General features: G+C 39.5%; 6 protein-coding genes across 8 annotated transcripts in view; 2 read left to right on the plus strand and 4 right to left on the minus strand.

Moving 5' to 3' along the window:
• The first annotated feature begins 781 nt into the window (after window positions 1–781).
• On the plus strand, window positions 782–6,417 carry etaa1a (ETAA1 activator of ATR kinase a). Of its 2 annotated transcripts, XM_046837129.1 has the most exons (7): window positions 782–1,141; window positions 3,011–3,142; window positions 3,222–3,295; window positions 3,380–3,489; window positions 3,698–5,196; window positions 5,482–5,580; window positions 5,842–6,417. In XM_046837129.1, exons 1-7 carry the CDS (start codon window positions 973–975, stop codon window positions 5,949–5,951), a joined length of 2,193 nt encoding a protein of 730 aa, XP_046693085.1. In that variant the 5' UTR covers window positions 782–972; the 3' UTR covers window positions 5,952–6,417. The 2 variants fall into 2 exon arrangements, with proteins under 2 accessions (XP_046693085.1, XP_046693086.1); XM_046837130.1 differs by lacking the exon at window positions 5,482–5,580.
• Window positions 6,418–14,343: 7,926 nt separating this feature from the next.
• On the minus strand, window positions 14,344–31,307 carry ppp3r1b (protein phosphatase 3 (formerly 2B), regulatory s1ubunit B, alpha isoform, b). 2 transcript variants are annotated; one of them, XM_046837452.1, is made up of 6 exons: window positions 31,104–31,307; window positions 25,758–25,797; window positions 20,167–20,343; window positions 19,313–19,372; window positions 17,665–17,849; window positions 14,344–17,308 (listed from the first exon to the last, which is right to left on the minus strand). In XM_046837452.1, the coding sequence occupies exons 1-6, from the start codon at window positions 31,104–31,106 to the stop codon at window positions 17,261–17,263; spliced, it is 513 nt and encodes a 170-aa protein (XP_046693408.1). In that variant the 5' UTR covers window positions 31,107–31,307; the 3' UTR covers window positions 14,344–17,260. The 2 variants fall into 2 exon arrangements, with proteins under 2 accessions (XP_046693408.1, XP_046693409.1); XM_046837453.1 differs by lacking the exons at window positions 25,758–25,797; window positions 31,104–31,307 and adding an exon at window positions 20,846–20,945.
• A 638-nt stretch (window positions 31,308–31,945) lies between these two features.
• Window positions 31,946–36,261, minus strand: cnrip1a (cannabinoid receptor interacting protein 1a). Its single transcript, XM_046837454.1, has 3 exons — window positions 35,987–36,261; window positions 35,408–35,552; window positions 31,946–34,421 (listed from the first exon to the last, which is right to left on the minus strand). Exons 1-3 carry the CDS (start codon window positions 36,163–36,165, stop codon window positions 34,257–34,259), a joined length of 489 nt encoding a protein of 162 aa, XP_046693410.1. The 5' UTR covers window positions 36,166–36,261; the 3' UTR covers window positions 31,946–34,256.
• Window positions 36,262–38,107: 1,846 nt separating this feature from the next.
• Window positions 38,108–40,736, minus strand: LOC124378182 (F-box only protein 48). The gene is given in 3 exon segments (XM_046837726.1): window positions 38,108–38,888; window positions 40,399–40,616; window positions 40,619–40,736. Coding segments are annotated over 3 exon segments (483 nt in total). The 5' UTR covers window positions 40,722–40,736; the 3' UTR covers window positions 38,108–38,726.
• A 2,162-nt stretch (window positions 40,737–42,898) lies between these two features.
• On the plus strand, window positions 42,899–60,438 carry aplf (aprataxin and PNKP like factor). Its single transcript, XM_046837725.1, has 11 exons — window positions 42,899–43,059; window positions 43,206–43,326; window positions 43,853–43,924; window positions 47,019–47,179; window positions 48,970–49,171; window positions 51,544–51,667; window positions 54,496–54,695; window positions 55,024–55,274; window positions 56,794–56,919; window positions 57,940–57,986; window positions 59,609–60,438. The coding sequence occupies exons 1-11, from the start codon at window positions 43,025–43,027 to the stop codon at window positions 59,800–59,802; spliced, it is 1,533 nt and encodes a 510-aa protein (XP_046693681.1). The 5' UTR covers window positions 42,899–43,024; the 3' UTR covers window positions 59,803–60,438.
• Window positions 60,439–65,292: 4,854 nt separating this feature from the next.
• Window positions 65,293–69,014, minus strand: part of prokr1a (prokineticin receptor 1a) — a 6,729-nt gene continuing 3,007 nt past the window's right edge. The window contains exon 3 of the mRNA XM_046837695.1: window positions 65,293–66,955. Within this exon, the coding sequence (XP_046693651.1) occupies window positions 66,238–66,955 (718 nt within the window). The 3' untranslated portion in view covers window positions 65,293–66,237. The remainder of the gene's footprint in view (window positions 66,956–69,014) is intronic.

A 69,014-nucleotide genomic window follows, 5' to 3' on the forward strand; every position in this document is an offset into this window, starting at 1 on the left:
ATGTTGGTGGTGCAGTGGCTTGAACCCCCTGACCCTCTGATCAGTTGTGTCCGGCTGCAAAATGTTTTATGTATTACAAAAAAAATAAAATTTTTTTAGTTTTTTTATTAGGTTCCCATTTTTCAACCCATTGCTACACAACATTCTGTAGTGATAAATTGTGTGGTGTTGTCAAGTGGTGATGGGTCGTTTATAAACCAACGATTTGTTGTCTTTAATTTGTCTCAAAAGAACGAGTCGTCTCAAAGAGTGATGAGAATGAGTAAAGCATCGCAAAATCATTGTAGGTTATGTACAGGACACAGAATCGAGAAGTTCATCTCATGAGTCATCTGATCCGTTCTTTCTTTTATAATGTGACTCTCACAGACGCTCCCAAATGCAATAAATCAGGTCCGAATCTTGACATTATTGTTATAATAATTATGAAAGTCAAGTGAAAAAAGAACTAACGACACGGACAAGGAGATATGAGCTACTTTTTCTGTTTATCATCATTTGTCCTTAGCTGCATTGTCATATTTTTAATATAGGACCTATAATCAAATTGTGTGTATGCAGACGTGTTGGGGGGGATCTGCTTATTGAAAATTAAACATTTAAATTTATTTCTGATTAAATTAACAAAATAAAAAAAAACGTTCATTTTGATGAACGAGATGAAAAAGAACCAAATCACTAAAATGATGATCTTCACATCACTGTTGTGAAGAAACAAAAAAACAAGACAAAAACATGCGTTTTTAATGCGCATTTGGAGCGCAGGTTGTATCCTCTCGAACGCACCGCGCTCGAACGGACATGCGCACTGGATCTTTGGAAATGAAACAGTAATTTGGCGGGTCGTTTGAATGAACGAAAACAGAGCAGCCATGTGGACGCTGGTAGCTGCGTGGGGAACCGATCAAATAATACAACTTAACTTGTTTTAATGTTTATCTAAAATATGCGCTGTGGACGGCAGGAGTCAGCATGAACCGAGGGAGGAAGACCTGCACCTGGACGCCGGAGGAGGACACCCGTGAGCAGCCTGGACTACTGGCAATTACACAGAATAGAACAAAACCAAACAGACTGAAGAGAAGTCCGAGAACCAGTCAGACCCAGAAATCAGATATTATTCACTTTAGATCGGAAGAAGGTGAGTCGGAGTTCGGCTTGGACTTGTAACCCATAATATTTCTGTTTATTAGTATTAAAACGTGTTGACGTTTGTCAGTTAATATATTTAAGGCAATCGTAATGATATGGGTAATGATAATAATAATTACTATTATAAATTATATATTAATAAATAAATAAATAATACATTGGAATAGAAATTTTCCCAATAAGTGGGCGTGGCTTAACCCGGAAATGGGTTTGTTAGCTCGTGACACGGTTGTGACGTCATTTGAATATGGCCGCTCTCGAAATGAACTGTTATTATTATTATTATTATTATTATTATTATTATTATTATTATTATGATTAGTAACCTGATAAACAGGAATAATACAATGCGAATATTCGTTTAAAGAAAAGTAATAACCCAGTGTCAGAGTAAATTGGAGCAATAAAAGAGATACACTACTGTGTAAAAGTTTTAGGCAGATGTCAAGTGTCAATAGTTTATTTTTTATCAATTAACAAAACTAAAAATATTAAAATCCAAATCAAATCAGCACTCTATGCTTGTCAATTTTCTTTTTCGAACTTTTCCAAACATCTTGGAGAACTAACACCAGATCCCCTGTGGGTGTAGGTTTCTAATATCCTTCTGTGTATCCATTTAATCAGAGACAGACTCAATGATGTTGAGATCTAAAGCTATTTTAGGACTCTTTGTTCTTCTCCGCTGAAAATAGTTCTTAATGACACTGACTGTGTGTTTGGGGTTGTTGTCCTGCTGCAGAATAAATTTGGGGTCAATCAGGTATCTACCCGTATTTCTCAGCATTGAGGATCCTCACCAAATCTCCAACACTATATGCAGAAATGCAGTATAAAGTTACAGGAATCCTCCACCATGCTTCACTGTTGCCTGCAGACACCCATTATTGTACCTCTAGTTTAGATTTTGGCATCTCAGTCCTGAGCACCTGCTGCTATTTTTCTGCAGACTTCTCCAGACAGTACATGGGTGTACCTGAGTCCTAAAGTGAGAAAACATCTGGTTTTGAGTCAGACCATTTTACTTAATTAATATGAATTTTCCCATGATAAGAAAATGAATACTCATTAGTTGTATTCTGGCTAAAATGGCGACTTAAGCATGTGTAATTTGCTGAGCTGCCTAGTTAATTTCTTAACTTTGTTCTGTAAGCTACTTATTTTTCGTTCACATCGATCCAAAGTCAGACTTCTGCATCGCCTGGCTTTTTTATTGTCTATGAAATCAACTCAACAGACAGATGACACGACTCAAGATAATTATTGGTCCACCTAATCACATCGCCCAAGTGTTAGACTCAAAAACTCTGTGATGGAGTTCAAAACCGGTGTAACGGAGAGACGACGTAACTCATCTCAAGATTTAATAAGAATTATGCTAATATTCCAGTGAATGCAATTTTAAATGCGGATTTATAGGATGATTTAGCGATTGTCTTTGACCCATAAGCTTAAATCCACATGAAAATGTATTTGTTCTCTTGTGTCGGAATTGAGGTCGACCGACACATAATTTTTGCTGAATAAAAGGCACAGATAGTTTTTCCGAGTTGCGTTATGCGGTATGAAAGTGGCCTCTGCAGGCGAATCACTGACGACATGTGCTGTTTATTTGAAGTGTTTTTTTTTTTTTTTATAAATTGATTCTGAGACTCTTTGAGTAACAACATTTTGTTTAATAATTGGTGCTTTCTCTTGCATGTGGCCATAATGCATAGGATCAATCTTTTTATAGATTCTACTCTTTGTCTAAACTGTACATGGATTCAAATATTTAAATGCAATGTTCTTTTAAGTAAGTAACTGGAGATACCTACAACTTCTTACACCTCTATTTGATAAAATTTCTCGTAATCAGATTTCAAAACACCAACCCGTGTCCAGAAGGTGGGGTTCAGGACTCCCGTTACGGACGAGTCCCCAAATAATGATGAGTTCCAGCATGAAATCATCTGGGATCCAACATCTCCCTGGACTCCTGTCAGAACCGGCAAGTTGGCTGTAATCCCATACAACTTTACTGTTGCTCGTGGAACAAATTTGTGATCATGTAATCATTCTGGATTTAGGACGGGGCCGGAGGAGGGCCGCTGTTTTTAAATCGGTGGACATTGCAGACATCGCCAACAGGATAGCTCCAAAGGTTATTAGCAAATACAAAGTGATAGGTCTATGTGTTGTTCATTGAAGTGTACATCAGTTTGGTGTCATGGTTTCTGTATTTTAGAGCAAGAGGCCGGAGGCGGCAGAGTCTTCTTTGCTGCAGTGGATTGGGGACACGGCCATTCCATGCACCCCGGAAATCCGAGAGTCCAGGATGAAGCCCAAACCAACAAGGTCTGATACTAAACCACTTTTTATATAAGCAGTATGTGGTGCAAACTGGCTTGGTAAAGAAATAATAATATAGAGGTTTTATTATGGAGTTCATTCACTAGTGCACCATTTTTTGCCCTGACTTAAAATCCATAGTAGGAATTATCCAAAGCACTTAAAATGTCCTGCATCCTAATGCCAGGCTAAATAATATCTTGTTCCTACACAGACAAAACCCTGTGGATGACTTGCTGAAGTTAGCAAAACAGTTTGACTTCAACATGATCCAACAGGAGGAAGCTCAGAACTCTATGAAAATGCATGAAGACCAGGATCTGTTTTCTGATGAGATCGACCTCCCAGCTTCACCACAGACTCACTCTGAAGCGGAGAAGCCACCACCGGATTTGGAGGACCAAACGGTCATTGGTGATCCTCTGGACGATGATCTGGATTTGCTTTTTGAGGGGTCGACACAGACGGTCAGCAACCTGAGCCAGGGTTTCAGCACATGTTCTCATGACGTGGATAAATGCGCTCTACAGTTTGGTGTGAATCGAGCGAATACAGACTCGGTAAAGACGCCTGGTGTCACTCGAGTGGGTGGAGCGTCTGATTTAAGCAAAGTCATGCAAGTAGCTGACGATTTTGATGACGATTGGAACAATGACGATTTGCTGGACGACTCGCTGGTGATGGCGATGACTCAAAACCCGGAACTGTTCTCTGTGCCTCAGCACAGCTCGACACAGAAGCAGACGAACAAAAATGACAGCTCATCAAACATTGTTCCTCCTCAGAACGGTTATGAAGAAACGAACTCTGGAGAAGCGCAAAGGTTCTCCCAAAGACTTGAGAGCTTTCAGAATGGCCAATGTTGGAACAAGACTACACGAAGTGCAAGGAAAGTTGAATTTCATGCGCCAAACAGTTCAGGAACTGGTATGTCGAAGGTTCTTCTTCCCGGTAAAGTTTTATCAATAGTTCCTGGTTCCCATGGTGTATCTACAACTACTTCTCAGCTCAAGAAACCAATGGAAATCCAACCATGGAAGGTTCAACCCACAGTTCCAATTCCTTCCTTTTCCAGATTGGACTCTCCTAGATCTGGTCACTCGGCCACCAAGCTCGCCGTTCCTACGCTGAAGATCAATGCAGTTAGTGAGGAGAAGAAAAACCACGTAACCCCGGAGGATGATGTCCTCACTGACTTCGCATCAGAGGACCTGGATTCCATCTTTGCATCGGACGACATCTGGGAAGACGGGGCAGAAGATGATGATGCTTTGTTCTCGGAAGCCTGCGAGAAAGTGGAAGATATCATGACTGAACAGGAACCTCCTCGAGAAGCGCCCATATTAAAACCAACACCGCAGAGCAGTCAGTGCACCACTGATAAACGTGAGAACGTGGTTTTTCAGCCCTCTTCGTCCAACGCTCAGGTTTATGCCCGCTGTCCAGCGCCATCGAGTACGGCAGTTCTTCCTGGAGCACGTTTCAATAACACTTCAGCAATGGACAGCAGAATGATGAAGTCATCAGAGAGCAGGTATAAATTCAGCCATTTTAAAAGCACTACGAGAACAGAAAGTCCCACCTGCACTGCAGCTAGCGAGGTTTGTAAGAGCGCCACGGCAACCACCGTCCAATTATATCGAAGAATTCGAGATGACCATCAGTTCCCAAAGCCTAATAGCAGCTTAAACGTTGGACCAGCTGTTTCTAAAGGTAAGATAATTGCATTACGTATAACGTATAACTATAAATATTGGCACCTTTTAGGTTTACTCTAAATAAAGTCGTTTGTGTGTAAGATTTATGGCATTAATAATTGGCATTTTAAATGCTAATAATTGATATTGCACGGAAAAAGAAAGCAATACAGTCAACCCTCGATAATTCAGGATTTGGAACTCGCAGCTTTGAAAATTTGCAGGTTCTCATTTCGAGACAGGATGTGCATTTAGCATGTTGGCAAATTACATCGACTAAATGCTCCTGTGTCCCTCACAGATCATGGAAAGTGGAACTTCAAGCTATGGGGCCACCACCAGAAATGTCCAATTTGGACTCCTCTGTCCACAGAACGTTGTTATTCACACTCCAATCCTAGTGTGTTTTTCTATTTTTGTTTGTTGCATAGAAACAAATGTAACCTGCCTCTGTCTCATAAAGTATAAATCACAAGGTGTTTCCGAATGAATTATTGTTTTAATTTTTTATGCATGTTGATTATTGAATGATGGCAGATCTTTTTTAATTTTCTGATAAAAAATGACTGCTGGTGTTCACTCTTTCTGTGTAAAATGACCAAATAAATATTATTTCCTAAATATTTTAAACATTAAGTGATAAAGGGTTGTGATTATACAGATGCGAGCAAAGTGGCGGTGACGAGATGCAGCGACTCTGAGATCGAGAAGAAGAAGCAGCAGGCCATGGAGAGGCGGAGACTCCGATTGCTGGCCAATCAGAACCTCTGAGCTCCGGTATGACGTTGCGTAATCGCGAAAATGACCCGGCGAAGATGGCAGGTCCAAATCGTTTAACGCTCCCAGCATTAAATTGCCCTGTTTGGGGATAACAGACTGGATCTTCTCACGGTCAGTCGTTTTGAACAGAATCTCGAACAGCTGAGCCTCGGCAGGGGCTCGTCAGATGAGCGTGTCCTGCTCCGGGACATCTCAAATCCAGGAATTTCGGGGAGGTTCGGAAATTCTGCAGCACATCTGTCACTCTGGCACTTTTAAACGGTTGTAGTGTTAGATGTCTTTCAGCTTTTTCTGTGATGGAACTGGTTCTAAATGTTCTTAATGCTTTCTAAATGTGTATATATTCTTTTCTTGTACAGATGAAAAAGAAAACCATAACTATAAGATCACTACTAGTGGATAATATTTTAATACTAATGTTTTATTTCCATTCTATTAAAATGATTCGTCAAAACCATCTCCCAGCTACAGCACTTCTTAAACATCTAAACTGCAGCTACACTGTCTAGTAGAGATGATCTCATTCACTCAGACTGACAGACCAACAACCAGGTTTTACCTCCTTCATTGGGACTGACAGGCTCACTGAAGGCCATGAGGATAGTCTGGCACAGAGGCCACACCTTCACTAAGGTTTACACAATGGTCATACCTCCTTCACACAGAGAATTAGAGAGGCCAGGCCTCCTTCACTGAGATGGCCACCGAGGCCATGCCTCCTCTATTTACCTGATAGGCCACATGCCTATATAAGCCACGCCTCTCTGTTTACCTGATAGACCCCATTTATATATAGGCCACACCTCCTCTGTATCCCCGATAGGCCCATGCCTATATAGGCCACGCCTCCTCTATCTTTACCCGAGAGGCCCCATGCCCATAGAGGCCATGCCTCCTCTATGTTTGCCCGATAGGCCACATGCCTATATAGGCCACGCCTCCTCTATGTTTACCCGATAGGCCCCATGCCTATATAGGCCACTCCTCCTTTTTGTTTACATGATAGGCCCCATGCCCATATAGGCCATGCCTCCCCTGCTACCCGATAGGCCCCATGCCTATAGAGGCCCCATGCCTATAGAGGCCATGCCTCCCCTGTTTACCCGATAGGCCCCATGCCTATAGAGGCCCCATGCCTATAGAGGCCATGCCTCCCCTGTTTACCCGATAGGCTCCATGCCTATAGAGTCCCCATGCCTATAGAGGCTATACCTCCTCTATGTTTACATGGTAGGCCCCATGCCTATATAAGCCACACCTCCTCTATGCCATGCATCCTTCACTGCGATGGTCACAGAGGCCACACCTCCTTCTCTAAGGTTACCTGACAGATTGACTGACACAGAGGCCACACCTCTTTCAGTAGGATTGCCATGGTTTCTTTATCTAAACACGGGGCACAGAGGCAACGCCCTTTCACCTATACTGGCACAGAGACCATGCCCAATTTTATATAATCAGAAGTAAGTACGGTTTAGAGATAGAAGTGTAATATTTAGTGTTCATGCACAGACTGTAAAGTTGCAGCCGTTTTCTGGTCTGGAGTGACGCGACCAGAGCAGAGGTAGATTCAGGTGAGATACTGCGCCGGTCTCGCTAGTGAGCTCACTGACACCTGTGTGACTGCAGCACACCTGAAAGATGACTCCTGCTGTTATCAAGCTTCAGGGAGGTAACTGTAGAAAGCACTGTGTTTAAAAAAAAAAAACCCTGTGGCCATAGCATGTCATTATTTCATCTGTCTGAATGGCATTGTGCCTTTGCGGAGTGTGTGTTTACATAAAGCTTGTAACAAAGCCTCTATACCTTGTTCCTGAAGCTGTAATGGAATTATACACTCAAAAGTACATCACTGATACTCAAGAGCCACCTGTGTGTGAGGTTTAAGAATGGAATGATTCGCTTTGCCCGGCAATGACAGGTACAGAAACCGTCGAGACCACAACAACCGCCACCGTAACTCACCTCGGGACAACTTTTGCACTGTAATTTTATGCAAATCGTGAACAAATACAGCAATATTAAGCCACGATTTGCAAATTCAAGGCTGTAATATATAACGCTAGTTTTTGATTTCTCCCCAATTGACCCTTTTAGAAGAAATAAACGTCTGTAAACACTGTAAAGACAAACGAGAAATGTAGACAAATCAAATACATTTGTTTTAATGACATGATCTCAAAGGTTATTTTTCCAGAATTCTCTCACAAAGCCTTTGTCATTTCTCACCCTCAAAATGTATTATGACGCTAATAGCTGAATAATCACACCATTATACTGTATATGTTCAAATACCCGTCACTACATCACTGTGGAGGGTCAGAGAGAATTAGTGTTAAGTTCCCACAGTGACATATATTTACTCAGTTGTGTATTCACTTAATATGATACCTAAGTGTTCCTGAGGTCATTCTTAGGGGTTATGGGGTCATCAAAGGTTAGACCACCGTAGGTAGCTACCATAGACCATAACCACATGACCCTCAAGCTAGTTTAAAACGTATAGATTTTTCATGATAAGGGTTTTTGGACACCTAAACCTAAGATTGTGGGGTTTTTTGGCTGTTATAATAAGCTCCACTCTTCTGGGAAGATGTTCCACTAGATTTTGTGGAGATTTGTGTGAGACTCATTCAGCCACAAGGATGTTAGTAAAGTCAGGTTCTGATGTAGGAGACCTGGGGTGCAGTCAGTGTTCACATTCATACCAGAGGTGTTCAATAGGTGTTGGAGGTCTATAGCAGGATCTTCTACTCCAACTCATGGAAAGCAGATCTTCACGGAGATGGTTTTGTGCGTTGTCATGCTGGAACAGGTTTGGGTCTTTTCGTCTCTCAGTGATGGGAAAATTTCATTTCCGAAGACGGCCTATATAATTGTGATACTCCAAGTTTGTGGTAAGAGTTTGGGGAAGAATCACATATGACTGGAAAAGTCTGGTGTCCCAATAATTTTTCCACATGGTGTATCTTCTATCTAGCTGAAGAACCATTTTGACCTCAGATCTGACTGGTAAATGTTAATTCCTATTACAGGTTTATATCCTCACACTTGTTCGTCTAATATTCTACATTCTATAGCGAAGGATCATTCACTTGGACGTTCTTTTTCGCTTTTTGGGAAGGTGTCCAGTTCCAGCGATTTGTAACCAAGTCTTTAGGAAAAAGGGGTTCTTTTGTCTTATTAACATGTCTCAAGAAACAAAAAAGGAAGTCTGGACAAATGTATGTGTGAGTAGATTTATTAAGTTTATAAAAGAATAAAAAAGAAAACCAAAGGCTGATGAAGGAACGTTGCATAGGATTAAATTGATTACAACGAATAGAGCCACCAGGAAGGAGGAAAAGAGGAAGACCAAGGAGGAGGTTTATGAATGTGGTGAAGGGGAACATGCAGGTAGTTGGGTTCAAAGAGGCAGCTGTAGAGGACGGGGGGAATGGAGACGGATGATCCGCTGTGGCGCCCCCTAATGGGAGAAGTTACTGTATATTTCTATGCAAACGTTTGCCTTCGAGATCAGGTTGATCACAGCCTACACAACAGAAAATCTGAGTTTCCCGATTAGAACAGGTATATATGAATATATCAATTATCCAGTGAATCTTTGAAGATGAAAAAAGCGAGCCACCAGAGTTCGTTTCCCTTCAAACAAGACGAAAGAGAATGTTAAAGAGGCTTAAAAATAGCCCGCTTCTTTTTTTTCCGTCTTCGTCGTGTCCTTTTCTCCCCCTGCACTGATAAACACGTTGTTATCAGCGACCCACATGGGGCTGAAGTCACCCGAGAGCGCCGCTGAACTCGGCGTGACCCCGCTCTCCTGTCCTCTCCGCTTTACACAGAGCTTCTGCCTTTCATCAATTATTCCCCTGTAACCGGCCGGGAGGGACACCGATACGGAAATCTACGCTGGCTCTGTATCTACAGCGACACCGAGCCGCCGGGGGAAGCAGAGCGGCACCGAATAAATACCTGAGCACATCCACCGACTCCGGGTCTCCTTACCTTCTCTGAACCTTTTCATCCAGGCCTTTTCACTTTCCTTGGGGGATAGGGGGGGATGTTTAGTCTGTTTCACTGCTGTCCTCCTACAGTGATGCCCCCACTCGAGAGAATCCTTGTACACAAAGGTCACAGCCTGGATTTTCTTTGTAAGTCTGCAGGAGGTCTGCTTTCGGCTTCGTTCCAAACAATAGACAAAAGTACTACAGGCTAGAGTAACCTGATAAAGGCCACCTACAGGTGCAGCGGCTGCATCCAAATCCACAGAGGCAAGGTTTGTGATTTGGGACACAGCCATGGATTATCGATTCTGGGCCTCCATATTTTGCGTCTCGATTCACACAAATCAAGCTAGACGACGAGTCGCTTTAAATCTCGTCGCTCAGCCGCCAAGGCGTCAATTAGTTTTCCGATAACGTCGGTTACAAACGCTGAAGGTACAGATAGTCTCAGGTTTATTTTGTCAATTTTGGGGGTTGTGGCTGTAACTGATAGAGCTTCTAATTTGTCTGTTGTCCCTCACCTGACGATGACTGATAGCTGCAGGTATCGTGTCTCCCAGCGCTGATCCAGGACCAGTCCCTGTGACTGGCCTCATCAGGATATGAAAGATGACATGACTGACCCCAGATCAGCGATCTAACCGACTTGAGTCCGGTCCAGTTTCCGCTCAGGTCTCTGAAAAACAAACACCGTGTTGGAAACTGTGTTTCCCTGTGTGTGATATTGTAGCCCCTGGATTACATTTACCTCTCTACCGACTACACATGCCTTGGCGCCGATAACCTGAGGGCCGAGTTCATCGTTGTGGGTTTGAGTTAAGGTTGAGTTGGGGTGTGTGTTTGTGTGTGTGTGTGTGTGTGTGTGTGTGTGTGTGGGAGTGTGTATGCAAAAAATGTGTTTTGGAAAGGAAATCTGAAGCAAATCAGCACGTTTGTTTGAAAAGATCAAGAGACAGATGTGAATGCAAAAGCAATGGAAATTCTACAAGCACCTGCTTTTCTTTCATCGGCCTAAGATAAAAAAAACAAATCTTACGCAAGTTTTATGTGTATATATATATATATATATATATATATATATATATATTAGTGTGGTTCCTTTAGAGCCTGTAGACTGCTGTCTGTAAGGCAAAAAGCACTGAGTCTTATAGATAAATAAATCACTGATGGTTTGGTATCAGTGCATCCAGCACCTGTTACCTCAAAGATCATTATTTTTCAATCCACATCCCAAAAAGGTGTTTCATTACTCTTACATTTTACCTGCCAAAGTTCTCATTAACGTTATATGCAACTAATACACTACATGGACAAACGTTTGTGGACACCTAACCATAAGATTGGTAGGTGGTTCTTTTTGAACATTTTATTCCACATTTCGTCTTCATTTCCTGTTATAATAAACTTCACTCTCCTGGAAAGATGTGCGGTTTTGTGTGAGATTTCATTCAGCCACAAGAATGTCAGTGAAGTCAGGGACTGATGTAGGTGAGGTGAGTAGAGATTGACCGATACCGATAACTAGGTTGGATCGTATTTGCTGATACCCGATTAATCTAATGATAGTTTTTTAAATGGATACTGGATAAAAATAAATAAATAAAAATAACCATGTAAATTAGTACTAAATTTTATTTAAAAATAAATAAATAAATATATATTGAGGAAATAAGTCATGCATTCAAACAAAACACACAAAAAATAACACATAAATATAAGTACAAATAAATAAAAACAGTTACATCCAAAATGAATGAAAAAAAAGACACTTTAACGCAACCCGGAAAAACTACCGGTAGTTCCAGCAATCAACTACAGGTGCAGATTGATCAGTAAAATTATTTAATAAGTTTGGAGCTCTAGAGCAGGTGATCTCCCACCCATGTAAAGCATATCTTCATGGAGCTGGCTTTGTGCACAGGGGCATTGTCATGCTGGAACTGGTTTGAGTATCCTAGTTCAAATGAATGGAAAATTTCACCCAGAGATTTCGCATCCTGTACAATTGTGTGTCAAGTAGGTGTGTGTCAGGCGGGTGTCTCAAACTTTTGTTCATATTGTGTAGCACTCGCCCTTTTTTATTTCGTTAACTTTTCTAACACTCTAAATAAATGTGACCTCACATACACACAAAACCACTTCACCATGTATAGGTGCACATTGGAGCTGGTTCTATGGAAGCAATAATCTGTAATGTTCATATAGAAATATATGCCAAGGAAAAGATTTCCTTCTTGAACAGATGAGACCTTTGTGAAAAGGCTCTATGGTGAAGGAAGCACACTGGAAAAACTTTATAGAGATTACATTTCGGGTGAAGAGGAGTGGGTTGTGGGCAGAGAGAAGCCAGGAGAATAGATGCGAAGCCGCTGGAGCAGAAATGGATGAGATGTTTAATGCTGGCTGGCATTTCCAGAAGGCGACGTGCTCTCCATGAGCACAATTAGGAGAATTCAGGAAACATTGACTAATGATGTGGGTAATGTTGGAGGGTTTAGTTGTGTGTGTGTGTGTGTGTGTGTAAAAAAAAGAGAGAGGCACGGGGGATCTCCACACTCTCAGTTTATACTTGCAGTGTGGTATAAGGTAACACTTTAATGTTTCTGATGACATCTGTAACACATCTGGTGCAAAAGCGGATTTTACTCTTTGTGTGTGTGTGTGTGTGTGTGTGTGTGTGTGTGTGTGTGTGTCTTTAATCAGTTCACCAGCTTTTCCACAGTTTGCATTTGCGTCCCCAAATTGCTACATTAACACTCGTGTAGCTTCACAGGCCGTACTGAAAGACAAAATTGTACCAAAAACCAATCATGGGCAGGAAAAGACACCGGAGCTATAAATTACACTTTGTCGCCACCTAGTGGTGAGATTTTCTTACCGCACCAAGCGTATGTAATAGTATTAAAAATCCTGGATGAATGAAGCAGATCTTTACTTTGTAGTGCAGCAAAAAAGTGTGATGTTTTATAATATCCTCCACTCTTCTGAGAAGATGTTCCACTAAATTTTGGAATGAATTGTGTAGATTTTACACAGTCAGCATGAAAAATTCATTTAAAAGGTGTTCAAAGGTGTTGGAGCGCTATAGCATCAGATCTTCCACACCAAACCATGGAAAGGAGATGAACATGGAGCGTTGTGCATCATCATGTACCTTATCATGTACTATCATGTACCTCCTAGTTCAAGTGAAGGAAAACTTTATTGCCATTACATCCAAAGACGTCCTATACAATGTCTCTCTCCAACTTTTAGCAGAAAGTGTAAGAGAAGATCTACACGACTGGTGTCCTAATGCAGATGTTGAGAACAGATTTCCGGTCCGGAATGCTTGTTTGGACCACCTCTCAGTTTATAGATGGTATAATAGTACATGGTCCAGTGGGTGGAGCTTTACAATCATTGATGTGCATCTTTCAAATGTCAAAGCCAGATGTTTAGAGACGTGATCTTGAAGAAAGAAAATGATTAGTTACCTACTGCACCTGTAAGAACTCCACCTTACTCTTGTAGATTCAGTTTTTATATGTTTTCTATCATATGATTCTGGGTCATGTGATCAAAACACAGCCGTTATCCAGTTAAAGCACCTGTAGCTGTGGTCCAGAAAAGAGGTGAGTCCTACTTTTAGTGCTACTTTTTATACACGTCAGAGACAAAATGCATACAGATGAAAAGCTAAAGTTCATCAGCCTTTTTTTCCTGAGTGGGTCATTGAGTCTGTGGTGGCTGATTTCTGCACGAGAGGAACATCTCACCTCACATCTCTCCATTTATCTTCCAAAATCACCCCTTTTTCGCGTCTTAAATTGAAAAGAAAAAGAAAAAAAAAAGTGTCGCAGAAACTTACGTTCTGCCACCTGGTGGTGGAGTTTCGTAACTGCACCAATCGTCTATAATGGTATAAAAAACTCATATTCTGGAAAATAAAGACAGGAATGTTTTAGCTCACTATAGAAATCCTCAGAGGCAATGTCTCATTTTCTCCCCCCTTTCTTTCTTGTTTTCTCGTGATTACGACTTAATTTGTCATGATCTCAGCATAACGAGTTTTGTGATCTCGATATAAAAAAGTTTTCGCATGACGCGCCTTGTGAATGTTTCTGTTTACTAATTTCCTGCAGCAAATATAGACTATATCTCTGCATTGAGAGAGAGAGAGAGAGAGAGAGAGAGAGAGAGAGAGAGAGAGAGAGAGAGAGAGAGAGGAGGAAAGGCAGGCTTATTGATAAGATTCACGATTAACCGTGTTTAAGTCGTGATAACGAGAAGAAAACTTTGATGTCAAGATCATGAGGAAACAAGAAAGAAAAAATAGCTCACAATTCTCCAAATATTTTATTTATTTATTATACATCCCTCCAAAATAAAGAACAGCAGGCTTTTTTTTTTCCTTACGAGCTTCAAATGTTTTATTTATTGTCACGAGTGGCATTTTAATGGTTCCCACAGCATATGACGCAGCATGCAGAGATGAAGAGGCCCAAACAAACAAACAAACAAAATAATAATTTCAACAAAAAATAAAATTAAATCCTAAAACTGAAATATTAGAAACCCCTCTACCACAACTCCTCCCCCAACACCCCCCCAAAAACCCCCACCACCATCACGAGGTAACAAACTGACCAACAAAGTTATAGAAAGCACTGAATCGAAAGCAAAAAAAAAAAAAGCACTAACTTTAACACGTCGATAACAAAAGTCTGTACAAAACATCAGGAACTGGGGATTAAAAAATTAAATAAAATCCTAAAAACGAGCCCGTTTCCACTGGGTCCCGAGTGAAGCTTTGTGTAATGAGTTTGTTTCATGTTATTGGATTCATCTCGTCGTTATAAGAAGTATGGGTACGAGATGTAATCGAGTTTTTATTGTTGTTTTTTTTTTTCACTCCATATTTAAAACATTTACCAAAAAAAGTTTGGCAACATCCATGTATTTATATGCAAGTGTCATTCATAGATCAATTCGTACATTATGTAAACAAGAGGATTGGTTTTTTTTTGTTTTTTTTTGCCCCCAAAAGTCGGACCCACATGCACAGAGAAAAGAAAGACACCCGCCCGTTTCATGCAAAGCACATCACCAGGCCGTTAAAGGCTTTTATATATTGTTGGGGAAAACGCAAGTCGTGCAGAGTGTAGTTTAGAAAAGAAAAAAAAAAAAATTACAGTAGTCGTGACAGAGTGCGAAGGAGAGCGAGAGCGCATCCTGGTGGTCATTCAGAAGGTGACTCAAGCTGTCATCACTGTAAAAAAATAAAAATAATAAATAAAAAAATAGCGCTAATGTAAAAGCCGACTGCTAGTGCTCTGCAGAAACCTCGTAACTCAAATCAACTCAACTCGAATAACTCAAAATGGTCACGTCTAAATAGTTTCCAGCATCAGACGCTGTTGTCTATAGGAGTTATTAATGAGGTCGACGAAAGCGGTAAAAAACAAGCACTTTTTGAATTTCATAACTGGAGAAACATACGCCTGCTGCACGTGACGTCGTCCAGGTTCTCAGGCTACCAAGACTTAATGACACTTGTGTGGTGACTGAAGCCACGCCCTCTAATGCCATGGGAACAGATGCAGGTACAGTATTGATCTGTCGAGCTATAGCGAACTCCAAGGTTCTGGTTAGTGACACCGATGTCACGACTTCAGTGTAACCACACGTTTTCTGAGGAACGTGCTATCTGCTCTCTTTCTCATCCCTGAACTCAGACCTGAATAGTTTCTACCGTTTCCTACACAAAAGCTGATCAATGCATGTGTCTAATACACACTTGATTTTCGATTGGTACTTCTCAGGTATAATCGACTGTTCTGTCTGTGATTTGAGAGATCAAAGACCCTGGTAAAGACATCACAACACCCATCCTTCACCTATCCAGTATGCAAGTGTGTAGATCGAAACATAGCCGGGGGTTCTTCTCCTTTTAAAAGCGAACGTCAGCCCTGAGGTTTCACGTGGGGGGACGAAACGCTAACAGTCCATCCGTTCTGATATAGAAACAAAAACCCGGTCGCGACTTCACAGCGGCGGAAACGTTAAAAGCACGTCGTTTCGTGAGACCCAAAATCTCCACGTGAATCTTCCGTCCTGTTCATTACCAAACGCTAAATATACTAATATTGGGGACGCAGATGGCACCGTGTTCATCCTGTGTGTCCGTGTGCCTCGTGATCTGACGGCTGGAAACCTTTTCTGTTTAAAAAAAAAAAAAAGAGAAAAGGATATATATCTGTCTAAATATATTTATATCTCGTAGAAGTAAACTGCAAGTCTGTGCTCAATAGGTCGCATTTATTTTAACCTACGGAGGGAAAAAAAGCTCGGACTGCATCTGAACAGCGTAGCAATATAAACGTCTCGTTCGCCCCTCACACACACACACAAACACACACACACACACACACACACGCACGCACGCACGCACGCTCGCATCTTATTACAAAACATTCCTAATGTTCCACCTTTTCTAAAGCAGGAAACAAACAAAAAAATGAAAAAGTGAAAAGGATCGTTTTGAAAGCAGTTTGTCCGTACAGAACCAATCACCAGAGAAGGATTTCCATACTTATTATCCATATTTATTTTATAGCTCCTTTAACAATAAATCACACACACACACACACACACACACACACACACACACACACACACACACGGTTTTGATTGGCACTTCATGCTCTTATCTGCGCGCTGTGATCAAAAGTACGTCGTGTTGCGTATCGAAACGACTAGACGAACTCCTTGTGCACCTACATCCTCATAAAAAAAGACCAAAATAAATATATATTTTATATATTTTATATATATATATATATATATATATATATATATATATATATATATATATAAATAAAAATAATCCCCCCTTTAATTATGAACAAGAAAAACAATACACACATACACACACACACACACACACACACACACACCCCTTTCTCCACCAAACTGAAAAAACAGTGCCTGAAAGCCGTTTCTCCTGCTGTACACGGCACGTCACGTCACGTCACAGATCATCGTCGTGCTCGAGAACACTTGATGAATGGCGTCTTGAGACATGGGGGGAGGTGCGGGTGGGAGGTGGTCACAAAGCAAAAATACTTCTGCGTAAATAGTGAGGAACTGAAAGAGGAACAAAGGAGATAAGGGGAGCGCTTATAGCTGGACACTGCAAGCTGATTCTCAGGTATGGAGGAGAACGGGGGGGGGGGGGATTTAGAAAGAGATGGAGTGATTGAAAAGAAAGAGAGAAAGAAAGAGAGGCGTTTGGTAAAAGGGGAGTCTTCTGTCCGTTCACACGTCCACCACCATCTTTTTGTGAATGTCTAAACCGCCGACCACCTGGAAGACACAGGAGGATTGTCAGGGTTAGGAGCAAGATCCTGAAGCTCGTGGTCAGAAAAGGCTGATATATATATATATATATATATATATATATATATATATATATATATATATAAGGCTGATGTGATGAACGTGATCATAAATACGTTTAAACAAAGCTTTGAAAATTTGCTTATCGCTCAATACGTGTATATATTAAATACAGACCCTGATCTGGATGAAGAAGTGTAAGGGAAGGAGGACTTTATCAGCTGATCTTCTAGCGTATTTATTATTATAATAATCTTTATTTTACGTGGCGCCTTTAATAGTTACATGTGAAAGTGATTCAAATCCCGAACCGCTTTACTCACCGCGCAGAACTCCTCGAAGGATATCCTGCCGTCTCCGTCCTTGTCGGCGTTGATGATGGTCTTGTCGACGATCTGCTGCAGCTGCGTGTCTTTCAGGTTGTTTCCCACCATCATCTTGAGCACCTGGAAAAGCTCGCCATTGGATATGTAACCGTCCTTGTCCATGTCATAGATCCGGAACGCAACTGCACGTGAAGGAAGCAAAAAAAAAAAAAAAAAAAAAGAATACATTTGTAGGAATCGATACTGTGATCGTTTAGAGACAAGGTTATTAGTAAAGTCAGGTACTGATGTAGGTGATGTGAGGAGGTTATCGCTCGTCTGCCTTCACATGCAAATGAACTTGAGTAACATCCAATTCTCAATCCACAGGGTTTAATTATGATGTTGGCTCTTTGCAGCTATAACAGCATCAATTCTTCTGGGAAGTCTTTCCACAAGGTTTACTAGTGTGTTCATGGGAATTTTTGACCGTTCCTCCAGAAGCTCATTTGTGAGGTCAGACACTGAGTTTGGACGAGAAGACCTGGATCGCAGTCTCCGCTCTAATTCATCCCAAAGGTGTTCTATCAGGTTGAGGTCAGGACTGCAGGCCAGTCAAGTTCTTCCACACCAAACTTACTCATCCAGGTCTGGCACTGGTGAGCAGTCGTGTTGGAACAGGAACGGGTCGTCCCCAAACTGTTCCCACAAAGAGCATAAAAATTGTGTCTTATGCTGAAGTATTAAGAGTTCTTTTACTGGAACTAAGGAGCATAAAACCCAACTCCTGAAAAACAACCCCACATCATAATCCCCTTAACCAAACTTTACACTTGGCACAATGCAGTCAGAGAAGAACCGGTCCAGACAGTGAAGCGTCCCTCCCGAGGACACGTCTCCACTGCTCTAGAGTCCAGTGGGGGCGTGTTTTACACCACTGCATCCGATGCTTTGCATTGCACTTGGTGATGTACGGCTTGGATGCAGTTGCTCGACCATGGAAACCCGTTCCATGAAGCTAATCTGAAGGCCACATAAATTGATTGAAAGTTGGTGACCCCTGTGCACTACGTGTCTCAGCATCCGCTGGCCCGATCTGTGATTTTACGTGGTCGAACACTTCGTGGCTGAGTTGCTGTCGTTCCTAATCGATTCCACTTTTTTTTTTAACACCACTAACAGTCGACTGTGGAATATTTAGTAGTTTCACGACTGGACTGATTGCACAGCAGGCATCCTGTAACGGTACCACGCTGGAATTCACTGAGCTCCTGAGAGCAACTCTTTCTTTCACTAATGTTTGTAAAAGCGGTCTGCATGCCCAGGTGATGATTTTATACACCTGTAACCATGGAAGTGATTGGAACACCTGAATCCAATGATTTGGATGGGATATAATGTATGTAAGGCATATCATCATGGAGCTTTGAGCACATTGTCATGCTGGAACAGGTTTGGGTCTCATAGAAAATGTTCCAACCCTGTTCCAACATCACAGTGCTGCTGTGTACAAAGTGATTTCCAGAATGATGTGGTGTGTTGAGTTGAAGGAGAAATATCTCTAGTCCTCTAGTGTATTTTAAATGTACAACATCTCTAAAATCTGTAAAATAGAAACACATGAGACAGAATTTTGGACTATAAGCATTAGAAGTGTTTCACTCACAGCGCAGTTTCTGCTCCTTGTCACCTTTGACGCTGAACTGAGACACGCCCTCGATGAACTCTGAAGAGAAACACAGAGAGGAAGGAAGAAAGTTTCTGGTAATTGACTTCTTTAAAAAAAAAAAAAATCACTGAATAATTGAATTATTTCCACGTTCTTACACTTTACGGACAAAAGTATTGGAACACCTGACTCATGGTTCTTCTCCAAACTGTTAACACAACGTTGGAGGCACACAATTGTATAAGACGTCTTTGGATGCGATAGTGTTAAATTTTTCATTCAATTAAACTAGAAGACCCAAACCTTCTCCAGCATCACAAAGCCATGAAGCCATGCACAAAGCCATGAAGATGTGCTTTACATGGGTTGGACTGGAAGATCTCCAAATCCTATTAAACAATGAATGTAAACCGTGACTGCACCCCAGGTCTCCTCACCTCACCTACATCTGTACCTGACTTTACTAACACCCATGTGGCTGAATGAATCTCACAAATCTCCACAAAATTTAGTGGAACATCGTTCCAGAAGAGTGGAGTTTAGAAAAAGAAGCACATATCAATCTTATGCTCAGGTGTCCACAAACTTTTGTCCATATAGACTTGCATTATAAGGTATGTGTATAGGTTGAATATAAGGTTATATTTTGTGAAATTTGTACAAAAAGTAATAAAATCCCAGTCATGTAAGTGCTGCCACCATGTGTCTTGAATAGTGTATTACATCCTATGCAAAAACAGACAGCTACATGAAGTTACTACAACTAATGTAGTCTGCCGCCCCTAAAAACATCAGTTTATCGCATAAAGATGATCTCGTGTTAAGACCTAAAAATTGACCAAAAATCTCACCTTTGAAGTCGACCTCGCCGTTGCCGTCCGTGTCGAATATGTCGATGACTCGTTGAACCAGAGGGTTCTGCTGGAGCTCGGGCAAGGACATGAACTCTTCCACACTCAGAGATCCCGAGTTATCCAGGTCGAGTTTCTTAAACCTCTTGCCTAGTCTCTTAATCTCATCAGCGTCGACTGAAATAGAGAGAGAGAGAGACGCAAAGAGTTCGGCGAGGGCGCGACAAAACAAAACATCGGATTGCACGAATATTACAGATGAATCCTGATTTATACTCAAACACCTTTATAATGCTGCATGGGAAATATCAGGAGTCTGTAACCTTTCGAGTGCAATGTTGCTCCATTATATACGTATGATTAAACGCATCCACACGGTAACACCTACTGGTATACATACACCTACACCTAGGCCACTGTTATTACAGCCGGATACGTTCCGGTTTCATCAGTGCAGTTTCGCAGATTGTACAGTATCACTCACACTCAGGTCGCTTATTCATCACACACACACACTTCACAAAAATCAGCTCCTGAACTGAAAACGAAGAGGCAGAAAAAGTGAGAATAAAAAAAAACTACAGTAGCTGATTCACCAAAACGTACGCACAAGAACCTAAAGAACGATACAATCACGCACACTAACTTGAAGCCTCTCTTAAGCTTATTGTGATCTTACCTGCTTCCTGCCTGGTAGCAGCAGCCATATCTTTGTAGGAACTGAGCACATTACTAGCCTAAAGCTGAAACCGAGTCCCCGCCCCCACAACAGGCTTGTTAAGCTCCCACACATGCGAGATGGACGGACACACGCACACCTTTAGTAGTCAGTCCACTCGTTACGGGACTGTACTATTGGGGACATTTCTCGACAACATAACCAACGAGAGCAGAGATGAACCTTCGTCTGCTGTGTTTTGTTTAATAGTAAACTTGTAAATAAAACCAGGCCTCAAGAGATCAATAGTCGAGGTTTTTTGTGTGTTTGACCTGAACATAAAAAGAAGGTGTGAGTCATTACCTAAGGCTTGGTGGGTTTGACCAGCAAAAACAATTCACTAAATTCGTTTAAAAAAAATTTATATAAATAAATGAATTTAAAATAACACAGGCATCGCAATTGCTCCGCCCCCAATGTCTCCGCCCTCCCACCACAATTCCCCACACCATACAAATCTTTCACAACCTTCCGTAAAAAAGGTTTTAGGTTGAACGCACTAAATAATCATTGCAAATCTGCATGAATTGAAGTATTTACCGTAATTTCCGGACTATAAAGCGCACCCATATACAAGCCACACCCACTAAATTTGACAAATATTTTTATTTTGAACATAAATAAGCCGCACCTGTCTATAACCTGTCTACACTAATAAACTTTACACAGGCTTTAACGAAAGACACATTACACACAGAGTAACGGGTGAAATATGTTGCGCTTCCTTTAGGAGCATAGCGGTATTTTGGGAATAGCCTGGCACCGCATTTTTCCGGTATTACTGCGTGTGTTCAAGACAAGGATTATGTGCTCATTATTTTCTGATGCTGATTTCTAAGTTTCTTTGACTAACCCGTAACGCTGTTGCCAAGAAAAATAAAAAAGCACGAGTTTTGGAAACCTGTCTGTGCTTATATGATTTCTGTTGTAACTGGAGTTAGTGAGCTCTCCCTTCACCCAGACTCAACACGCTGCAACGGCTTGTATCTAAACAGTAGCCGACCAAGAAAGTCATTGTTCACTGTCTTCCTCCTTCCTTTCACAACTATTTCTCTCGGGAGTTCGTCATTGTTTAAGCCGCGGGGTTTAAAGCGTAGGAAAAAAGTAGCGGCTTATAGTCCGAAAAATACGGTAAACATATCCTGTATATTAAACTAAATAAATGAAATGGGCGAGGGTGGTTGCGCTGCAGGGGGCGCTCAATGGCACCTAGTTTGCCTATGCCCAGTAACGGTGCTGTGGTGTTGTTTGAAAGCAATGACGTTGTTTCAACGGTTATAACAGGGTTGTGTATCTCTATTACCTTTAATACACGTCGGCTATCGGTTTCTAATTCCTGCTTATAACCCGGGAAAGAATGCGATCATGGACCCAGTGTTTTTTTTTAACTCCAGGAGTCAAACATACAGAAGGAAATTTCATTAGATGCATAATTAATCAAATGTCCAATGTACATCTTTAATCGCCCTGTTTAATAATAAAGAGGCACCGATAGCAACAGTCATTCTCAAACACCACCAGCTTTCTGTGTGCGTGTTTGTGTGTGTGTGTGTGTGTGTGTGTGTGTGTGTGTGTGTGTGTGTGTGTGTGTTTATGACAACAAAGAAGAAAAAAAAAAAAAAAAATATATATATATATATATATATATATATATATATATATATATATATATATATATATATATATATATATATATACACACACACTGCAAGAGTATCCCGACAGGTCTTGTGTACGTTTGTGTCTAAGTGAAAAAAGCGATATGCACAATAAAAGATCTTCATACGAGTGTGTGGGTGAGCAGGTTTGTTTGAGTGTGTGCATGTGTGTGTGTATGAGGTCCGTCGTCTTAGGTGTTAATGTAGCGCTACAAAATACAGGTCTGTGTTTCAACAATACATAAATATCCAGACAGTTCCTTAAGATCTGAGAGAACATTCCTGCTTTGTCCTGTTCCAGTGCTCTATGAGCAGCTCACAGCACAGTGATGTAACCACCCAACTTCATTAACTATTTATAAACTGGGGACTGACCCCAATACCACCAACGCCTACAGATATCAGGGAAACTTCACCCACTATACGACACCATGCTGAATCTAAACAGGACACACACACACACACACACACACACACACACACACACACACACACACACACACACACACACACACACACCTTTGCCATGCTGATTTCAGTCTCAGGGACATTTATTTAGTGTTACAAATTCCAGTAAGGCTAGTAGACACATATCCACCCAAGATACAGACAAAAGTATTGGTACACCTGATTTTTCCAGCATAGGTGGTTCTTACAGTTAGAGGCTCAAAATGGGTCACTTAAACTAGGAGACCCAAACCTGTTCCAGCATGACAATGCCCCAGATCCATGAAGATCTGTTTTACATCAACATTAATTTTATATATTACATTTTCAAAAACTTTCCCCTTATAAATATCTCTGGGTCTTGAGGAAACGCCTCATTGTTGCCCCTAGCAACAAGGAAACTTATGTCAAATAAAGACCGAATTGACTGTGTGTGTGTGTGTGTGTGTGTGTGTATCCTCATGCATGACTTTATTGTGTGCGCGCGCACGCGCGTATCCTCATGCATGACTTTATTTTGTGTGTTTGTGTGTGTGTGTGTGTGTGCGCGTGCGCGTGCGTATCCTCATGCATGACTTTAGTGTGTGTGTGTGTGTTGCTTGCCGAACCCTACACATCTAACAGAGACATATGTCATGCAGCTTTCATAACAGCTCTTTACTCGCTCATCCTCTCCTCTCCTCTCCTCTTTCTTCCCCCCCCTCTCTCTTACACAGAGTTCTGTGCAGTGGAAACGCTGGCGACTCCCGGACAGACAGCTGACGCTCCGTCACGGGAACGATGTAACAGCTCTGAGGCCGAAGCTGCTAATTGCGGGAGGATTATGGGATGCCGTTAAAGTTGCTAAGCGCCCGGTTGAACAACAGTTGGCTCAATTTTACGCCGGCCGGCTTGTAATCACTCTGTTAACGTGATGTGCTGTTAATTACTCTGACCTGCTCTGGAGAACACGAGAGACAACAAGAACAGGAGGAGACCAGACAGAGAGATAGAGACCGGACAGACAGAAACACAGTAAGGGAAAGAGAGCGAGAGAGACAGAGGAAAAAAAAAAGAGAGAGAGACAGAAATAATGAGAGAACTAGAGAGACAAAGAGAGAGTGAGAGAGAAACAATCAGAAAGGGAAATAGAGAGACGAAAGAAAGAAGGAGAGAAAGAGACAGAGTAAAGCAACATTTGAAACTTAAAACTTGATAGTGAGAGGGAAACAGAGACAAATAAAGAGAGAGAGACAGACAGACAGAAACAAGTAGGGGGGAAATAGAGAGAGAAAGAAAGAGTGTGTCAGACAGAAATAGTGAGAGGGGGAAATAGAGAGAGAAAGAAAGAAAGAACGCGTGATTGAGAAAGAGCGAGACAGATCAGCGCTGTTTGATCCAGTTGCCATGGAGATGTTTTAAGAACAAAACACGGATCATGGGTAGTGTAGTTCCTCACGTCTGGGAAGGGAATACATATGGATGTGAACAGACACACACACGTGCGCGCACTCACACCCACACCCACACCCACACACACACACAGCCAAGCCTTACCAGACCCTGTGCTAACCTGTGTACTGCATTCTCCAACAAACATTCAAGCATGCTCGCACACACACACACACAGACACACACACACTTTATTACTGCTTCAGAGACCAACAAAACAGCAAACCAATAAAACACACATTTGAATGTCTCTCTCTCTCTCTCTTTCTTTCGCTCACTCTCTTACAAACACACACATATGTACACACACTAAAAATAAGCAAGGCTGCCCCTCATGTCTGACCTTTAGCAGTCAGGAGGCATTTACAGCAGCACGCCTCCGTCACTCAGCTCATCATACTGGTCTAGGATCAGCTCTCTCTCTCTCTCTCTCTCACACACACACACACACACACACACACACACACACACACACACACACACACACACACACACAAACATAAAACTACATCTGCAATATCGCTATGTGAGCTCCGTTAGACCCGAGATCGTTGACCTGTTCCTGCACAGATGTAAACCGAGTCACTCGGTTAGATTTAAGACCCCTGCGCAGTCTGATCGTAAACTCCACTTTCGCTAAAAACCCGTCGTAAAATTGACACCTATCCGAGAGCTCGTGCCCGGGCCTGTTTCTATGGCAACAGCTGTAATCGTTAGCTAACTCATTACCTCTGTGCCTTCGCTCTTTCCAATTATAAACGGAAAAAAAAAAAAAAATGCAGGACGAGAGGAAATGTAGCCTGCGTGGCTTTATTGAATTCTCGAAGCTGATCGGGTCAGTACGGTTTGGATACTCAGCCGATCTAACACACGATCGTTTCCATAGTAACGGATGATTCACAGGGACTTGCCCTGTCATCTGGGGGAATGTGGGAAATATTCCAAATTGCAAAGGTACCGTAAATTTATACAAATTGATAGGAATTAACTAGACATTTGTGGAAATTAAAAAAAATGTTGTGCAATAACATCTCGTGCAGTTTGTTTGTGATTGAGGCCTCAGTAGACCTGCAGTAAATGTGCCGTGTGCATGTGATTGATGAATGTGCAGGTAGAAATTCAACTAAAGTTGCATTAAATCTGGTTGTTTTAAACCAAAATTACCCTGCAGGACCTTCTTTTGGTCAACTACATTTAAGTTCCCTGTTATAGGCTCACTTGCAATTTTGTAAATTCCCAATTTTTATTCCCATGGAGAACCTTGATAATGCCTGGAAATTTGCAACCTTACTTAAGATCACGTTAAAAAAAAGGGGGTTGGTTTTTTTTATACTCACAGTGCGAGCACATCTCCAAGGGGTAACTTGCTTCATTTCCCTGAAAAGAGAACAAATACATTTTTTAAAAAGTGCATTCTGAGATGATTTCTGAACACCAGCTTGCACACTTCTCCAAGAAAAGCCTTTCTGGTGAGTGCCCTCATTCAAGACCACTAAAAGCAAAATGGGACACCTCCCTAGAGGACATTGGGACGAGGCAGGAAACTCTTCAGGCGTGGCTACCTCGGTTCATCTTACTGAATAAACAGAATTTATTTCTCCCTTTATTTTTATTTGATAATTTTCCCAATACTGGAGGTTAGAGGTAGGACAGGAAGTGATGTCATAGGGTTCTGTGACTCTGAGCACCTGCTGTTCTGTTGTTACCTCGAGTAAGAGTGTGCTAACAGGGTCGACCCGATGACTGCAGTGATATTCTTAAAATCGCATTACGATATCGGTGTCGGATGGTCAAATTACAGACAACAGAATTATGGGAGGCAGAGGGTTCAATAAAATGTGATTGCACATCGCAAATCCGACGTGCGTGCGCGTTTGTCATGGGTATGCACGTTTTATTATGCGTGAGAAAAAGCACAGCGTTTCACCAGAGTGAGAAAATTAGGCTGCAGAAATGAGGAGACAGATGGTAAAGAAAAGAGAGAGAAAGAGAAAAAAAGAGGGAAGGAGAGAGCAGGGAGAAGAAGAAAAAGGTAAGAGGGGAAAAAGGAGAGGTAGAAAGAGAGCGTGACAGAGAGAGAAGGTGCAGAGGTATAGAGTGATGAGAGACAGTGTTGTGAGAGATAGAACAAAAAGGAAAGAAAGGCAGAGAGAAAAAGAGAGAGACAGAGATGGAGGTGTTTGTGGATTTTGAGAAGACTGATTATTCCGTCGCTCTGCACGCTGGAGTCGTTTATAATAAAGACAGCACAGCCTCCACTCCCACTCTCTCTCTCTCTCTCTCTCTCTTCATTCCTCTCTTTAAATCCCTCTCTCCATCTCACCTCTTTCCAAACATTAGGACAATTACAGAGTTAGATACTGACTTAAGACTTCCATCCTTTTCTATCTATTATAACATCTTGGGCCACTGGAAAGTAAACACTATACTAGTATACTATACTATACTGACTCAGTGCTCTCCTCTGAGCGTGTAGAGCTGCAGCAGTCAGAACAGACACAGGCGCAAACTGTCATTAAGTTCCACATCGCAATAATTCTAGAAACATTTGAGAATTTCCGGGCGATATTTTATAAAGTAGTTCATACTGAAAAGCTCTGACGGTTAAACTATCACTCAGCCACTTCTCAAAACATTACATAACAAGCAGCCAGCTCACAAAAAAATATACTTTGCAGCAGCCACCAGGCCGCAGGCAGAGGAAAAGAAACCAGAAAACAGACAAAAGAGGACAGGAAGTAAACAGAAAAGTGCAATTTAAAAAAAACAAAATAAAAAAACACTAATTGGACATTTCTGTAATGACAAATATATAAAAATACATAAATAAAATAACATAAAAAATAGCTGCATCCAGATTTTTTTTTTTATTATTTTGAAAAATTATTTATAAACCATGATTTATTTTAAATAAATGTTTAACTATAATTTGTAAATATTGAATATACAAAAAAAATTATTCTTTATAAACGATCTAAATGGAATCGGAAAACTTGATGCAGAATTTTTGTAGAGATTTAAAATCTTTTTTTTCACCCGTCATTGATTATTGTCCTTAACGTGTTTTTCTGTCTTTACATAACGAATAGAAAACGTAAACACTCCTTATCAGAAATTAAAAAGGCGCTCGCTTTCACCTCTGTGAGTCGCAAACTGTAACAAGGTCGAGTCTGACTTCAATCAGAAAAATGTCTGTTTATAGAGAAAAGAAAAACACGAACGTTTTTAATACAAGAGGAGAAGGAGTATGGGACTTTAGTGAGTGTGTGCAGGTGAGTGTGAGTGTGTGCGGGTGGAGGTGAGTGTTGAGAGGAGTGAGTGTGTGTGTGTGGGGAAGCGTGTTCAGGTGAGGAGAAGCAGGTATGGGTGGAAATTGGCATCCATGAGCAGGAGTGTGTAAAGGTAGAAGGTGGAGACGAGCGCGTGAGGGTGAAGATGAGTGCACGCAGATGGAGATGAGCGTGTGAAAGTGGAGAGGAGTGTGTGAAGGTGGAGACGAGCGTGTGAGGGTGGAGATGAGCGCGTGAGGGTGGAGACGAGCACGTGAGGGTGGAGATGAGCCTGGACAGCAGTGTAAACAAACATGTTTGCTTGTTTAATGGTTCTACAATGACAGAAAATAAACATTGATGCTAACATTAGTGCAGCCAAAGCAACCAGTGCTATTTTGACACCAAATTAACTGGAAGGAGAGTTTAGGATTACCTCATTGGGGGGGGTAAAAGGTCTCGAGCGAGGGAACAGACGGGGCAAAAGAAGGAAGACACAACTTTACGTTCCACAAAGAGAAACCAACACGTCTGACACGTCTACTTCCAAACACCAGCGGACTTTAAAGTCTAACGTTTCCTCTGTCCTCTCTGGTTTCTATTCTTTCATCCAATACGGAGATACACACACACACACACACACACACACACACACACACACACACACACACACAAACACACACACACCCTGACGAGACATGAAGCAAGTGACAGATTTCAAATGTCACTTTAAAGGCTTTAAAGATGCTGCTCTGCTCTCGCTGTGTGAAAAGGTCAGAACAACCCCCACCCCCTCTACCTGCACCCTCACCCCCTCACCACTCAGCACAACATTACCATCAAGTGGTTACCGTAGCAACAGCAACGCTATGCACAGCTACAGCCCACGGGCTATACCCAGAAGAAATTTTTTTTTTTTATTCGATACGATAGAAATTCAATGCACGCTCCCACCTACATCTCACGATCAACACTACACGTGCTTGTTGTCAGGGGGCGTGGCCATGCATCTCATTAATAGGTCACATGAACATAATTCACTTTACATCTCAATAACTTACAGACATAGCGGTGTATGATTCTACATTGTCTACAATAATATCGTAATTGATGTTTTAACGAGGTGCGTTTTGACGTTATTAAGTTTATCACAACACCGTACGTTCTTTCAGTCCATTCACAGAATATGAAGAATATAAACAATGTTAGCTCAGCTGACTTCCACAGCAGACTTTCAGGAAGCAGCACGGAAACAAACTACGTAAAATACGGTCTAATCATCGCTAGCGATAAAAGAAATAATAATTTAGAGATATCATTTGTTTTGGTCAATATCGGACACCCCTACACAGAAGTGCTATTTCTTTCATGTCTGTATTTAATGACTTTGTATTTTAAATCTCATAATGAAAGAATTGAGCATCTGTGAAAGAATAATATTTCAGATGACTTTAAAAATCTATAATAAATTGAGTCGTTAATGTCAGCTCGTGTGGATATAAGTGAGCGAGTTGGGCAAAACTCTGTGCTAAAATCAGCCGATCGTACGATACAAATGAGCAGCGATCGAGATTAAACATCACGTCGCTTATGGATACGATTCGTGTTCTACCGGTCTGGTTTCCTGAAGATCTGTACAGGTGCTCTGATTAACCTGGATCTGTGACCTCCATAGAGAATACGCCTCTATTTGTAGAATAATGGGATGTTAAATAGGCTACAGAGCCTGAATGAGATAAAGAATCCCAGCTGGCCTATTTCTCCACACACACACACACACACACACACACACACACACACACACACACACACACACAGGGATAAGAGTCTTCCAGAACGTTTTGATCTGTAAAGTTTGGAAGGAGATGGTGGGCTGTGCACCGAGGACCAGCAGAATGAAAAGCACCATAAATAGACGGAGCCTCGTTTACGGCGAGAGAAGAGGAAGCGTGCGGAGCAGCAGCAGCGATGGCCTACATTAACGTTAACACACACGGACCCTCAGCCCTGACCGCACTCAGCGTCTACTGACTCGCCCATGAGTACCGGATCTGCTTCTGAATCCGCTCAACGCCGTTACTGATCAAACCTTAAAAAAAAACAACAACTGCTGATTCCACAATAAAGATCTCTGATACGTCGACAGTGACGCAATTTACGTTCTGTCAACCCCTCTACATCCGTCTCCATGGAAACATTCAGCGTCTTCATTAAAACATTTCAATAGCTGTATTCATAGAGCAAGAGAAAGATTTCCAAATAGATAGATAGATAGATAGATAGATAGATAGATAGATAGATAGACAGACATAGAGGATGATACTGTATGATAGATAGATAGATAGATAGATAGATAGATAGATAGATAGATAGATAGATAATTATTCTGTATGATAGATAGACAGACAGACAGACAGACAGACAGACAGAGAGACAGAGGATGATACTGTATGATACGATAGATAGATAGATAGATAGATAGATAGATAGATAGATAGATAGATAGATAGATTTCCAGATAGAGACAGAGGATAATACTGTATGATAAGATAAATAGATAGATAGATAGATAGATAGATAGATATATAGATATATAGATACTGTATGATAGATAGATGTATAGATGTATAGATAGATAGATAGATAGATAGATAGATAGATAGATGATGATACTGTATGATAGATAGATAGCTAGATAGATAGATAAACAGACAGGTATTAGTTTTGGGGAAGGTGAATATCTGAATGTTGGAGAATCTTGCTACAATTAATACTAAATAAATTTTGGGGTCTTGTTTTTTTTTGTCCTGTTCAAGCTACACTAGAAATATTTCACGTTTTTCACGTAGTTTCATGTTTCAGGGTGGAGTTTGCCTTTACAACAAGCAAACAAATAAACAAAACAAACATGCAAACGTAAACACGAAGGGGGGGGGGTTAAAATCACTTATTTTCTTAGTTTGACATAAAGACAAGATTTTATATCTGGACGTTTTGAGGCTGAATATGTTTACACGTCATATCTACGCTAACCTGTACACGCCACGTTAACCCGAACGCTCCCGTGCTCTTTATTAAACCCGACAGGGGCAATCAATGATGAGTTTTTTACCATAAATATCGTGATGTTTGCTGTCAGGAGTTGAATATGTCCGCCGTGAACATGCTAAGCGTCATTAACGTGGGCCACATCACGACACGGCTAATAAGGGGAGGGGGGACACACACGCGAAACACGTCTCCTACGTGCAAACCTGAACATGATTTTATTATAAAACACTTTTGATTCAGTAACAGATATAAGAGAAGAGTGTTAAACAGTAATAACAGCGCTAGCAGGTCATGCTAGCCTGCTCGGGTTATGCTAGCTGTTAGCAACGGACGAATTCATTTTCGCAGCGCGCGCTCACTTACCATTTTGTCGCGAGGTTTGTCTTCGGGTTTTCTTTTTCTTGTTATAATAATTTATTATTATTATTATTATTTTACCCAATGTTTTGCCCCTACAGGATCGAGAACAGAACGCTTAGCCCCCCTCCGGAGTGGTGGTGTTGTGGACAGACTCGGACTGCAGTGAAGATTCGGGCAGCAGCAACAACCGCAGCGCAGAAACAGGAGGCGCGGCTTCAGGGGGAGGAGGAGGGGGGTGGGGGTACTCTACATCCGGGGATTCTCACACTCTTACTCACATACTACCCTACTACTGAGTGCGCATGTCTGAATACAGGGTGCAGCCCCGGTTACCATGGATACCGAACTAGTAGAGTACTAACGTAGGGCTTAGTGTGGAAGTATCTATCTATCTATCTATCTATCTATCTATCTATCTATCTATCTATCTATCTATCTATCTATCTATCTATCTATCTTCTAGTAATATCTATCTATCTATCTATCTATCTATCTATCTATCTATCTATCTATCTATCATGAAATAGTATAATCATCTATCTATCTATCTATCTATCTATCTATCTATCTATCTATCTATCTATCTGTCTGTCTGTTTGTCAATCTTTAGATAGATAGATAGATAGATAGATAGATAGAGATAGATAGATAGATAGATAGAGGATGATACTGTATGAAAGATAGATAGATAGATAGATAGATAGATAGATAGATAGATAGATAGATAGATAGATAGATAGATAGATAGCAGTGTGTATGTGTTCTTCTCTGTGTATTTCCTCTTGTATTTTCACTCTGGTGAACTGTATCACCCAGTACAGTATATATAATAAAAAAGCAGAGCCTTTTGAAGCACTGTGGTGCTTTATCTTACAAAAGAATCCACATTGTCTGCTTTTTAAACAGAAAATGAAACAGATACATATGGAGCGATATACAGAGCATCACACAAACACCAATATGATCAAACCAGTAAGCAGTAACTGGAATAATAGGACATTCTGAGGAGGTATAAACAACACTCTGCCCAGATGTGGATGGTAACACGGCTGTTTAATCACCGAAAAAATCTTTCTCATGGCCTCCTGTTAAAAAAAGATCAATAGTGTTATTTTGTGACCGTGTCCATGAGTTAAATCATCTGATTATGTCAGATAAATGATCATTTGAAGTGTGCCTGCCATGTAATGAAGGAACATGTTCACCATGGCAACCAAACACCTTCAAACTTATATACCTCAATAACTGAGATTACTGGAAAGCCGTGATCGAGTGTGAAAACACAACATGAACTGGTCCTATTACTTACATGGCATAAACGCAACTAAACAACCCGAAAAATCAATACAGCAAAATATTCCTTCATACAATACAACATTATATATTTCACCAGTGAGTAGTTTGGAATAAATATGTGATATATGATAAGACAGCACCATTTTTTGAGCCCTGCTCTGTTTTATTTCAGTGAGAATACCAGAGGAACTGCATGACATTGACGGCCAGGTCAGGAACCATAACGGGGCAGGGAACGTATGGCGTATCGGTGTACAAGATCAAGAACCTTTTCTTTCTTTTGTCGTCGTCAGAGTGATGTAGGTCATGTCACACCATCTTGTCCTTTCTGACACTTTCTGATATTGTGAGCCAAATGTTAATATGCAAATCAGCTCATTATATTGGATCAATAACACTACCATTGTTGGTGTTGAGATTTAGTTGTTGATTTAAATTCTTGCTGCATTATAAATAGATAGATAGATAGATAGATAGATAGATAGATAGATAGATAGATAGATAGATAGATAGATAGATAGATAGATAGATAGATAGATAGACCCTTTCACAGAGCATGTGTGTCACATAATTAAATGGCTGGACGATGGAAGAAAGACATATCAGACCTCCTCCTACAGCAGTTTTTACCCTCTGCTATCAATCCAAGTGGCCACTATATTAGATATTCCTGGACCTTTGTTCATTCATGCAATTTGCCCAGCAAGTAATTATGCCAGAGGTGTTGAATCCTTTGACAGGTAGCCACACCGTATTTTAAATGGACTATCAGGTGTGGCTCTTGATTGGCTGGAATAAAAACCTGCACCCACATCAGATATTTGTGGAAAAGATTGGACACCCCTGAATTAGAAGATCTGGAGCATCAGATGAAGAATTCTTTTTATAAATTAGAATCTGGGATGTTCACATGCACCACAAAATGGTGCAAAACACAAAAAACATCCGCTGGTGCCGGTTCAAGGTGACAAGAAATTACCAGGATTAACTGTGTAGACAACATGATAAAACCTGAATGCAGGTAGACTACAAAGGTAGAAGATCACAACCGGTTCCATTCATGCCTGCCAAGACCAGGAATCTGATGCTGCAATGAGAGATGTGCATCACAATATTAGTTTCTTGCTTTTTTTTCGTTGTGCCGAAATCAAGATAAAACGTTTGTTATGTCGAGAAAATCGTGATCACGAGAAAACAAGAAAGGAAAAAAAACATTTCACGCATGGCCTCTTTGGACTTCCGTAGAGATCAGACTGAGGGCGGAAAAAAAGTCCAGTCCTTGTAAATATCTGACTCACATGCTCTGTAAGTGCCAAATTTAATAATAATCTCATTCCAGATGAGTCGAGAGGATTAAAACAAAAAATATATATATATAAACTAAATACACAATTCAGTATCCAGATGTGCTTGTGAGATGTGCTAGACATTTTGGGTTTCATAATCAAACCTCCCTCGCCTCTATTAACCTGTGAAGCAATTTCTGCTGTAATGCCGTACATTTTACGAAGTATTGTTCTAAGTAAGTTCTACATTATATCAATGATAATAGGTATGATCACTAATGGTCACTAATGGCTAACTTGGATATGTCTAATCAAAGAATCTGCATAACCCCCCCAACCCCCCAGTCTAAAACTGTTCAGGAAACAAATAACGATATGTGTAACATGCACATAAGAGGCCAAAATCAACAAAAAATAAATCATATCGATTTCCACAGGTTCCTTCCTCTTTGCTAGCTCACAGAAGTTGAAGAGAGCTAGCCATGCTAACACGTGCCCGTCGTCTTGAATCGATTATTACAGAGTACGCAAACTGCCCAGCCACGGTTACGGGTCACGCAGAGTCGCCGTGCCGTTACTGGAAGAGCTCCTTGTTGATCCACATCAGGCTGCGCGTCTCGTTGGGTTTCACTTCGTACTCGATGCAGCTGAACTTGTTGCCGAACTGGCAGTGCTCACGCTTGTAGTAGTTGTAGTACTTCACCTGCCACACCGTCTCGAAGACGCCGGCCTCCTTGAACTGAGACAGAATAGAATTTGGGGTCAGGTTTGAAAAGCAAGAGCTGATTGTTTTGGGGTTAGTTTACCTCCACCTTTCCACGACCGACCACATCGATGTGGAAATCGTCCAAAAACAACCGTAAACGTTCAAAATCTAATTAAACAGGTTAGTGTTACAAATTAATGCAGTTCTATATTCATATATTGATTGGACCTAAAAAAGAGGAGGTCAGAAATTGCAGAAATTGAAGGAGCTTTTCATCGGGACTGATGAGGACGGGTGGGATTAGAAATTTTGAAACCGTGCAAGTAGGAGGTTTTGAAGATGGAAATATCTCCCGTGCTCAGATATCGAATTCATTAAAGGAGTCTCCAGCGTCAGCGAATCGTAGCCCTCGGTAGCCTCGAGTGCAGAAACTGATTTACGTTGCCATAGCGACCGACCTCCCTGAGGACGTCAGCATTATTAGCAATGAAACCAGAGTGGGTGTTTCTATGGTGTCCAATGGCCGATTGATAAGATTGAAGCTGCCTCTTGGTTCGATTAAGTAGAAATAAATAAAAATAACTTAATGCTTATTTAGGATCAAAATTCATGTGAATATGACACAAACGAATACAAAAAATTGTCGATTTTAATAAACGTGAAAGGGTAAAAAAACAAAGAAATCACACAAATACTCATAAAAAGGTGAACATCTTCTACATTTACTTTTTTCAGCCACTTTGATAGTGTTTAAGATGTAAGACAATAAAACCATTATTGTTATATGATGTACAACATTTACAAAGTGATAAAAAAAGAAAGTAAATATGAAAAATATGAATGTTGCAGCCCTACGTGTGTTGAATGTGTCCAGATTTAGATGAAGGCTACATCTGTAGGACTCAATAGGTTTGGTATTTACGGTAAAACCTGGATTCTCGCCACACACACACACACACACACACACACACACAGCACCACTTTCTATGCACCTGTAATAAGCTCTGTTTTTGGTTTACCTGTATGGAGGCCTGGACAGGTTGTCTATCTCCACTTTTGGTGTGAGGAACACCTTCAGTGTCATAAAACCCATGGTATTTTGCCGACTCTTCATCTTTGGACTGCTGCTCCAGATCAAAGCTTTTTCCGCCGATCCCCATAGTGCTGAAAACAACAAACAAACAAACAAACAAACAAATGTACATTTGTGTTGGGGATTTGCTTCTGTTTTCATGATTTTTATTTGAAAGTAGAAGGTAAACGGGGATCTATTGCACCAGGCCTTGATTTCATAATTGGTTAATTAATTGATTAATTAATTTATTACATTATTCATGATTTTTGCGGTTGGAATAAAGATCAAAAAAGAAACAAAACCGGACAGTATGTATCTTTAAAGTATCCACATCCGCATCCATGGACATCCGCATCCATGTCTCTGTGGACATCTAGAAGAATCAGGTGCACCGAGCACCAGACCCTCACCCTCACCCTCACCCTCCGGCGCGTTATTACACACATCATAACCCCATTCATCCCCGGTAAATAAATAAACAAGTAAATAAAATAATGCTGAGCGGTGGTGCGGTGACACCTACACGGGCTCGACGCTCCCCGGTTTGATCACCACCTCGATCTTATATTTGGAGCCCGTCAGCAGTTTGATGGTTCGCGTCTGTCCGAACCGCGACCCGTCCGCTTTAAAGAACACCGGGCCGTCGTTCGGCTCCATCTTCAACGACACGCAGATGTTAATCAACGCTGGAACGTCGGCCATGATGGAGACACCAGGAATAATACTAATAACGGGCCTGTGCGCGCTCCCTGCGCTCCCTGCGTGTAAATGGATGGTGGAAGAGCCCAGCCAGGGTTGCCAGATCCGCCAGATCTACCCACATTACCCTATTTTAACCAAACCAAGGCTGAAACATGAACACTCAAAAGTAGCCCGAAACCTAGACCACCCAAAAAAGTCCATCAAAACAAAACCCATGTCCTCCAAACAAAATCCCTTGGCGTTTTAGTCTGTGTGCATATATCTAATATTATAATATCTATAATATCTAATAATAATAATTATAATAATATAATATCTAATACTGTTTTTTTGTATGATTGTTGGTATGGTTGTAGTGTTATATGTTTTTATGGGCCATGTGTCCTTTAAAAACTGTAATATATAAAAATATATATAATCAAAACCAGCCCTCAAGACTATGTTCAATAAAAGGCAGCCTCCAAACAAGACACATGTCCAATCAAAACCAGCCATCAAGCAAGACACGTCTAATAAAAAAACAAACCCCAAACAAGACCCATGTCCAAATAAAACTAAACCCCAAACAAGACCCATGTCCAATTAAAAATAAACCCAAAACAAGACCCATGTCCAATTAAAACTAAACTCCAAACAAGACCCATGTCCAATTAAAACTAAACCCAAAGCAAGACCCATGTCCAATTAAAACTAAACTCCAAAGAAGACCCATGTCCAATTAAAACTAAACCCCAAACAAGACCCATGTCCAATAAAACTAAACCCCAAACAAGACCCATGTCCAATTAAAATAAACCCAAAACAAGACCCATGTCCAAATAAAACTAAACCCCAAACAAGACCCATGTCCAATTAAAACTAAATTCTAATCAAGACCCAATTAAAACTAAACCCCAAACAAGACCCATGTCCATTAAAAACTAAACCCAAAGCAAGACCCATGTCCAATTAAAACTAAACTCCAAACAAGACCCATGTCTAATTAAAACTAAACCCCAAACAAGACCCATGTTTAATTAAAACCAAACCCGAAACAAGACCCATGTCCAATTAAAAATAAACCCAAAACAAAACCCATGTCCAATTAAAACTAAATTCTTATCAAGACCCAATTAAAACTAAACCCCAAACAAGACCCATGTCCAATTAAAACTAAACCCAAAGAAAGACCCATGTCCAATTGAAACTAAACTCCAAACAAGACCCATGTCCAATTAAAACTAAACTCCAATCAAGACACATGTCCAATTAAAACTAAATTCTAATCAAGACCCAATTAAAACTATGTATGATGTGTAATTCAGGTTAAACGTTTTACTGTAAAAGGCTGAAAAGGGATAAATATACATTTCTTTCACCAAAATGTATAATTAAACGTATTAGTAAAATAGTAACCAGAACGCAAATACGTTGACACGTTACGTTGGACCTCAATAAAAAAAATTTAAATAAAAAACATCCTTATCAATAACAGAAAATGTGTACCACGTAGTCGGGATTTGACAAGGACTTGGCAACCCGATTGCTGGCCGCTCCCAGGAAGCTGCACCGGTAGAACAGTTCCCAAAAATAAGATACAGACACATGACTAATCCCTGAAATCCCTAAAATTATAAACCACTAGACCACCAGGGAACCTATAAAATGTAAAGCCTATACCCTTAAAATATAAAATGTAAAGTCTACACCCTTAAAATATAAAATTTAAAGTCTATACTCTTTATATATATATATATATATATATATATATATATATATATATATATATATATATATATATATATATATATATATATATGTGTGTGTGTGTTTGTGTAATGTAATGTCTATACTCTTCACTGATTTATTTCTATGAAGCCGTATTGTGAAAACAACCGCTGTCAAAAGCACAATAGAAATAAAAAATAATTGAAACAAACAAAATAAATAAATAATTGGACAATTCATGACAATTTGCATTTAATTAGGTCTGAATATTGATCTGGTATAATAATTAGCAATTTTACCCAAAACTGACACATGGCACACACCGCAATGTTTGTTCTCGAAAAGAAAGCAAAACAAACAAACAAAAAAAAAACATTAAATAAAGTTAATTATTTTTAATTTAATGAACATACAGCACACCGTATTGTGTGGGTAAATGTGTGTTTTTTTCTTGTAGACACAGAAATATGAGATTACATTCAACAGATTTGTAAGATTTAATTACAGTAATATATTACATTTTTGAAAAAACATGTTAATAATAATGATATTAGTTGTGATAACAGTACATAAAAAACCTTTACAAATATATTTTTACTGCATTTAGTTATTAAAACGGTGTAAATGTGCATTCCATTTTAAGTCTTTGATTTACAGCTCCATCGGTCCTTTCGGATAATTTTCCCACAATAAATGCGAGTCTGTCCCTCATGAACTGCATGAACACGGTCGTTTCTCCAGGCAGCATCTGACACTCGAGACATCCAGTGTTTTTCTAACACAGAGGAGACTGCCTTAAAAATGTCATTAAAAAGAGAAAAAGTAAGTTCTTCAGACATCATCGTCATCGCTGTTTATCGCTCAAGCTCGGCCTCCAGGATTTCCCCCCAGGTCTCCACGTCCAGATCGCACATGTTGTTCTGGGGCAGATCCTCAGCACAGCGGATGTTGCTGTACTTTCCCTTCAACCATCTTCTCTTCACGCAGCTTTTCTGGTAGTTACGCACCAGAGTCACCTAAAGGCAGAGGTGGAAAGAGTCATAAAACATTCTACTCAAGTAAAAATCATTATTGATTGATTCAATTAAATTCTACTTAAGTACAAGTAAAGTTACATTTATACAAATCGCATAGTAAGTTTTTAATCTACTAGTGCATTAACAAAAATAAACAGTCCATGACTTGAGTCTGATGTGAGTTATATGCAGCTTCGCAGCGAAAAAAGAAAAAATCTCATTATAATAGCAGTTATGATAATGAGAGGAATCGTAAATGCAACTTTTTCAGAAGTGACGAATCAAAACCCTTTGATTGGACGCTGCATTCTGAATAAAAGTGTGTGATTGGTTATACAGTACTGCTCAAATTCGAATGCAACATCAGCAGAACTACTCTAAAGTATAACTCTTTTCATATGACACTGCAGTTGTAGCACTGTTTATTGTTCTAGCTTCATTGTGCAGTGACCATTTTCAACAGCCTGGAGAAGCCTCCTGAGAACAGGAGCTTTGAGGGCTGGTTTGGACTCTACTTAATGTCAGCAGTCTGCTACGATGGCTCAGGAGCACAGGTTGCATTTGATCACCATCACTGCAGACCTCAACATCGTTCAGCTGTAATAAATGGACATTCGGTGCTACATTAGGTTCCCCTTTTGTGTCTGGTTCCTCAAAAGGTTTCTTCCATTTTAGGGAGTTTTCCCTTCAGCACAGTCACCACCGGCTCGCTTATCAGAGACAAACTCAGCATTATAAATAACAATCTTATTCATTCTTTATTATTATGATGTCTGTAAAGCTGCTTCGAGACGATGTCCATTGTTAAAAGCGCTCTACTAATTAAAATGAATTCAAATTGAATTGAACAATTCAGAAATTATTCAATTCGAATATTATTCAAAGGTTTTTTTTGACCGAGTAACCTTTTTTAAAGATTTAAAAAAACACTTTAAGGTAAAAGTACACAAATAACGACTCTATTACAGTAACATGAGGTAATGTAATTCGTTACTTTCCACCTCAGCCTTGAGGAAAAAGCCAGGAAGGAACGTTTTTCATCACACTGTACGTTCCGAGAGAACAAGAAGTGTGAACTCGTGGATTTCTCTCTTCCTACTATACACAGCTGTGGTCATACGTTTACATAAGCAACATCTGCATAATGTTAAATGTTTTACTTTAGAAGTTAGACCATAAGATTGTCATGTGATTCTTTATCAACATCTCATTCCACATTTAGTCTTCAATTTCTCTCACAGTAGCCTTCACTCTTCCAGGAAGATGTTCCAATAGATTCTGTGGAGATTTGTGAGATTTCATTCGGCCACAAAGGTGCTATTAAAGTCAGGTACTGATGCAGGGTGAGGTCAGGAAGCCTGGTGTTGGAGCTCTATATTGGGCCACTCAAGATCTTCCATTCCAACCCCACCATGGTCAGGTGTCTACAAACTTTTTTTGATATATCGAAACCTTCCCAGAAGACATTCTGCAAGGTGTACGTGAACCTATGACCTTGTGAGTAACCGACCTTCCAGGACAACCCATTGCTCCGGTCTCCGTCCACCTCCCTGTGACAGACGGCCAGCGTGTCCAGACAGTGGCTCCTCCACAGGTTATCGCTGCCCTCGATGATTACATTCCAGCGTTTGCAAGTGAGCGAAGCGTGACACAGGCTCCTCACGTCCAGCTCACCGAAGATCTTCACGCTTATCTCAGTAGGAAGCGTTTCTGTAAAGTTCAGCTCCGGTCCTCCATTCCTGATGGACACCAATGATATGAGTCCTTCTCCAGCAGCATGGAGGTTGCGGTTCCTTTTAAGGACATGCTGCATCTCTCAGCCTCGCCGTACATGCCCTTTAGCTAAAGCTGCAACATAAATGAGTTGAATTAGTGGCGATGATGTGCATCACCATGTGATTGAAGTAACTTTTGGTTGGCTGGAAGCCAAGTTTTAAAACTTTCTTAACTGAGATGTAAATATTGGTGTAATTACTGTATCTGGATTGCAAACTAAATGTACAAAAATAGATGTTGTTGTTGTTGATGAGTTCTTTGAAGGGTTTACACAAAAGAAGGTGTAATAATAATAATAATATTAATAATAATAATAATAATAATAATAATAATAATAATAATGTAGCTAGTGCTTATAATATACCTCTAGATCAGGGGGTCAGCAACCTTTTTGAAACTGAGAGCTACTTCTTGGGTACTGATTAATGTGAAGGGCTCCCAGTTTGATACACACAGTTTTCAGTTTGATCTGAAATAACAAATTTGCACAATTTACCTTTTATTATATGTTATTATTAATAATTAATGATATTCATCCATGTGAAGACACTGATCATGGTAATAATTTCTCACAATAATTATCAACAATGATTTAACAAAGTAGGAAACAGATATTTTTAGAAAAGACCCGCGGGCTACTCATGTGGTCCTTGCGGGCTACCTGGTGCCCATGGGCACCACGTTGGTGACCCCTGATCCAGGGTATGGTTTCTAATCATGTGATCGAAATCAGAATTCACGCCAACAACAATTATAATAAAGTGGCTTGTAGTAAAGTACTCTACCCTTAGAGTAGGGTTCCGTCTCTAATCACATGATCTAAATCATAACTCATGCCATGTTTATTCCCTAAAAATAATAATAATAATAATAAACAATAATAATAACAATAGTAATAATAAACAATAAATAAGAAATAATAATAATAAAACAATAATAATACAAAAAATAAAAAAATAAATATTAAAAAAATTCAAAATAAATAAATAAAACAATAAAACAATAAAATAAAACAATAAATAATAATAATAATAATAATAAATAAATAAATAAATAATAAGAATAATGTGGTTTTGTAAAATCCTTCGGTCTTTACTCATGAGATCAAAATCATAATTCATGCCATGTTTATTCCCTACAAATACAACAACAACAACAACAACAACAACAACAACAATAAATTTACTTGTAATAATGTAACCTATTCCTAAAATAAGTATGGTATCTAATCATGCAATCAAAATCATAATGCATACTAAGCTTAAAAAAAAATAATAATAATAAAAAAAAAAATAATAAAATAATAATAATAATAATAATAATAATGATAATAATATCACTAGTAGTAATAATTTTACTTATCCTTAGAGTATGGTACCCATGCTATGTTTATCCCATCAAAAATAACATAAATTAACAACAACAACAACAACATGTACATGAAGAAGTGAAGGAATTCCTAGATACAAACAGAAACTATTCCTATTTCCTAAAACACTGCATTCTCACTAAAATAGCTGTGAATAGAGTTAAAGTAAATATGTTTATAATAAAAAATAATATATTATAATTAAATATGTTTGTAATAATCTAAAGTATAAGTGATCTAATGAGAAAATGAGATACAGATACAGCTGCCTCGAACAAATAGGAAGTATAACCGAATAGGAAGCTTATAATCTATTCCCATTACATATGATTGTAAATATAAAGCATGCACTGTATAAATCCTTCATTTTAGACTCGAGAGCATAATAAATTAGCTGAAAAGGTACAGATTTTTACCCTCGGTGGTGCAGTTTCGCTTTCGTGTGACAGCTCACCGTTTAAATGCCTTGTTTATTGACACGCATGGCGTCACCGCCTTTACTTTCACTGCGCATGCGCAGAGGTTTCGCAACCCCCCCCTTCGTTTGAAAGAGCGAATATATTTCCATGAACACATTCACGCAACCGCTAAATAACTTAAAAATAACTGAATGCTTGTATTATTGTACCTTTAATGCGTTTAATCAGACGAAGGAAACACTCAGTAAATACAAAAAGCCTACCCATAGAGAACGAAGCTTCTGCGCAAGCGCGAAGTTGTTTACATTCGTACCCATAATTTATATATAATTATTATAATATATAATATATAATAAAATACATACATATACACATGTTATAATTTTACGGATCTTTACGTTGGACCAATCGTTTAAAAAAGCAATTATTTTGATTTATTTTAGTGTTTGAGCGATAAACAGCAACGCGCATGCGCAAGAGTCTAACTCTACCCGGAAGTGTCCGCCAAAAAAAAAAAAACGTGTAAGGATGAAGAGATTATTTGCTTTTTAAATAATATTAGGTTTTGTTTTATGCGTCACTTTTCCCACAAGTACAAACCTAACAGGTAGGCCACCATGAAGTAGGGTTGATTTATTTATATTTTGTAAAATCACTAAATATAATTCATTAATGCACGTCAGAGTAAGTGATACACCTTTGGTGGTTAGTGTTAAAGTTCTAGACGTCATCACGTGATGTCTCTTATTTCAGAATGCCAGAGTTTGAGTTGGAGCAGGTGGATGGAGAAGGAGAAGAAGGTGAAAGAGGAGAAGGAAAGCTCATTGATTTGCCCCATGGAGACTCTATGATCGGTAGAGGACCATTTCTGGGCGTAAGTCATTTATTACTACTTATTTCTACAAAACAGACATTTGAAAGAATGTAAACCACTGCATTAATCTCTATGGAACCGCTTACCATCTCTGGTCCATGCAGGAACTCTGTCTTGTCCTGCACATAACACTACAATATCCAGGATAGGAAGGGTTTCCTCCCCCTTGATCAGGGCTGGGGAAAATATGATGATATGTCAGTGCCTGAAAATGATCATCAGTATTATGTTTAAAATCATAACTTAAAGTTTCACTTTCGATTGGATAAAAAAAAAAAAAAAAATAAAAAAAAAAAATATATATATATATATATATATATATATATATATATATATATCCTGCTGTAATTGCAGTCTTAGGCCTCTAGGGGTCACCAATTGTTTCCATTTAAAGGTTTTTAATATGTAACGAAATGTAATTCACGAGTTCTTTGTTAATATTGATGAAACAATGTCATATTTTTTATTTCTTGGTTTACATCTGCTGTGAGACAAACTCTTGCACTTTCTGTCTGTCCTCGAACAGGTGAGCGATAAACGAGTGTCCAGGAACCACGGGATTCTGGAGAACCTGGACGGACAGCTGCGTCTCAAACCCGTAGGGGGAATTTTTATTTCTAACCTCAACCCTTATGTGTGAGTTTGTCTGACATTAAACAAAGGACAAGTTTAATAAAAGAGTCTTTGTCCTGCTCTTTGTCTGCCCCATCACTCTGTCTCTCTTTCTCTTATTCTTTTCCCTCATTCTCTCTATTTTAATTTCTCTCTGTATCTCTTTTAATCCCTCATTCTCTCTTTCTCTGTCTCTCATTTTCTTTATTGCCTATTCTCTCTGTCTCTAATTCTATTGTGCTTTCTTTTTTCTGTAATGCTTTCTCCCTCTCTCCCTCCCTCCCTCCCTCCCTCCCTCCCTCCCTCTCTCTATCTCTCTCTCTCTCTCTCCAGTAATTTTTTATAGCCAAAGCAATTTCAAAAGAAAAGAGGGGAAAAAGCAGGAGAAATAAAATCAAAATAAAGGATAAAATATAAGCAAATAAAATACCGATATAGTAAAATAAGCGAGAAATGGCGTGAACACTTTAATACATTAATATAAGATTAATATTAACATGCTAGTGTTATAAACTGTTAGTATTACGATGGGCCTCACACTTAACACACATTCCTATGGTGTCTGTGCAGCGTCTATATGATCTGAAGCCAAAGTCCTTCAGCCAGGTGCAGAACAAAATTCTCCAGAAGCTTCAATGTGCAGCTGAACATATAACAGTCAGTGAGGAAGACTGGTAACGAATAGACAGCACAATAGACAGTAGATCATAGACACACACATGGATACACAATAAACACAAAAAAGGCAAAACATTGCACGTCAGTTCAGGCATTGAGGCTTATCGCACAATAATTGTTTACATTGTAGGAAATAGTGCAGAAGTGGCAAGACTGTAAAACTGTGTGATTAAATATAAAGTGCTGAAGAGAGGGAATAAATGACACATGACTAGTCTGGATAACGCACAAGACCGAACACGTGAGCGGTTGACGCGGTTCAGCCGTGGCGAGTACGTGAGGTATACCGAACGTCTCTGGTGACCGTGTCTTCTTACCCAATAAGAAAACACGGTCACGTTTTGTCCTGTGTGTGTGTGTGTGTGTGTGTGTGTGTATTTATACGGTTCCTGTATTAAACTAAATGGAGAACATATGCACTACTGTGTGTGCTGTGTGTGTGTGATTCTTCCCCGATCAGGACAGACATCGCAGATCTCATGGGAAACCTGTCCATCTGTTAATACATATACTGAATATCTGGAGAAAAGAAAAACCAATAAGTAAAAACAATAATAATACAGAAGAGCAATTTAAAGAAAGGAAGAAAAGTAACACGAGGAGGAGGAGGAGGGGGGGGTGGGGAAAGGCCAGATCGCTCTCTCTCTCTCTCTCTCTCTCTCTCTCTCTCTCTCTCTCTCTCTCTCTCTCTCTCTCTCTCTCTCTCTCTCTCTCTTTTTTTTTTTTCCCTTTCTCTCTCTCTCTCTCTCTCTCTCTCTCTCTCTCTCTCTCTCTCTCTCTCTCTCTCTCTCTTTATATCTCTTTAGCCTCTCTCTCTCTCTCTCTCTCTCTCTCTTTATATCTCTTTAGCCTCTCTCTCTCTCTCTCTCTCTTTCCCTCTCTCTCTCTCTCTCTCTCTCTCTCTCTCTCTCTCTCTCTCTCTCTCTCTTTATATCTCTTTAGCCTCTCTCTCTCTCTCTCTCTCTCTCTCTCTCTCTCTCTCTCTCTGAGTTTATTTGTTTATTTGAGTTACCATGTATTTTGGTTTGTGTACTCGACCATAACCAGTCTATAAAGTTCTCCAAAGTGAATATTTGACTCTCTCAGGTTACAAGTGAGTTTGTTTTATTTCCTCGGGATTTACATTTCAGTGATGCAGGCCGAGGAGGAGGAGGAGGAGGAGGAGGAGGAGAAGTTGTGAGCCCTGCTGATGTAATTAGCTCTGTATTGGCTGGTTGTGACTCAGACCTGAGTTTATTTGCCAATTTATATTGTATGTGACTCTCAGGACTGAGGATGCGTCATATTCACGTAGCAGCAGCGGTGCTGAGAGAAAATCAATCTACATCACTTTCTAAATAATAAAAGTATAGCAGACTTTTTTAAATCGATGCATCACATCATCAGCTTTTATGTTTAATTTAATTATTTAATTACTGAATCTGACTGTCCCTAATGTGTGTATATATATATATATATATATATATATATATATATATATATATATATATATATATATATATATATGTGTGTGTGTGTGTGTGTGTGTGTGTGTTTGTTTATATATTTCTTTCTGACCTTGTGATTCACTTCATCTCAGAGCAGTACAGTAGGATTTAGGTGCAGTGACTGAGCAGGTGATTCCATGATAGATGTCACACGACTGTTTGTTCTCTAAATAACTCTTACAGAGTTCAGACGTATTCATAACTTCGGCTCATCGTCTTGTCGTACGGTGAATTCGGTTCCAATGAGCCGCAGTTCAGACAGAATTGCATGGTGTTGAAGTATGGAATGGTTGCCATGTTGGAACCTTTCACCCAGAATAAGGGTTCATTCTTCGCTGCTCCATTAAGCTTCCAACTAACTGTCTAGTTTTAAGGTGTTTTTCAGTTTTAAAAACATCAAAAACCATAAAAGACATAATGTTTTTTCGAAAAGATCAGGACATTGGAACAGTGATTATCAGTTATTTATGGTTATATATGGTTCAGGTCTGGAGACATACTTGGCCTCTCCATCACCTTCACCTTCAGTGTCCTCAGCAATGCAGTAGTCATCTTGTGTTTGGGTTTATATTTGGTTTGAACTGCTGTTCAGCCCAGTTTCTAAATGGAGGGCGTCATGTTCTGCTTCAGAATGTCACAGTACATGTTGGAATCCATGTTTCCTTTAATGAACCACAGCAACTCAAGCAGCCCCAGACCATAATAAAACCACCACCATGCTTAACTGTAGGCAAGATATTTCTTGTTACTCCCCACCAGGGCTTCGCCACACATGCTGGACACAACCTAAGCCAAACCAGTTTATCAGACCACAGGACATGGTTCCAGTAATATATGCTCATGGACATGTCATCTTGCAATGCTGGCAGCACTCGTGTCTGTTTTTTTAAAGCAGTTTCACTTTGTCCACCGCAGATACACGTGAACCCCTGTTTCATTCAGACATCTCTGGATGCAACACCACAACCGCTAGAGAAGGACAAATGGCACTGTCTGAAGGACGGATTCATCTTCTCCCTGCTCCCGGGGAAATACATCTACAGAGTGCGTGCTGTTGCAGAGGAAAAGACACCAAGGTATCTCACACACACACACACACACACACACACACACACACACACACACACACAATTGTGATTTAATCATTAACTTGTGTGTTTATACATATATGTATATATTTGCTCATTGACCTAATAAGTTATAACATTGTTATAACGAGTACCTGTGCGTTCAACTCGCACCTTCCAGCCAATCAGAACCAAGTATTCAGACAGACCATGTACCATATACATGAAGGAGGTGGTAGCTCAGTGGTTAAGGCATTGGGCTTTGGATCAGAAGATCACAGGTTCAAATCCCACCACCACCAAGCTGCCACTGCTGGGCCCTTGAGCAAAAAAGCCCTAAAAACCCTCCCCTGCTCAGTTGTAAGTCGCTCTGGATAAGGGCGTCTGCCAAATGCCGCAAATGTAAATGTAAATATACTGTAAATCTATAGAGATAATACAGTGTACGCCCAGCATGATCATTATATTTTACATATCATTTGTTATAAACTTACTGTTTTTCTTTCCTTTTTGTTGTTCAATTTCACTCTGAATACATTAACAATTTCTAAAATGTAGTTTTTTCCCCCTTTTTATATAAATCGCACTGCTGGATTTTCCATTTTCCATTCCAAATCCTAATCCTAAAGAGGTGGGGGGGCACAAACCTTTGCACTTTTACGTGTAAAACGTCATCACAATCGTACGACAGGCATTTGCACGTAAAAAAAAATAATAATAAAAAAATAAAGAATATGAGAATAAAGTTGTAGCACTAAGAGAATAAAGTCGAAATTGTGAGAATAAAGTCGTATTTAATTTTCTTTATATTATTTTATTTGTTTATTTTTATAAATTTCTTCACATGGCGCTAAAAACGATGTCGTACAATCGTGTTACAGTACCCGTCTGATACTTTTGTCAATATGGACTAGAGAAAAAGTGCCGTTAGAAGACATACTATGTGGAAAAGAAAGAACAGTGTGATGTCTTCAGGAGTTATTTGAATATCAGGTTTGGGGTGGCCAGTGGTCTATCAGGGGTGGCCCTGGTGGCCCCTCCCCCCTTATCCCCACCTCTAGTGGTGGTTTAAACACTACTTAAAAACCTCAAGCATGTGTTTACAATTAGAATAGAAAAAAAAACAACACTTTTGGATGCATTTTCTGATTCATTTTGTTCAGTAATTCATCACACGCAGGCTTCATCGCTCTTCAAGTCGCTGAGAAATAAACAATGCGGATTTGCTCGGAGGAACCGACCTATGATTTGCCTTCATTTCAAAGTCAAACCGCTCACGTGTGCGTGAAATGAGCTTCCGCAGGCTTGGAGATTTTTGTATTTGTATAAATAGTATATCTGTCCTACATGAACGTCAACTGTATTGAGTTTTGTTCTCCTATACGAGGCTCCAGATGATTTCCTAAAGCAGTGTGAGCAGCAGGATCTCATTAAAATCGCACTGTAATGTCAAACACACACGACCAACCAAAGACGCTTCAGTTCTCGTTGGATTTGGATTAAAGCGAGAGCTCGATGTCCTTGCTGATTCCAGCGTCCTCGTTTTGCTTCACTGCCGATTAAAAGGGGTAAAAAAGGCAAACGTGACTTGTTTTGTTTGTGTTCGAAAGCTTGGGGAAATAAATACGATGACGATTTGTTTCCTTGCCTGTCTAAACTGCACAGAACAAGCTGGTTTGATTTGTTCCGCCTGGCTGCTTCCTGGCAAATCTTTACTCAGCTATATTATTATACGGTTTACGCAAAACATGTCACATGACCTCCTAAAGAAAGAACCTATTATATTACTGTTGTTACAGGAACAGTCAGGGTTTTGAGGAGGAAGAGAAGGAGCAGGTGGAGGTGGTGATGGAGACGGTGTCCGAGACGGAGCAGAACCTCGGATCCTCTCGATCGTGTGAGGAGACATTAGCGTACACTCCTCAGGCCAAGAACAGTTTCACCTACGAGTCGGAGATGAGAGACGAGAGCCACACAGCAGGTCCTGCTACGTTCAGTCAGGTGAAAAGGCATTTTGCTGCGATGATGTGCTCCATTCTTCTGGGAAGACTTTCCACTAGATTTTGTTGGTGTTTGTGTTCATTCAGCTACAAGAGAATTAAAGATCAGGCACTGATCCATTTCATCCCAGCGGTGTTCAGTGGGGTTAAAGAGCTCAGGGCTCTTCTGTGCCAAACGTTTATGAATAGCTGACCAATCAGAGGACAGAAAAATGCTGACGCTATTCTAGGCCAGCTACCAGGTCCTGTGAGGCGAATATGAAATCTGATTGGTTTAAGAAACAGACAACTGATAATAGAGACTAAGGTAAAAAGGCCATCAGTAGAGACTTTGAATGCTCTGGGCAGATTAGATTGGCATGGCAGCACATAGAGGCTGATAAATTAATATAATTTCATGGAACAAATATTAGAATTTAGGTTGTAAATGTAGGTCAGTGCTTCAGAGAAGGCTTTGCTGGCCCTGACCGCCCACCACTGGGTAAACGTATTACTGCTTCTTTGTTCGTAAAACCAAACATCATCGCGTGTATCTCGGATTCTCTGTAAGCCCTCCAGAGTATGATATTACTTTGCCATATCGGTCCTGCGGCGCCTCGTAAAATCACCGCTTGGCGCTTATCGGGACATGACGTTCATCGATATCTGAGCTCGCGATCCTGTGGTTTTATGGCTCTTTAGGACGTATCTAATAGTTTTACCATACTTGGATGGAACAAAAAAGAAAAGAAAAAAAAACCTGCCAGATTGTTTATCTGTTATTCCCCATTTAAGAGTTTAAATCACATTACAATCCCGATGCCATTACGCAACAGAGAAACCCACTGAAGCTTTTTCTCACCCACTCACAAGATACTAAAACTTCCACTTCTGTGAAGAAACTTTTTTTTAGAGTAAAAAATGAAGGAGGGAAGGAGACTAAATTGAGAGAAAGTAAAAGAGGGTTGATAGAACAGAGGTTTAAGAGAGATGTTAAGAACAAAAGACCTTAATAAGATCGATATGTGCTTTTTGTACATCTTTTCATCTTTAGTTCCCATTCACGCTTATAGTAACCTCCACTCTTCTTTGAAGATGTTCCATTAGATTTTGTGAAAATATTTGCACATCAAGCCACAAAGGTGTTTGTAAAATCAGGCAATGATGTGGATGAGGCTCTATAGCAGGAGATCTTCCACTCCAACCAATTTGAAGCAGATCTTCATGGAGCTGGCTCTGTGCACAGAGGTAGTGTCATGCTGGAACAGGATTGGTTCTAGGGTTAGGGTTAGTGAAGAGAAAATTTCATGTTGCCACATACAGACATAATATACGATTGTGTTCAATTGTGTGCCTCCAACTTGGAGAAGAACAACATATGGCTGGAAATGGCATCATAGCACTATTCTACATATTAGAGTAGAATTGAAAAGTTTTTTTTGAGTTTGTTGAGTCTTGAATGAAAACTCAATCCAATAGATGCCAAGTGTAAAAAGAGAGATCTTTTGTTTATTTTGGCTTCAGAAACTAGTAAAGTGGTCAGAGTGCATTATGTCACACATAAGGGACCCCCTCACACCCTGCATACAGTCTGTTCAGGTAACACAGACTGATCAAATCAAAGACAGCCACACTCCAAAATAGCTGTTTCCTGGCACCCACTGAGATTTTAAACACCCATATATCATACCTACAATCTGTATTAGAGTTGTGCATCTCTATAACCGAGGCCAATGCGATTCGCATCTCGATGCATAGCCAACGATACGATTCATTAAAGATACAAATGAAAATAAGATAAGAGATACCTTTATTCGTCACACACTGGGGAAATTTTCTGAATGAGCTAACAATGGGAATCATCCCTATTACGCTCCATTTTAATCCGATTTAAATTCAACACAATGCGATTTGATGCAACGGAAAAAATACGATGCGATAGAATTCAATAAGGTACAAATAGTTGGCTTTTATTTCTTTGGTTCAGACAGACAGCAAATCATTCATTTACTTGAGCGCCTTTTGACTTCTAAAGCAAACAGGCCTTTGAACACAAAGGTTTACGTTCTTTTTTCTGTTGTGTCTCCATGAAGATGCAGCTCTACCTCTGCCATGTTAATCTATATTCAGTGTGAGAAAATGCAGGTTGAAAGAAAGGCATATTTTAGCAGTCACCAGCTGTGATAAGGGACTGCTTTTGGTTCACATGATCTATAAAGTTTACTATGAATGCTTTAAGCAAAAGGTATCATCTGTCCTAAGTAAACACTTGACCCTTAAGTAAAGAGCTACTAAGCTATTTCGCTAAAGACCCGAACAGTTTTCTGAAGTTATTAAAATTTCTGAATATCTGTGTATCCGTGTGTGTGTGTGTGTGTGTGTGTGTGTGTGCAGGTTGGTGCTGATTCTCGCTCTTCTTGTAAACTGGACTCTGCAGCCCCTCTGATGCCTCGTAAAAAAAGAATTCTTCCCGCTTGGATGATGGACGTCGCTCCTATAAACACATCATCGCCAAAAGGTATCAGAAAGAGAACGGCATGTTCGCTTCAGGGACGGCCCGGATCGCTTAGTGGCCTTTTTTCCGGTCATGATGGCCTTGTAAATGGTCCTGCTGTTTGTGGCTGATGTCCAAACAACATATTGACTATGCTTGAGTCTAGTAGCGATGTCTAGTTTGGGAGGTGGGGGATGGGAATGTATATGACAGGGGGATGGATTCCAGCACACACTTTTGCTTACAAACTAATGTACCGAACGCTATTTATTAGGGGTCAAAGCACCAAGGTGTATATGCACCCGATTGTTATTCAGAGCATCTCTTCATTTCTTCTGGTTATGGTGTCTATGGAAGCCCACAGGAAAAAAATATTTTTTTGCTTGTCATGGGCAACCCAGACTGACAGCAAAGCATCCAAACAGGAAGTAAGGAAACACATTGACAAAAATTGGTGAGCATCTTCAGGAGCTAAGGCTATACAACACATCTCATAGTGTCACCTACAGAAAGTACAATAACCTCCTGAAAATGTTAACTTCTACCTCCCAATTTTGCTATTCAAAACCTTTGTCTTTCTAGCAAACGCAGAAAACGTGACATGAAGACATTTGCATACTTCCATAAAACGTGCTCTTCAGAGCCCTGCCCTATTGCCCCCAGAAATCGTATTGACTGTGACACATGTGGTCAAAAACTGTGACAACATCTATAATTCTTCGTTTTCATTTTAAGAACTACATTCACAGTTTCACATTAATATGAGTGGCTGAAGCGAATGCTCTTTCAAGAGTACTTCCTGTCTGCTGATAACCTCCACTCCTCCATCTTCATGGAGCTTCCCTTTCATGCTTAAGCTTGGAGACCCAAATCAGTACCTGACTTTACCAACACCCTTGTAGCTGAATGAGCAGCACAAAATCTAGTGGAACATCTTCCTAGAAGAGTGGAGGTTATTTCAACAACAAATGGGGACTACATGTGGATTATATGGATATATTCATTTATTTTCCAAATAGTTTATATGCAGATTCAATTGAATGGAAAATGTGGTTCCTTTAACAACGAAACTTCTGTCTGTTAAATCGATCGTAAAAATGCGTAAAAAAACCCTGCAAGTTTAATTGAGTGTGCGAAGAGACGACATCGATAGACAGAGGTTTTGCGTACTATAAACCAAAACGTCCCTGAAACCGTAGCTGAAGTGACGTGTTTACAGCTTTACTCTCTCCTGTAAAACCATCATTAATGTCACCAAGACATTTCTTCTCTTTTTAAATTCTATGAAAACTCAGACAGCCGGTGGTGATTTGCAGGCTGATAAAAGCTCGATCTGTCAGCACTGAATGTCGTTACCACAGTGATTTTCACACAGAAATGCTCGAAATCCCCATGATTTTATCCATTGTTCCTTCTTTTTTCACACCTTTTACGGAGTACACAGATACCCGCTTACTCACTCACTCGCCTTCACTCCTTTTTTGTGCTGCACTGAGGAGTTGTACACAGAGTTGATTGCTCTTTTGAGACCAGCCGCTGACAAACAGGACTGGTGGTCTTGCTTCAGGATTTTTCAGCCTGCAATGAGGGTGAGAAAGAAGTGAGTAAAAGTCAAAAGTGTGTTCTATCAACTCTACTCAACTCTATTGATTGATGTAGCTCTTCAATCAAGGTTTTGAGGTTTTCCTTGTACCACCAATAAAGATTGGCATGTTGGCTGATTGTCAGCTGTTCAGTTTGCCCTCAAGTTTTCACTGTCATATGTTCTGAGGTGCTTTTCTGCTCACCGTGGTTGTAAAAAGTGGTTATCCAAGTTCCTGTCAGCTCAGACAAGTCTCATCTCCTCTTGGTTCTTTCTCATGGACCAGAAGTTTCTGTTTGCTTTTAAAATCTGATTCAAAAATATTTACCCTTTTTTTTTTTTTTTTTTTACTATATGGACTAAAGGTCCACCGATAGTTGATTGCTGGAACTGTCGACAAAAATCCATACCGATAGTTTTTCCGGCTAACGTAATACTGTCATTAAAAAGAGCGGCCTCTAGAGGCGAATCACTGCGTGCTGCACGGAGAGCTTTATATTATATGTATTGTTTATAATGTATTTATAATTTTTGATTATAAATTAAAACTTTATTAATTGATCAATTCATATTTATTATTTACATTTCCATGATTCAGAAGTTTTTTTATATTTTATGTTTGTAAAAAAAAGTTCTGTATTATTGTGTTGTGTTTTTTATACAGTATCCATTTTAAAAACAATCGGTTGATTAACTGGTCATCGGCAAGTACAATCCAACGTTGCTATCGGTAAATCGTTCGACCTCTAATATAGACAAATGTTTGTGCCCTGTCCTTCTTTTTGAACATTTCCATTCCACATTTACTCCAAATTTCCTTTTAGATAACTGCCACTCTTCTGGGAAGATGTTCCACTAGATTTTGTGGAGATTTGTGTGAGATTCCATTGAGCCACAAGGGTATAAGTAATGTCAGGTACTGATGTAGGTGAGGTGAAGATTCCTGGGTTTCAGTCAGTGTTTCAAATCATTAAGAGGTGTTCAATAGGATTTAGAGCTCTACAGCAGGAGATCTTCCACACCAACACACGTAAAGAATATCTTCATAGAGCTGGCTTTGTGCACAGGAGCAGTGTCATGCTGGAACATTTTGGGTCTCCTATTTCAAGTAAAGGGAAAGTTTCACACTACAGCATCCAAACATGTCTTTTACAATTGTGAGCCTCTAAGTTTGTGGTTAACAGTTTGGGGAAGAACCACATACCATGGCTGGAAAAGTCAGGTGTCCCAATACTCTTTACCACATTTTTCCATGTGATTTAAATCTCAGTGAAACGAGCTCCAGCACGAGGAGCCCGAAACACGCCTTCATCCAAACCCTCAGGAGCCAAACGTCCACGGGCGAGGATGCCGTCATCATCAGATGACATGGAGGAGGAGAAAGTGAATGAGGAGGACGAGGAGGATGGATGTCGCAAGACCCAGAGAAAGAGAGCGAGGAGGCTGGAAAGTGACCCGGAGGAGAGCCAGGTACACTCGGACCCTGGAACAGGGGATTTATGGATACGGTGAAAGATATTCGTGCTTAATTCTGGGAACAGTTGCGTTTCGAAATCATCTGCAAATGCAGTTAGGGTGCCCAGGGGATATGAAGATTATAGAAACAAATTCTTGAGTTTTATTTGTTTTATATAAAAGTATATGATACATTTTAGTGGGAGATAAAACAACAATACAGCCTGTTTGTCGTGGTTGACCTCAATTTTAGAATAATTTTAAAACTGATAGTGAGCCTTGGCCTTGTTGTCACGGTGATCCTTTTGAGCACAGGGTGATGAAATCCTTTACACTTCAACAGGACCAGGTTCCGGTCTCAAGGGCCAGCCAGGAGAGGCTACAGGAGGATGAAGATACCAACACAGAGAGCATAGCTCAGAAAACGGACGTAAAGGAGAAAGAAAGTCAGAATTATGAGGCCGATCAGAGGTCCAAAAAAACTGAAGGCTCAACCTCAAGGCCGGAAAGCTCCGGAAATACGCAGACAAGTGTTCAGCAGAAGGCAAAAATTCAGCACAGGATGCCGTGTCCCTACGGCAGCTCCTGTTACAGGTACTCATCGAAAGCAAATCAAATTCGCCCCAAAGCAGGATTTTCTAGAAATGCTAATTCAATTTCGAGTCCTAGCTTTGTTTTACACGGTTCATTTCGTTCCGGTTTAAGATAACCCCTTTTTTTGGTTCGAATCAGAGAAACCCTATTGTAGGAACTCATACCGAGGATAAACAGGCTCTTTGTTTTATCGAGTGTATCAGAACAGGCGTCTTTGATGTCTCCGATTTACTGTTTCATGGCCGACCGCTAACAAGCCTAGAGCACTTCAGATTTTCTGCTCGGATCTCCGTAGTGAAGCCCACATCACGTCGCATCTTTTATCCATTAAGTAAATCTTTAGAGCTTCAGGCTTGAAATGACGATGACAAACGTCTGGTGTAAAAGCAAACTTTTTTTAACTCTTTCATTGTACAGCATCGGGGCTCGAAGCATCTCAAATCTTCCCACTGACCACCTTAAACTAACAGAGAGAGAGAGTTCAATCTGATGCTCACTCGACTATGTGTAAAAGGATACAGGGCTCAGAGCCAACATCATTAAACTATAACTTTCACAGCTAGTATTACACAACAGAACGGTGTCTAGGCTCAATATGGTTTTCGAGAACACATGCATGTTGCTTTTGTTTCTATGCAGTAATCTCACAAGAATTTAACAGTGAATGAGTGGAAGGAAGTTCTGTGGAGACCGAATGAACATTTTTGCCTTAAATAGAAGAACTTGTGTAAGATGAAGAACAGGAGAGAAGATGTGATCAGACTCCTCACCTCCACAGTCAATCATGGGTTTGGGGTTGTTTTGGAGAAGGGAAGGTTGGAGACTTATTCCAGAAAGTGAACCAACATGGCAACCATTCCATAATTCAACAGCATTCAATTCCATCTGGACTGCGGCTCATTGGAATATATCCAAACTCTGTAAGAGTTATTTAGAGAGCAAACAGTCGTCTGGAGTGACGTCTATAATGGAATCACCTGCTCAGTCACCACACCTCAGTCCTATTGTACTGCTCTGGGATGAGCAAGAAATCTCCAATCAGTGAAGAACATCTTTAAAAAGTTTTCCAAGAGGCACAGCAAAATATTTCATCTGAACGTTTGGAGAAACCAAGTTGCTGAGAGTGTGTAAAGCTGTTCTTCATGCTAATGGTGGATTTTCCAATGAAAATAAAGTAGAACATCTGGACATTTACAGATTTGTTTGGTCAAAGTAAATTTTCATGCCGTTCCATGACCGAGTTTGTTGCATAGAAACAAAAGGAACATGCATTTGTCTTTGAAAAAGGAAAAACTGGGTGTTTTTTACACTTTTGACAAGCGATATAAAGTTTACAGACATTTTCCTCAATAGTATGAAGGGCTTTCTGCCTTTTATCCTGTTGCTACACTTGGTGATTACCTGCCATGTTGCTTAGCAACAGTGTCACACCTTGAATCACTTCACATTGCCATGTCAGGACAAAAATTTGAATAACCTTCATTAAATCCAGGGTTAATGTTTTGTTTTTTTATGCCAGGAAAAACCCGATCCATTTTCAAGAGTGCAGTCACCCCGGGGACGACGATTACGAGGAGGAGCAAAACAACCGGGACGACGAAGAAGACGATCGGCCCGAGTGTCCATACGGCACTGACTGCTACAGGTGGCTGTGGTTGATGTCATATTCTGTAAAATTCATACATTTTAACGCCCCACAAAAGAATTAAAGTAGTCTAAAACGGTGAACTTTTGTGTACTAAAATGTAAAAACAATTCTGTAAATAATGTACAATAATGTAAAAAATTAGTGAGTATATTCTGGAATGTTGGACACCTGGTGCGCAGGCAATCAGCACTATTGTAGAATGACTCTCAAAATGGGCTGTTCTTTTTCAGATTAGTGTGTCAAAAAAACTAAATATATTTCCAGTGCATGTAATTCTTTATTGTATTTAAGTAGCTTTTACACATACCTGTTCTTTACTGAAGAATTTCCATTTACGGAGACTTCACTACATTTCAAAGTCAAATTTCTTACTACGTTTATCGAAATCGGTCGTTCCTTTTTATTATTTATAAGAATTTAAAGAGAAGGTTTTGGGCTCATGATAATTGTAAGAGAAATCAATCAGTGTTTGAGTCATTAATATCAGTCTATTAATAGATCAGTGTGCTGAGAGTCACATTCGAGTCTTTTCACAAAAACTAAGTTGATTAAGTAAAGAGTCTTGTGAAGAAAATGATAATAGGAACATTTATAGTTGTAATAAATTAGTACTTTGGATACTTCAGTTCATTTGAAGGCAAAAACTTTTGTACTTTCACTCAAGTGATAGTTTAAAGGGACACGTTTATCTTTACTGGAGTCATATTTTACTTACAGTATTTCTACTTTTACTTACTTGCTTTGTCCACCACTGTTTGAACATTTTATCCACTGACCCCCTCGACCCCCCCACCTGTGTGGTTTTAACGTGGTGGTTTGGTCTGACTAGCTCCCATCTGCTAAAACACTAAATAAGCTTGTTTAATAATCATCCAAAAATCCTTCAAATTACACACTTCACCCAATGATATCAGTCCAATGAGTCTGAGAAAAACACTTCAGCCTGCACATATTGTTCCAGATGTAACTTTTTTTTTGGTAACATGCTTTTTTTTGTTGTTTTTTTTCCTCCCACAGGAAGAATCCACTACACAAAAAAGAGTACAAGCACACCAAACCTCCAGGTGTGTGTTTTCCTCTTCACCTCCCTAAGGAACCTTCGTTAAAACTGCAGAATCCGCGTTAAATTTGAAATGCTCCTGTTTGAAAAACACATTTTAGTCAGTTTGGACCAGACTGCTTGCCAAACTGCAAATGCCAAACGCACAACGATGAGAAACCAAATTGAAAGAAACATAAAAAAAAAGAAATAAGAAGGGAGAAAAATAGGCAACATCAACGCAGTCTATTCTTATCTCGCTCTTTTTCATGACTCTCCCGCTGGCCAGCCGCTTCAGCCATGCTGAATAAAAGGATATCAAGCTTGCGTTGATTATAGGCAGCGTTTACAAGCCGGGGACTGAGCAGTCAGTCTGCGTTGGGGTGTGGGGTGGGAGGGATTTCGGGGGTGGTGGAGGTAATTACTCGCCTCTGATATTCACACCCACGTTGTTCACTCGCTTCCTTTTGAAGTGCACATGACTGAACAAAACGGACTCGCATTCAGACACTCAATACACACCAAGACTCGGACTGGCTGTTGAATTCGCTCCTTGTCCTGGCAACAGTTCCAACAGCAGCCTTCAAGAGCAGAACAAAATCAGGCTCTGTGTCAATTATGATTAAAGGGGCAGTTTGCATTTTGAACATGTGCAGGTGCAGGTTACGTGAATTCCTTTTTTGCGATGAAAAACACTGACAAGTCGTCGTCTTCGTTTCCTATATATCAAAGATAAAATAACATTTACCGGATTTAAAACTGGATTGTTGGTGAAATGATGCTTATTTTTGAACATCCCAGTCCACATTTAGTCTCCATTTCCTCTTATAATAAATTACACTTTTCTGGGAAGATGTTCCTCTAGATTTTGTGGAGATGTGCTCAGACACAAGGGTGTTAGTAAAGGCAGGTACTGCTGTAGGTGAGGAGGAAGGAGGCCTGAGGTGCAGTCAGCAGTCACAGTAGGATTTTGAGCTCTATAGCGGGAGATCTTTTACATCTTCTGACCCATGTAAAGCATATCTTCATGAAACTGGCTTTCTGCACAGGAGCATCGTCATGCTGGAACAGGTTTGGGCCTCCTAGTTCAAGTTAGGGGAAATTTTCATGTTACAGCATCCAGCGATGTACAGTTGTGTGCCTCCAGGTTTGTGGGAACAGTCTGGGAAGAACCACACATGGTTGGAAAAGTCAGGTGTCCCAATACTTTTGTCCTTATAGTGGACATTATCCTAACTCCGATGTCGTAAGTAAAGTATAAAGAACAGGGAAGCAGAACTTTTTTCCAGCCCAACCTTGGATTATAATGTATTAATATTGGAAAGCGTGTTCTTAATAATTTGTCTGAGGAAAATAAATACATATTCAGTACATAAAATATTCATAAAATATATATTTGAGCATTTATATATGTTTGTTGTAGAAAAAAATACATTTGTCTGGTCATTACCAGTACAGTCCAGCGTTATGTAAAATACAGATCATAGGTGTGAAAACTTTGCGCCATTGTTACTGACTGCTGCTTTAAGATGCATCATCTAGGAAAAGCTTAGTGCAAAATTTTACGATGTTGATGTCCTGAAATTGCTCTCATCTTTAGTCAAATACAATGGTTTAAGTTTTATTCATATTTTCTTTATTTTCCAGCTAAGAAGACTGTACCGCTTAATGATGATGATGAAGATGAAGACCAGTACGAGAACAGCTTCATTAATGATGACAGCGAAGAAGAGGATGTAGACGAGGATTCTGACTATGTTCCTGAGTCGGAGGACAGCGGGAACGAGTTCATCAAACAACTCATGAAGGAGGCCAAAGGCTTTCTCAAGAAGAAGAAATAACCAGACACCTGAAAACAAGGTTCCTGTTGGTGTTCTTAGAGACAGTTTGCTAAGATTTAAAGCTTATCTAAGGATGATGATGTGGGTTGAGGGTGACACCTGTAACATCGGCATTACAGCAGAATGTATGTTTCCGAAGCACTTCCAGGTTTCCAGCAATACTGAACACTACTAAATGTCCAGATCAGAGTCTCCAGAGTTTAAAAGGTCTCTCAGGAAGGATGTTCAGGTTTCAGGTGCACCTCTGGAATAACTCGCAAGTGTAATATGAGACTTCTTGTGCATTGTTGAATGTTTACACCAGTCTGTTATAGAGACTAAAGTTCTGAGTTTCTAAGTAAGAACGTAGCGCAATTAGAGCTGCGTTTCCGTTATGATTCAGGAAGTACTTCAGTATTGAAAAACCTATTTTTTTATATATTTTTTTTAATTCATTGTTCCTATTTTATGTACTTTTAGTAAAACGTTATTTCTCAGAATGTTCCCATGGTGTATCTGGATGTTATTTGATGGCATAAATGAATAACATTCTACTGAGGTGTAAATGAATACGCTTTTGCACCTTTTGGAGGATGTAGTATACGTTTTATATGTGGAAAATTTTACATATAAAGGAATAAAGAAATATGACAATAATTCACTTTAATGTTATTATCATAAATATAGCATATGTATTTGAAATATCCCAGTGTAGGACTTCTCAACATGAAGGTAGGTCCTCACAGAGGGATTAACATACACTGTATGGCCAAATTATTGGAACACCTAAAATTTTCCAGCCATATGTGGTTCTTCCCCAAACTATTACCACAAAGTTGAAGGGCACACAATTGTTTTGGATGAAATGGTAGCTTGAACATTTTTGTGGACACCTACTCATAAGATGATGCTTATTTTTGAACATCCCAGTCCACATTTAGTCTCCATTTGCTCTTATAATAACTTACACTCTTCTGGGAAGATGTTCCTCTAGATTTTGTGGAAATGTGCTCAGATGTGGTTCTTCCCCAAACTGTTACCACAAAGTTGGAGGGCACACAATTGTTTTGGATGAAATGGTAGCATGAAAATTGGCTTTCTCTGGTTTTGTGCCCCTGTGCACAAAACCAGCTCCATGAAGATCTGCTTTACATGGGTTGGAATGGAAAAAAACCCAAAACTATTTGTACCTTAGAGGTGAGCAGCGGGGGACAGTAACCATGTAAATGTAATTTGTTACTGTACTTGAGTAGCTTTTTCACGTATTTATAATTTACTGAAGTATTTTCTTTTGGGGAGATTTTTACTTTAAATTCACATTTCAGAGTCAAATTTCTTCCTTTTTACTTAACGATATTTTGCGAAATCAGTTGTTCCTTTTTATTTATGAGGATAAAAACTTAACTGGTCAAACAAGCAGCAATCCACCAATCAGGGTTGAGCGTAATCTTTGTTTTGAACTTGTTTTGATTGGTGCTTGGTGGTTTCTACTTATCAAAAACATACAGTTCAGCGTCAGTTCAGCAGCATGGAGAACATTTATATAGGAATAAATGATGGAAGAAACTCCAGACTCGAACTCGCCACAACATCCGTGACCTTATTTGTGCATTTTTTTTGGAAGTTGAGTCTTTTCACATAAACTGAGTTGATTAAGTAAAGAGTCTTGTGACACAAATGATAATAGGAACATTATAGCCATAATAAATCATAGTACTTTAGATACTTAAGAACATTTAAAGGCAAATATTTTTGTGCTTTTACTCAAGTGAAAGTTTAAAGGGAGCATTTTGACTTTTAACCTTAGTCATATTTTACCAAATGGATCTCCACTTTTACTCAAGTACATGGTTTGTGTATTTCATCCACCACTGGAGGTGAGCAAGCTTCAAAAAGTCTTCCAAAAAAAGTGTCCTTCAAAAAAGGTCACTATGGTTCTTTGCTAAATTGTGTACCTAATTAGCAAGCTAAATGTTGACTAGCAAGTGAGGTGAAACTGCTACACCGGAGAAAAATCTGTCTGTGGAACAGTACAAATAAATATTAAAAACACCATGAGTGTATTCTCCAAGAAATAAAGTACCCAGCAATAGTGTTAGATAATGAACTAACACTTATTTGCTAGCTGGATGCTAACTAGCAAGTGAAATGTAGCTGCTCTGACACGTCTTTGCTAACACACAGGAGGAAAACGTGTGAAAGTACAACAAAACAGGCCATGAATGAGTTTTCTGAGGGGAAAAAAAGACCTAGATTTACTGCTAGCATTAGCACTAGCATTAGCTTTAATCTTTTTGAAGGTTGACACATTTGAGTATCACCATTTCTTACAAAGTTATTTTTTTCCTGCTATTTTGTTTGCAGAATTGAATCATGAGTATTGCTGATTTTTAACTAAATTGTAGTTTTTACCATGTATATTGTTCCTAAAAAACATTAGCTAAAACAAGCACACACTACTGAATGTTGGAAATTTGACTTTAAGGTTGGAAATGAGAGCAGCGCCGATGTGCTAATGTTCTAATTTCTGTTTTCTGAAAGATTTAGAACACAATCACAAGCTTCTGATTTCAATCATCCACTTTCATTGTTTGTTCCAGAAAGCAATATTCGAGAAATGTGCTTGTTATTTATATTTAAAGAACTGGAATGAGTCACACTGGTGGAGACGTTTCACAAACAGGATCTTTTAATTATCCAGATCCAGCTCACACACAACACACTATAAGGATGAAAGTATTGGGACACCTGACTTCCCAGCCATATGTGGTTCTTTCTCAGACTGTTAGCATAAAGTTGGAGGCCACACAATTATATAGGAGGTCTTTTACAATTTTCTCTTCACTTGAACTAGGAGATCCAAACCTGTTCCAGCATGAGAATGCCCCTGTACACAAAGCCAGATCCATGAAGACGTGCTTTACATGAGTTGGACTGGAAGATCTCTTGCTATAGAGATTCAACACTGTTGAACCCTTTTGGGATGAATGTGAATGCTGACTGCACCCCAGAAACCTCCTCACCTCATCTACATCAGTACCTGACTTTACCAACACCCTTGTAGCTGAATGAGCACAAACCTCCACAAAACTTAGTGGATCATTTTCCCAGAAGGGTGGAGGATATTATAACAGAATATGGGGACTAAATGTTGATATATATTTTTTCCCATATAGTTGAATGAAAACTGTTGTTCTAGCGTTCAATGCGGTAGTTATTCGGGTTAGCGTAAAAGTTGTTACGCTAAGATTAAAAAAATCTTATTAAAACAGCAATCCCATGTTGAATCTTATGGACATGTGTCCACAAACGTTTTGTGTATGGATGTATACACACACACACACACACACACACACACACACGCAAATGGTTTTATACACTATAAATATACACATCACTTTTAATTTAAATAAAGCGAAAATTTCAGTAATACAACAAGGCACAAAAAATGACCTCATTGAATCTGGTTTATATCTTTTACAATGACGCATTAAATCACTTCAGGGATAATTTAGAAGTCGGTCATTCAGGGTAAATGTAAATCCATACAACATGCTTTCGGTACTGATCTTATCATTTCCATGCTTTGTATTAATTCTCAAAGATTCATTAAGGCATAATGGTGCTTGAGCTTATTTTTGGAGTAAAAGAAAAAAATGTATTCAAGAAAACGCTCTTTTTGAGAAAGACAATTACATTTTTTCATTCATGAAAACATACGATAAAGACAGGGAGTACCTTTAATTCCATGAGTTTGCTTCAACTTTTTTTGGAATTTGGCCTGTTCGCTTTATTAACGCCCTTGTGGCTGAATGAATCTCACAAATTACCAGAAGCACACTCCAAAATCTAGCAGAACATCTTCCCAGAAGATTGGAGCATATTATAACAGCAAATAGAGACTAAATGTTGAATAGTCTAAGAAACTGGTTTATTATCAGGCTTAAGAAAATCCAGTAAATCCTGGTTAATTGGGTGATGGTGCAGGACACACGGCATATTACATCACTGATACCACTAATGCTGCTAAAGTTACTCTTTTTGGTTTGAAATGAAAAGCCACAATGAAGGGAAAATACAATTTCCATTTATTAAATCATTTATGCCACTTGAAAAAAACTTGTAAAACTCACATCGAGCATAACGTTGGTTGACTAATTTCCAATGTTTTTGCCAAAAATTCCAAACACAGAGTTGAACGTTAAACCTATTGCACAAAGCCTGTTTTAGACAATTATGAGTTTTGGCTAAACTTAATCCTGCTTTAAATTCTGCAAAAAAAAAAAAAGAAAAAGAAATTGCTCTGCCTTCAAGTGATTTGTGTTTCTTCGTATTTGGAAAGGAATTGGATTGAAATCGGTTCCTTAAAATTAAAAGAGGAAAGTATAAAAAATATATATATACAGAATGCCAAATATGATGATGGTAATGATGATGAGGAGGAGGAGGAGAAAGGCATACTATAAATTCAAATGTCATTTTGGAAGGTCTTTCGATACAAAATAACAGTGAATTATGTATAAGAACGTTGTGCATTTATTTATATATTTATTTATTTCAGAAATCCTTATGTGTTTGGAAAATTCTGTGCTTGAATTTGTTGTTCACTGTGAAATCACTGGTTCTTTATTAAATATTTCAGTACATATATACAATATGAACGCGAACCTTCATGAAGAGAAGGATTTTGTCCCCTGCCTGAAGAGAACCACCATGTAAATAAACAAATACTTAACGTTTCTCACGACAGAGCTGCAAACCCGTGAGCTGAAACTATGAGAACAGAGCATGCATGCCAAGATCTCTTAATGAATAAACTCTGAACACTAATGATTAACACACAATTATTACAAAGATCAGACTTGGGGGTGGAATTGGATTGAACAAAAAAAGTGTAAAACATGCTTGTCCGATTGTCTTCATTAGTCTTTATTTTGGGAAAATACACCGCGGCATTCATTTGGTTGTGCAGGGGGTAAAACAAAACCATATGAAGAAAAGAATACTGTGGAGATGAGCAATTTCTGAGGTATGTCTTAAGGTTGCATTGGTGCAGTTTGATCTCAAGTCCATCCTTCTGGAAAATCTTTCTGAATTTTTTCAAGCAGAGCATGGATTCTTTGCTTATTTTCACTGTTGGTGCATCTGTTCCTGAGCACAATTTCCCCACGTATACACAAGATGGACAAAATTATTTCAGCCATACTCCCCATACTGTGGTAAATATTTTTGTTGTATATTTTGTAAAATAAATATAAATAATTAAATATTTTTCATACATATATATATATATATATATATATATATATATATATATATATATATATATATATATATATATAATTATATTTTTATTTATATATACTTATTTATTCATTTATTTTATATATATTGTATATTATTAAAAAATTATTAAAAATTCTATACAATGTATATAAATATATTTGTAGTATTTTTCACTACCACTTTATCTTTATGTAATATATTTTTATCTTATCTTATTTTTATCTTAGCCTTTTATTTATTGCACAATTTTCTGAGCAGCCGATCAGGTTTACATTTAACTCCAAGTTGAATTATGTATATAATCTACATATGTAACAAATAAAATCTTGAATCTTGAAACCCAGAAACAAATATAGATTTTGGATGCGGTAATGAAATTTTCATTGAACTATAAGATCCAATCCTGTTCCAGCATGACTATGCCTCTGTGCACAAAGCCAGCTCCATGAAGATATGCTGTCCATGGGTTGGTGTGGAAGATCTCCTGTCATAAAGCTCTGAACCTTTTGAGCAATGAATGAGAACGCTGACTGCAGGAATCTTCATCTCACCTACCTCACCTACATCAGTACCTTACTTCACTAACACCCTTGTGGCTAAAAAAAAAATCTTTCACAAATCTCCACAAAATCCAGAGCATCTTCCCAAAAGAGTGGAGTTTATTATAAGAGCAAATGTGGACTTAATGTGGAATGGGATTGTCAAAAAGGAGCTCATGCTCAGTTGTCCACAAACGTATGTCCATACAGTGTATATTGTCCTCTAGTCTTGAACAGCATTCTTTATTGTTTTATTTTTGTCGTTATTTGTTGGTCCAAGGATTTGTCATTTCTCTTTGGTCTTGGTTATCTGAAATCCTTTAAGATCCCTCAAGAGCATCAGTAGCCCACAACTATTCCAATACCCTTTCAGAAGAACCTTCTTTAATGGATGGAAAAGGTAGGTGTGATGTGACTTCATCATCCGGCCACTCAGTGTACAAATTAGTGTAATCTAGATCCTCCGTATAATACAGAGTTTCCTTTCATGCACTGGTCTGATGTAGAACCTTTTTCAGCTAGAAAGAACCTTTGACTTAAGACATTCTGAAAAAGTGTAGATCATGTCATATTTAGATTGATCCCAAAATACCTGAGTAGCATGCTGTACATTTCCAGAACACTCATCTCTTTATTTTATTCGTGTACATTCATCCTCCTCAGTCACTTTGAGCGAAGAAGTCTTCATTTCGCCCTCAACCACCATCTTGACTCTAGCGACGGTGGCGTCCCTCGCCACGACTCGCCACTGCGTGCATCTCGCCTTCTTCAGACACTTAGGGGCGTTGTTCCTCACACTCACGAAGCACAGTGTATTGATAACCCCGTTGCTCATGGCAATGCATTCGATGATGTAGAACGCAACCAGTGAGTTCCGCTCGCGCGTAATCACCGACGGGTAGAAATCCCGCAGGAGCGCGTAGCCGTAATAGGGTGCCCAGCAAAGCACGTACGCCACGAGGACAGCAATCAGGACAACGACTGTACGCCTCCTTCGGCGTGAACGCTGCTCAAGCTGCTCGGTCGGAAACCCCGGGACGTTCTTGAACCAAAGTTCGCTGGAGATCCGGGCATAGCACAGCGCCATGACCGTCACGGGTCCTACAAACTCCACAACCAGAATGAACATGAAGTAAGAGCGGTAAAGGAGCTGCTGGTCTGCTGACCAGATCTGTGCACAAAAGATCTTGTTGCCACGGGTGACAGCTCCATGAGGGTACTCATGCTCCGTAACGAAGTAGGCCGAAGGCACAGAGATGACGATCGGGAAGATCCAGACTCCGAGTATGAGCCAGTAGGCTGTCTGGTACTTCATTCTTGGCTTCAGAGGATGCACGATAGCCATGTATCTAGGAAACACACACAGAGAACAAACTGCGTGAAATCATATCATCTTGCTCTTTTATTTTATTTTATTTTTTGGACCATGACATTAAATCTTATTAGCGCAAAAAACCCAAATCATCTGCCAAGTCCTGTTTCATACAAAGATTATGCATTAATATTCGAAGCGAGGTGACAGAGGTTTAACAGGTGCAGCACCATTGTTTAATCCTTATCAGGGTTGGTTTCTCCCAGGAAAACCTTTGGTTGGTGGATTGTTCCTGAACTAAGCAGTGACGTTGAGGCTCCGTCTACATTAATCTGGATCCATTTAGCTTTTTTCAGCCAAAAAAAAAAACGTCCACACTTTAGTTTTCAATCGCAAAACGTAAGAAGTTTAGACCTGCATCATTTCTACCCGGTTTTTATTTACTTTCTGGCTCTTTGAAATGCTGCAGCAACGACAAAAAATGCGTCGTCGTTTCCTAAAGCCCCGGTTTTTACACAACAAAACATTATATACAATACTGCTTTTCACTCCACTGTTGGAACTTCAGCCTTTTTTATCTGCAGGAGATTCCGTGAATATGAAAAGAATAATAGAAAAACAGGCAAATGTTTTATTATACAATCACGTTTTATACAATTAAAATCTACTTGTAAGTTAAAGTTACATGTCACGTGACAAACACTGTAGATCCACCACCCGTGGATGCACATACACTGTAAATAGATATGAGTTTGTTTGAATGAACGAAAAATTCTTGCATTGGCTCAACATTATTTTGCTAATTATTTGATGATGATGATGATCTTGGAGGAAATCAAGGCTCTTCACCAAGGACCTTTGTCCATGGCAGGGTTCGTAATCATTATACAAACCAACAAAGGTCCATGGCCTGAAAACAAATGTAAAAGAAAAAAAAAGCAAGGACATGGAATAAGTGTAAAACAGAATGCGATTACAAACGGAAACACGAAACAAGAGAGGAAAATGAGGACACTCTGGAGTAGTTTTGATGGCTGATCGGATCAAAAAGTGAGAACAGAGAAATCTTAATTTGTTTCGCATCCTTTTCCTGAAACTTCTACTGAGCATAAAAAAACATAAGCAAATGGTCTCTATTAGGTTTCATTAATAAATCTATTTTATATTCGCTAATCTTACATATTTGTTCTTTCTTTGTTATGAATTCTTCTGTATGTAGCATCATAGTACTCTCCTTAATTTACAATGCAATTTAAATTTCATGTCATTCATACTGAGCATTCAGCTGAGCAGCAATAGGGTTAAGGGCCTTGCTCAGGGGCCCAGAAGTGGCAGCTTGGTGTAGCTGGGATTTGAAATCACAACCTTCAGAGCCAAAGTCCAATGTCTTAACCACTACCACTAGGAAACATCAGTGGTGTAAAGTATCTGAGTAAATCTACTTTGAATATTCGGTTTTAGTTTTTTTGAAATAATCCAATTTATTTGTCCATTGAATACTCCAATGTTCTCCTACTGTCTTTTTTTTCACCCAATTTTTTGACCTTTGGTTCATTTTGGCATGTTGAAGGGGCTTTTGTGTTGGTTAATGCAGGTGTACAAATTTTAGGACATAAAACCTCACAAATCAACTGGTTTTGGGGACTGTATATTAAATATCAACTGTAAATATCAACTATATCAACTGTATATTAGTATATATAGATAGTAAAGGAATCCTGATCCAACATGGCAACCATTCCACACTTCAACATCATGCAATTCCGTCTGGACTGCGACTCGAACCGAATTCACCATACGAAAAAACAATGAGCCGAAGCAACGAATACGTCTGAACTCTGTAAGAGAGCAAACAGTCGTCTGGAGTGACATCTATCATGGAATCACCTGCTCAGTCACTGCATCTAAATCGTATTGTTTTGCTCTGAGATTAACTTGATCACAGATGTCTAGTAAAGAACATCTCTGGCAAGTTTTAGAAGAGGCACAGCAAAGTATTTCAGCTAAAGGTTTGGGACAAACGAACTGTTGTTTTTTTTTTTCAATGAAAATAAAGAGAAATATCTGGACATTTATATATTTGTTTGATCAAAGTA

Source organism: Silurus meridionalis, chromosome 24 (genome assembly GCF_014805685.1).
Source record: "Silurus meridionalis isolate SWU-2019-XX chromosome 24, ASM1480568v1, whole genome shotgun sequence".
NCBI lineage: Eukaryota > Metazoa > Chordata > Actinopteri > Siluriformes > Siluridae > Silurus > Silurus meridionalis.

Coding starts and splice junctions, on each gene's coding strand:
- aplf (XM_046837725.1), top strand. CDS start 43,025: ATGCGTCACTTTTCCCACAAGTACAAACCTAACAG. Junction 43,327..43,852: donor GTAGAGGACCATTTCTGGGC/GTAAGTCATTTA, acceptor GTCCTCGAACAG/GTGAGCGATAAACGAGTGTC. Junction 54,696..55,023: donor GTGACCCGGAGGAGAGCCAG/GTACACTCGGAC, acceptor ACACTTCAACAG/GACCAGGTTCCGGTCTCAAG.
- ppp3r1b (XM_046837452.1), bottom strand. Junction 20,344..25,757: donor CTTGGAGATGTGCTCGCACT/GTGAGTATAAAA, acceptor TCTCTATTTCAG/TCGACGCTGATGAGATTAAG. Junction 17,309..17,664: donor CCTTCGAGGAGTTCTGCGCG/GTGAGTAAAGCG, acceptor TGTGTCTTCCAG/GTGGTCGGCGGTTTAGACAT.
- cnrip1a (XM_046837454.1), bottom strand. CDS start 36,165: ATGGCCGACGTTCCAGCGTTGATTAACATCTGCGTGTCGTTGAAGATG. Junction 35,553..35,986: donor CCGGGGAGCGTCGAGCCCGT/GTAGGTGTCACC, acceptor TGTTGTTTTCAG/CACTATGGGGATCGGCGGAA. Junction 34,422..35,407: donor CTGTCCAGGCCTCCATACAG/GTAAACCAAAAA, acceptor ATTCTGTCTCAG/TTCAAGGAGGCCGGCGTCTT.
- etaa1a (XM_046837129.1), top strand. CDS start 973: ATGAACCGAGGGAGGAAGACCTGCACCTGGACGCCGGAGGAGGACACC. Junction 3,490..3,697: donor ATGAAGCCCAAACCAACAAG/GTCTGATACTAA, acceptor GTTCCTACACAG/ACAAAACCCTGTGGATGACT. Junction 5,581..5,841: donor TTATTCACACTCCAATCCTA/GTGTGTTTTTCT, acceptor GTGATTATACAG/ATGCGAGCAAAGTGGCGGTG.